The sequence below is a fragment of the Hordeum vulgare genome, chromosome 5H (assembly GCF_904849725.1).
Source record: "Hordeum vulgare subsp. vulgare chromosome 5H, MorexV3_pseudomolecules_assembly, whole genome shotgun sequence".
NCBI lineage: Eukaryota > Viridiplantae > Streptophyta > Magnoliopsida > Poales > Poaceae > Hordeum > Hordeum vulgare.
Genome location: NC_058522.1, coordinates 500,768,964 through 500,841,052, shown reverse-complemented (window position 1 = coordinate 500,841,052; position 72,089 = coordinate 500,768,964). Strand labels below are relative to the sequence as shown.

Genomic DNA, 72,089 nt, shown 5'->3' with positions numbered 1-72,089 from the left:
AGTTAGGGGGAATAGGTCATCTTGCAGCTACGTAAGCTTTATTATGTCATTTAGGAGAGAACTTAGCTAACAGTAGGTCATTTTTTATTAAATAGGTCATTTTGGAGCTAACTAAGCTAATTATGTCATTTCGTAGGATAATTAGCCAATTTAACCTTTCTTGGATGAGTCTAAGCTACGTACAAGAAGAGAAAGAGGAGAAGAAGTAAAAGAAGGAGGAGGAGGAGGAGGAGGGGGAGAAGGAGAGGGAAGAGTAGAAGAGAAAGAAAAGAAGAAGGAGAAGGAGAAGGAGGAAGAATGAGGAAGAAGAAGGAGAAGGAGGAGCTCCTTCTCCTTCTTCTCCTCCTTCTTCTCCTTCTTCTTATCCTCATCCTTCTCCTTCTTCTTCTTCTCTTCTTCTTCTTCTTCCTACCTTTCCTTTTTCCTCTTTCTTCTCCTCTTGTTCCCTTCTTCGGGCTAAATTGGCTACGATGCCTTTTTGGAGCTAATTATGTCATTTCGAGGATAATTAGCTAAGTATAGGTCATGTTTTATTAAATAGACCATTTGGGAGCTAACTAAGCTAATTATGTCATTTAGGTGGAACCCTAGCTAACTATAGGTCATTTCGGAGCTAACTTGGGTAAAATAGGTCATTCGGGAGCAAACTATGCTTATTAAGCCATTTTGGATCTAGCTAGGCTAATTATAGGCCATTTAATATCTAAGTTAGGGGGAATAGGTCATCTTGCAGCTACGTAAGCTTTATTATGTCATTTAGGAGAGAACTTAGCTAACAGTAGGTCATTTTTTTATTAAATAGGTCATTTTGGAGCTAACTAAGATAATTATGTCATTTCGTAGGATAATTAGCCAATTTCGCCTTTCTTGGATGAGTCTAAGCTACGTAGAAGAAGAGAAAGAGAAGAAGAAGTAAAAGAAGGAGGAGGAGGAGGAGGAGGAGAAGGAGAGGGAAGAGGAGAAGAAGAAGAAAAGAAGAAGGAGAAGGAGAAGGAGGAATAAGGAGGAAGGAGAAGGAGAAGGAGGAGCTCCTTCTCCTTCTTCTTCTCCTTCTTCTCCTTCTTATTATCCTCCTCCTTCTCCTTCTTCTTCTTCTCTTCTTCTTCTTCTTCCTTCCTTTCATTTTTCCTCTTTCTTCTCCTCTTGTTCACTTCTTCGGCCTAAATTGGCTAAGAATGCCTTTTTGGAGCTAATTATGTCATTTCGAGGATAATTAGCTAAGTATAGGTCATGTTTTATTAAATAGACATTTAGGAGCTAACTAAGCTAATTATGTCATTTAGGTGGAACCCTAGCTAACTATAGGTCGTTTCGGAGCTAACTTGGGTAAAATAGGTCATTCCGGAGCAAACTATGCTTATTAAGCCATTTTGGATCTAGCTAGGCTAATTATAGGCCATTTAATACCTAAGTTAGGGGGAATAGGTCATCTTGTAGCTACGTAAGCCTTATTATGTCATTTAGGAGAGAACTTAGCTAACTATAGGTCATTTTTTATTAAATAGGTCATTTTGGAGCTAACTAAGCTACTTATGTCATTTCGTAGGATAATTAGCCAATTTAGCCTTTCTTGGATGAGTCTAAGCTACGTAGAAGAAGAGAAAGAGAAGAAGTAAAATAATGAGGAGGAGGAGGAGAAGGAGAAGAAGAAGAGAAGAAGGAGAAGGAGAAGGAGGAAAAAGGAGGAAGAAGAAGGAGAAGGAGGAGCTCCTTCTCCTTCTTCTCCTCCTTCTTCTCCTTCTTCTTATCCTCCTCCTTCTCCTTCTTCTTCTCTTCTTCTTCTTCCTTCCTTCCTTTCGTTTTTCCTATTTCTTCTCCTCTTGTCCCCTTCTTCGGGCTAAATTGGCTAAGAATGCCTTTTTGGAGCTAATTATGTCATTTCGAGGATAATTAGCTAAGTATGGGTCATGTTTTATTGAATAGACCATTTAGGAGCTAACTAAGCTAATTAAGTCATTTAGGTGGAACCCTAGCTAACTATAGGTTGTTTCGGGGCTAACTTGGGTAAAATAGGTCATTCCGGAGCAAACTATGCTTATTAAGCCATTTTGGATCTAGCTAGGCTAATTATAGGCCATTTAATACCTAAGTTAGGGGGAATAGGTCATCTTGTAGCTACGTAAGCCTTATTATGTCATTTAGGAGAGAACTTAGCTAACTATAGGTCATTTTTTATTAAATAGGTCATTTTGGAGCTAACTAAGCTACTTATGTCATTTCGTAGGATAATTAGCCAATTTAGCCTTTCTTGGATGAGTCTAAGCTACGTAGAAGAAGAGAAAGAGAAGAAGTAAAATAATGAGGAGGAGGAGGAGAAGGAGAAGAAGAAGAGAAGAAGGAGAAGGAGAAGGAGGAAAAAGGAGGAAGAAGAAGGAGAAGGAGGAGCTCCTTCTCCTTCTTCTCCTCCTCCTTCTCCTTCTTCTTATCCTCCTCCTTCTCCTTCTTCTTCTCTTCTTCTTCTTCCTTCCTTCCTTTCGTTTTTCCTATTTCTTCTCCTCTTGTCCCCTTCTTCGGGCTAAATTGGCTAAGAATGCCTTTTTGGAGCTAATTATGTCATTTCGAGGATAATTAGCTAAGTATGGGTCATGTTTTATTGAATAGACCATTTAGGAGCTAACTAAGCTAATTAAGTCATTTAGGTGGAACCCTAGCTAACTATAGGTTGTTTCGGGGCTAACTTGGGTAAAATAGGTCATTCCGGAGCAAACTATGCTTATTAAGCCATTTTGGATCTAGCTAGGCTAATTATAGGCCATTTAATACCTAAGTTAGGGGAATAGGTCATCTTGCAGCTACGTAAGCCTTATTATGTCATTTAGGAGAGAACTTCGCTAACTATAGGTCATTTTTTATTAAATAGGTCATTTTGGAGCTAACTAAGCTAATTATGTCTTTTCGTAGGATAATTATCCAATTTAGCCTTTCTTAGATGAGTCTAAGCTACATAGAAGAAGAGAAAGAGAAGAAGAAGTAAAAGAAGGAGGAGGAGGAGGAGAAGGAGAAGGAAGAGGAGAAGAAGAAGAAAAGAAGAAGGAGAAGGAGGAAGAAGGAGGAAGAAGAAGGAGAAGGAGGAGCTCCTTCTTCTTCTCCACCTTCCTCTCCTTCTTCTTATCCTCCTCCTTCTCCTTCTTCTTCTTCTCTGCTTCTTCTTCCGTCCTTTCATTTTTCCTCTTCCTTCTCCTCTTGTTCCCTTCTTCGGGGCTAAATTGGCTAAGAATGCCTTTTTGGAGCTAATTATGTCATTTCGAGGACAATTAGCTAAGTATAGGTCATGTTTTATTAAATAGACCATTTAGGAGGTAAGTAAGCTAATTATGTCATTTAGGTGGAACCCTAGCTAACTATAGGTCGTTTCGGAGCTAACTTGGGTAAAATAGGTCATTCCGGAGCAAACTATGCTTATTAAGCCATTTTGGATCTAGCTAGGCTAATTATAGGCCATTTAATACCTAAGTTAGGGGGAATAGGTCATCTTAAGCTACGTAAGCCTTATTATGTCATTTAGGAGAGAACTTAGCTAACTATAGGTCATTTTTTATTAAATAAGTCATTTTGAATCTAACTAAGCAAATTATGTCATTTTGTAGGATAATTAGCCAATTTAGCCTTTCTTGCATGAGTCTAAGCTACGTAGAAGAAGAGAAAGAGAAGAAGAAGTAAAAGAAGGAGGAGGAGGAGAAGGAGAAGGAACAGGAGGAGAAGAAGAAAAGAAGAAGGAGAAGGAGAAGGTGGAAGAAGGAGGAATAAGAAGAAGAAGGAGGAGCTCCTTCTCCTTCTTCTCCTCCTTCTTCTCCTTCTTGTTATCCTCCTCCTTCTCCTTCTTCCTCTTCTCTTCTTCTTCTTCTTCCTACCTTTCATTTTTCCTCTTTCTTCTCCTCTTGTCCCCTTCTTCAGGCTAAATTGGCTAAGAATGCCTTTTTGGACCTAATTATGTCATTTCGAGGATAATTAGCTAAGTATAGGTCATGTTTTATTAAATAGACCATTTAGGAGCTAACTAAGCTAATTATGTCATTTCGTAGGATAATTAGACAATTTAGCCTTTCTAGGATGAGTCTAAGCTATGTAGAAGAAGAGAAAGAGAAGAAGAAGTAAAAGAAGGAGGAGGAGGAGGAGAAGGAGAAGGAAGAGGAGAAGAAGAAGAAATGAAGAAGGAGAAGGAGGAAGAAGGAGGAAGAAGAAGGAGAAGGAGGAGCTCCTTCTTCTTCTCCACCTTCTTCTCCTTCTTCTTATCCTCCTCCTTCTCCTTCTTCTTCTTCTATGCTTCTTCTTCCGTCCTTTCATTTTTCCTCTTCCTTCTCCTCTTGTTCCCTTCTTCGGGGCTAAATTGGCTAAGAATGCCTTTTTGGAGCTAATTATGTCATTTCGAGGACAATTAGCTAAGTATAGGTCATGTTTTATTAAATAGACCATTTAGGAGGTAAGTAAGCTAATTATGTCATTTAGGTGGAACCCTAGCTAACTATAGGTCGTTTCGGAGCTAACTTGGGTAAAATAGGTCATTCCGGAGCAAACTATGCTTATTAAGCCATTTTGGATCTAGCTAGGCTAATTATAGGCCATTTAATACCTAAGTTAGGGGGAATAGGTCATCTTAAGCTACGTAAGCCTTATTATGTCATTTAGGAGAGAACTTAGCTAACTATAGGTCATTTTTTATTAAATAAGTCATTTTGAATCTAACTAAGCTAATTATGTCATTTTGTAGGATAATTAGCCAATTTAGCCTTTCTTGGATGAGTCTAAGCTACGTAGAAGAAGAGAAAGAGAAGAAGAAGTAAAAGAAGGAGGAGGAGGAGAAGGAGAAGGAACAGGAGGAGAAGAAGAAAAGAAGAAGGAGAAGGAGAAGGTGGAAGAAGGAGGAATAAGAAGAAGAAGGAGGAGCTCCTTCTCCTTCTTCTCCTCCTTCTTCTCCTTCTTTTTATCCTCCTCCTTCTCCTTCTTCCTCTTCTCTTCTTCTTCTTCTTCCTACCTTTCATTTTTCCTCTTTCTTCTCCTCTTGTCCCCTTCTTCAGGCTAAATTGGCTAAGAATGCCTTTTTGGACCTAATTATGTCATTTCGAGGATAATTAGCTAAGTATAGGTCATGTTTTATTAAATAGACCATTTAGGAGCTAACTAAGCTAATTATGTCATTTCGTAGGATAATTAGACAATTTAGCCTTTCTAGGATGAGTCTAAGCTATGTAGAAGAAGAGAAAGAGAAGAAGAAGTAAAAGAAGGAGGAGGAGGAGGAGAAGGAGAAGGAAGAGGAGAAGAAGAAGAAATGAAGAAGGAGAAGGAGGAAGAAGGAGGAAGAAGAAGGAGAAGGAGGAGCTCCTTCTTCTTCTCCACCTTCTTCTCCTTCTTCTTATCCTCCTCCTTCTCCTTCTTCTTCTTCTCTGCTTCTTCTTCCGTCCTTTCATTTTTCCTCTTCCTTCTCCTCTTGTTCCCTTCTTCGGGGCTAAATTGGCTAAGAATGCCTTTTTGGAGCTAATTATGTCATTTCGAGGACAATTAGCTAAGTATAGGTCATGTTTTATTAAATAGACCATTTAGGAGGTAAGTAAGCTAATTATGTCATTTAGGTGGAACCCTAGCTAACTATAGGTCGTTTCGGAGCTAACTTGGGTAAAATAGGTCATTCCGGAGCAAACTATGCTTATTAAGCCATTTTGGATCTAGCTAGGCTAATTATAGGCCATTTAATACCTAAGTTAGGGGGAATAGGTCATCTTAAGCTACGTAAGCCTTATTATGTCATTTAGGAGAGAACTTAGCTAACTATAGGACATTTTTTATTAAATAAGTCATTTTGAATCTAACTAAGCTAATTATGTCATTTTGTAGGATAATTAGCCAATTTAGCCTTTCTTGGATGAGTCTAAGCTACGTAGAAGAAGAGAAAGAGAAGAAGAAGTAAAAGAAGGAGGAGGAGGAGAAGGAGAAGGAACAGGAGGAGAAGAAGAAAAGAAGAAGGAGAAGGAGAAGGTGGAAGAAGGAGGAATAAGAAGAAGAAGGAGGAGCTCCTTCTCCTTCTTCTCCTCCTTCTTCTCCTTCTTTTTATCCTCCTCCTTCTCCTTCTTCCTCTTCTCTTCTTCTTCTTCTTCCTACCTTTCATTTTTCCTCTTTCTTCTCCTCTTGTCCCCTTCTTCAAGCTAAATTGGCTAAGAATGCCTTTTTGGACCTAATTATGTCATTTCGAGGATAATTAGCTAAGTATAGGTCATGTTTTATTAAATAGACCATTTAGGAGCTAACTAAGCTAATTATGTCATTTCGTAGGATAATTAGACAATTTAGCCTTTCTAGGATGAGTCTAAGCTATGTAGAAGAAGAGAAAGAGAAGAAGAAGTAAAAGAAGGAGGAGGAGGAGGAGAAGGAGAAGGAAGAGGAGAAGAAGAATAAAAGAAGAAGGAGAAGGAGAAGGAGGAAGAAGGAGGAAGAAGATGGAGAAGGAGGAGCTCCTTCTTCTTCTCCTACTTCTTCTCCTTCTTCTTATCCTGCTCCTTCTCCTTCTTCTTCTTCTCTTCTTCTTCTTCTTTCTTCCTTTCATTTTTCGTCTTTCTTCTCCTCTTGTTCCCTTCTTCGGGCTAAATTGGCTAAGAATGCCTTTTTGGAGCTAATTATGTCATTTCGAGGATAACTAGCTAAGTATAGGTCATGTTTTATTAAATAGACCATTTAGGAGCTAACTAAGCTAATTATGTCATTTAGGTGGAACCCTAGCTAACTATAGGTCGTTTCGGAGCTAACATGGGTAAAATAGGTCATTCCGGAGCAAACTATGCTTATTAAGCCATTTTGGATCTAGCTAGGCTAATTATAGGCCAATTAATACCTAAGTTAGGGGGAATAGGTCATCTTGCAGCTACGTAAGCCTTATTATGTCATTTAGGAGAGAACTTAGCTAACTATAGGTCATTTTTTATTAAATAGGTCATTTTGGAGCTAACTAATCTAATTATGTCATTTCGTAGGATAATTAGCCAATTTAGCCTTTCTTGGATGAGTCTAAGCTACGTAGAAGAAGAGAAAGAGAAGAAGAAGGAAAAGAAGGAGAAGGAGGAGGAGGAGGAGGAGGAGAAGGAGAAGGAAGAGGAGAAGAAGAAGAAAATAAGAAGGAGAAGGAGAAGGAGGAAGAAGGAGGAAGAAGAAGGAGAAGGAGCTCCTCATTCTCCTTCTCCTCCTTCTTCTCCTTCTTCTTATCCTCCTCCTCCTTCTTCTTCTTCTCTTCTTCTTCTTCTTCCTTCCTTTCATTTTTCCTCTTTCTTCTCCGCTTGTTCCCTTCTTCGGGCTAAATTGGTTATGAATGCCTTTTTGGAGCTAATTATGTCATTTCGAGGGTAATTCGCTAAGTATAGGTCATGTTTTATTAAATAGTCCATTTAGGAGCTAACTAAGCTAATTATGTCATTTAGGTGGAACCCTAGCTAACTATAGGTCGTTTCGGAGCTAACTTGGGTAAAATAGGTCATTCCGGAGCTAAGCGGCTGCATGTACACATTCATATTCTTCCCCGGATAGTTGGGCCCTGGAATTATCAACGTCAGGAAAATGTTCTTTCTTTTCATAATCTCTCCGTGTGGCAAATTTAGTGGAATGACAAATACAGGCCAACAACTGTACTGTGTTGCCGTCATACCATACACATTGAACCCATCCGTGCTAATGGCAACTGTAGTGTCACGCCCAAGATGCGACCCTATCCTCAATTTGGCACGAGGGCCTCGTCAGGGATAGAAGCGCATCTCGTCGTGTCGCAAGAATGGATATCGTTACAAGTACATGTACTGAAAAGAAGAGATATATAGAATTGGCTTACACTCGCCACAAGCTACATCAGAGTCACATCAGTACGTTACATAATCATCAAGAGTAAGAGCAGGGTCCGACTATGGACGAAAATAAACGACAAAAGAAGAACGACGTCCATCCTTGCTATCCCAGGCTGCCGGCCTGGAACCCATCCTAGATCGATGAAGAAGAAGAAGAAGAGGCAACTCCAAATGAACAATCAATGCGCTCGCGTCATTTAACCTTTACCTGAACCTGCAACTGGTGTTGTAGTAATCTGTGAGCCACAAGGGACTCAGCAATCTCATTTCCAAAGGTATCAAGACTAGCAAAGCTTAATGGGTGAGGCATGGTTAAATGGTGAGGTTGCAGCAGCGACTAAGCATATATTTGGTGGCTAACTTACGAGTACAAGAAATAAGAGGGGGAAGATCTACGCATAACGGACGTCACTACAGATGATCAAAAGAATGATATTGAACACCTACCTACGTCAGACATAACCCCACCGTGTCCTCGATCAGAGAAGGAACTCACGAAGGAGACAGTCACGGTTACGCACACAGTTGGCATGTTTTAATTAAGTTAACTTCAAGTTATCTAGAACCAATGTTAAACAAAGCTTCCACGTTGCCACATAACCGCGGGCACGGCTTTCCCAAAGATTTAACCCTGCAGGGGTGCTCCAACTAGTCCATCACAAATTACCACAAGCCGCATAGAAATCCTCAATCACGAAGCTCGCGATCTCGTCGGATTCCCTAGTAGAAAACCTCAACTCTGAGATTACCCAAAGCATCACCGGAATCCCGATGCACAAGATATCTCGTCAAAGGTAAAACTAATCCAGCAAGGCCGCCCGACGTGTCGACGATCCCGATAGGAGTCGCGTACCTCGTTCTCAGGACACGGCGGATGAGCTAGACGTCGGGATCGCTAAACCTCCGGGTGACCAGAGGGGCGCCGGACATCGCTCAGGTGGGGCCAACACTCATGAGGAGCACTGGCCCGGGGGTTGATTAAATTATCCTCGGGGTCCGGAAAGTCCCTATGCAATTTTATTAGGTGTTTAGGCAAATGTAGTACCAAAGTTGGGCCTTGCCAGACCAGCCTTAATCTAAAACGAATTATCAAGGGGGTCCCCATAACAACCCCGATCGTGCTAGAAAAGGCCGAGCCTTCCACCTTTTACCAAGTATATAGGTGCATTAAATTAAATAGTCATTTAATATGGTGATATAACAAGGAACCCATGTTTTCACATGGAAGCATCTGCATCTGCAACTAGCAACGCTATCAACAGGGTTAAGCAAGCAGTAACATAGCCAATCAGTGGTTTGCTAGGTTGAACAGGTTGAAGGTAATCATGGCATTGTTGAGAGGCTGATATTTAACAGGTGGTAGGCAACGAGACATAAACGATAGAAGCGATAAAACTAGCATGGCAATGATAGTAGTGGTATCTAGGGAAATGATCATCTTGCCTGAGATCCCGCTTGGAAGAAGAATGCCTCCGTGAAGCAGACGAACCGACGTAGTCGAACGGGTCCTCACAATCCGACACGCTTGCGGAACTCTATCGAGACGGGGAAACCGGAAACAAGCATCAACACACGATATTCACCACACGATGCACAACACATATGATGCATGAGCTACTGAATACACGCAAGTTACGGCATGACAAATCACACAATCAAACACTACACCTTAAGTGAAGTTCAATATGCACGAGTTGCATATTGACGAAACTCCACGTTAATTATTTAGTTCACTCCCGGTTATCTACACGGCAATATTAATGTTGTCAAACATGCAAGAGGTGAAGCGGAAATTAAACTACCTATCTAGGCATTTTAAATGAGATCGGAAATGACATATAGCATCTCCGAGACGACCTCACAAGTTAATTTACAATTCTGTCCAGATCTGAACTAATGCATATAATTAGTTGTTATACAGCAAAACAAATAGGTTCACGTGATTCTACGCGCCAAGGCAAGCAATCTACACATAAAGAACATCTCCAACGGAGCTACGGATCAAAAGATACGGACACCGCAAGATATGATGGCATGAATGCATTATGTGAGCAACGACGGCTACGAGCACTTCAACACATACAAACAGCATGAGAAAATGAAACTACACAAGATTCTAAGAAAGTTTCATGTAGGACACGATCAAATCGGAGCTACGGTTCGAAAACTACGAGCAAAACAAGAAAACACTACAATCTGCCAAAATCAGCCTCATAACATTTTCTACGCCTCACAACTTCGGCTACACAACTCCGATATGCATAAGCAAGGCATGGCACGGAAGAGGGCAAGGAGCACTACTACAAACATCTAACCACAACTAGCATGGCAGCAAGGAGAACTAGGAAAAGAAGACACAAAAAGGCATCCCACACACTATTTCAGACTTAGTGAAAATAACACCTCCTGAAAGTGAAGCTTTCAGCCTGAAGCAATATTGACAGCAGAAAAACCTATAGCTACAGGCCTCCAAATGGCATGAAACTTAACAGCATGCTAGAGAAACCTAAGGGGAACAACTAACTCCATTGGGCCAACCTCAAAAGAGCTACAGATCACAAGATACAAGCAAGACAAGACAGCAACAAAATAAAACAGATTCCAGACTTAGAAATATTTCAGCTCCTCTAAAAACAGCACTATTCAAGCAACTTGAGGGCAGTCAAACAACACCTAAACATGCGTTTCTATTGCAACCAAAAATACCAGGGACTAAACAAAACATCCAAGATCAACTCTCTAGTTGACAACTAATTCGAACGGGGCTCGAAATAAATCCTACGAATTAAACAAAAGGGCTTCACGGTAATATATCTCGCGAACTAACTTACTCGAAAGCCAAAACTAATTGCACAGAAAAATCCCTGGGATTTTTCTACCCCGGAAACATATATAATATGTGGGGTTTGCAACACAAAACAAAGCCACACATTAATGCGAGATAATACCTCTAAACGGGAAAATAAACTACCGGCAAAACCCTACACGGAAAAAAACGAGTGAACGCTCTAAAATACGCAGAAATATGGTCCCTCAAACATGGACATTAAATCTAAGGCATACAGGCAATCCGGATACGCACGAAAATTAACTACGGAATGGATCCTAGTTAAACAGCACGTAAAACGAGGCATTAGGCACTCTAACCAGCGTCAAATAAATATGCATGTTGGATAATCGTGTTCTACTCGCGAAGCTACCCCAAAACGATATATAACACGCGTCGTTCCAACTTACGGTTTAAAAGTTATGGGGGTTTAAGTAAATAGCTAAAACCTGAAAATAACTAAACCGAAAAAGAAAAAGAAAACCTAAATCTCTAACGGGCCGAGCTGCCTACCGGGCCGAAACTGGACATGCGGCATAAAACTAACATACGCTAGGGCGAGGGAAAGAGGCAGGGCGCTCACCACGGCCTAGGAGGCAGGCCTGTAGATGGGCCTGGGGGTTGGAGGAGAGCAGGCCCACGCGGCGCTGCGGTGGAGAGGTGGGTCGGCACTGTAGGCGACCGGGCTCGCAGCTGGGCCGGCCCACAGCGGCGGAGAGATCCCTGGCGAGCGGTGCCCGACTGGGCGTCGTCCTCCCCGACCACAGGAGGGGGCAGCGCTGGCTCTCCCGACGGTGGCTGGCAACGAGGCCACCGCGGCACCCGAGGCGGACACCGGCGGGATCTGGCGGCAGGGCCGGGGCGGCCGGACCTTCTCGGCGCGGAGGCAGCAGGGGGCGGACGCAGCTGCTCCCGACGACGGCTGGGCGAGGACGGGGCTCTGGTCGGCGGCGCAGGGGAAGGCCGGGCGCTCAGGAGGCGGCGGCGCAGTGGGGCTTCGCTTGGTGGCCGGAGGAAGGCGCGGGGCCCCGGCGAGGAACCGGCGGCAGCTGGCGGCACGCGCAGGCGCAGGGGAGGCGCAACGCGGATCTGACGCGGGGGCAGCCGGCGAGCTCGGGCAGCGGCGGCCGGATGGGCCTGCCCGGGCCCGATCTGGGCTCGGTAGGCCCACGGCGGCTGGGGGTGGAGAGAGACTGTGGGGCGGCTAGGGTTTCGGGACGGCGCGGATGGCAGGTTTAGGGGGAGACTGTCCAAAAATTAGAAGGGGTCTATATATAGGCAAACCGGGGGGCTCGGTTGACCGGAATTTCGTTCCGGATCCAACCGCGGGGTCGGATTCGGACGATTCCGAACGCGGGAACGGGTACGTGACCATGTAGAGGGGTATCCGGAGACGAGAGGGAGAACGGGCGATGCGGCACGAATTTAAAAACACCGACAGACGTCCGACGAGTAACCGAAGACGGTGCCGCTACGGGCGACCGTTCGGGTACCAGACGGTCTCCGAGCACGACGAAATTCGACGGGCGGCCTCGCTATAACTAATTGCGACCGCGTGCCAAGTTTCACCTCGATCAGAGAGAGTTTTACGCACACTTTTAAAAACAGGGTTCCGATGGTGCCGCGGGCGCGTGTGTGTGCGGTCGGACTCAGAACGGACGAAGACGAGAACCGGCAACTACTAACGAATGCAAGTTGAAAATTGGCGGCAACGAAGATGCCGATGCAGTGCAGATGATGCGCATGATGCGATGATGATGCAACAAATAAAATAAGCCACATGACAAAAACGGAAATAGAGGGGAAGCTTCTAGAACATCGGCATCGGGCTGTCACAACACTCCTACACTACAAGAGGATCTCGCCCCGAGATCCAAGAATGAAAGGGGGAGAGGATGAGAAAGCAAGAGGTAAAAATTAGTCGCTTCTTCGACAAACGAGTGAAACCAATGATCCTTGAAGGTTGCAAAGAGACAAGGACTGATATGAGAAAGAAGCAAGAATTCACGGAAAATTTCGGCAGCACTTCGGTAGGAAAAAGGGACAAAAAATTCGATAATATGAACGAAATAGACCATATTCAACACAAACAAGCAAATAGAGCAAGAGAACACCATGATCTTGATAGAACAACATAATAGACCCAAAAGAGCAACACCACAATGCCTCCGGAACAAGAGAATATGAACTAGTTCAAGCGGAAGAAGAGAATGAAGAAAAGAATGACAACTACCAACTCCAATGAACTTGACAAGCATTCTTGCAAGAAGAATTGGATGGAGTTGTTGGGAAAAACAACAATGAAAAGAACAAGATAGTAGTGGGCTTATGAAAATCATCTCAACAAATATGAGGTGACAACCAACCACTACAAGAACCAGGGATAGATTGGGAACAACAAGATATGAACAAATACTTACGCGAAGAGGACACATTGAGAACTTGGATTAATGACAAGCACCATGATAGCATAAACCATAGGAAAAGCTTTAGGTGAAATCCAAACCAAGATCGCTCAAATGAAGAATCATGGGTTGAAAATATCTCATGATCGTAGAATTGATGGATTTAATTATCTCATTCTTGAAATAAAATATCTTCGAGACTCCTACACTAACAAGAAGGCTATAATACCACCTCAAAGGATAAAGGAAGAACAAATACACTTGGAAAAGCAAGAGAAAGGATACTTGAGGTTCTCCAACAAGAATCTTGAAGAACACTTGAGAAAGAATTGAAACCTTGTTGAACCACCATGAAGGACCTCCGTATACGAAAGAATGATGCTAAAATAACAAGGTGGAAAAGAATAAGATTATGACCTTGCCAAGATTTAGATGAAGTCTCACAAAGATACTTGATAAACTTAGAACTCCGGAAAAGAAAGATAAGTACTTGAGAAAGAATTGATATCATGAGTCCTCCGGAAGAAGAATTGAAACCTCTTGGAAGAAGGAAGGACAATAATAAGAATTATGTTATGCTCATCCTTCATCAAGTTTAATTTATGACAAGCAACGGATTAAGCATACAACTTATTCCTCTGAAAAGATTGAGGAGAGATATGAGCACAAACTAGAAGAAATCTTGAAAGAAGCACCGGTGAGAATTGAAATAAATGAGGCAACCAAGAATTAATGGAGATGCAAGAGAATGAAGAGATCATGATCCACCTGAAATAAAACTAGAACAAGGCACCGGATAAACGAGAGACGAACGAAGAGACAACAATTGAGAAGATTTGAGGATGAAAGCTGAAAGCTGAGAACGAAGAATCTTCTAAAATGATGGCCTTCGGAGGAACGAGAAATAAAAACAACTCAGAACTGCACCGGATAGCACGAAAGGGATACTCACGATAGAAACAATTGAGAGGAAAACATGAAGCTGAGATGATAATCTTCACAAGAATGGAGCAAGATTGAGAATGATGACGAGAAACAACCCACGAATAACTGAGACACTCTGGAATAAAGAATAATGAAAGGTTGAGCCAAGTAAGAGAATTAATTCAAATAGAACTTGAAGAAGGGATATGACTGATGAAATTCATACTTACGTCATAGTTGAAAAGAATTAATGATCTCTGGGAAACGATTAAAAAAGAGCCAGGAAAGATCCTGGGAAAGAACCTGTGGGTTATGGGCCCACTCAAAGAAATCACCATTGAAACAATTGCTAGAACGAGAGATATTGCACCGGTATAAGAAAACTAGATGAGGTTAGCACCTCGAAATAAAAGAAGGAATTGAAAGCAAGAATTTCTGAGATAACTTCAGCACTCCGGATAGACTAGAGAGAAATGAACAACAAGATAGGCTGCCCAGAAACTCCAACATGGGAAAGAATTACAAGGATGAAAAGGATATGATGACACGGACAACTGAATTAAATTCACCGGTAAGGAAGACAAGAATGAACAAATATGACACGAAACTGTTGAGAATCTACACAATAAATCCCCAGCTACGACAGGAAGAAGGGATAGCGGAAGCACAATGAAATGAATGCGCTTGGATGAAGTCCAATCACCGAAGAAAGAGGGCGGAGGGCGGGGAAAAACAAAGACGACTTGGGACAGAAGAGACGAACTCCGGATGAAAAGAGAACGATCTTGCAAAAACTGGAAAGGATTGAATCCACTTGGAGAGAAACACACCGGTTCAATGGAATTGATACGACGATCTGACTGAGCAAAGAATTTGCATTCCCATAAAAATATGAGAACACAGATTAGGAAAGATCTGAAATCACTACTTGACATCGAAGCAACTTGAATTACCATATTCAAGAAAACAAAGGGTGCGGCTTGCAATTAGCCAGAACAAACTCATGAGAAAGATTTCGTCCGATATTTTCGTGGACAGGATCGCACGGGCACGATTTACAGAAGCCATCAAGTGCAAGGCAGTGCACCTGACATACGAAGCGTCCCCGAGTCGTAGCAAGCTACAAGGACTCTTTAAGACACAACGTGTACCGCTGTAAGTCGACCGTGAACAAACGAATCCACTAGATGTCGAACCCCAACCTAACATCATGCATTTGTTGGAAGATTGTCCTATAAGCAACTACTTGAATTCCCACCTATGAATTCCCGAAATATCTGGTCATGCAATCTGGTACACGGATACAAGGAGTAATAATCACACAACTCCTATACTAACCCGTCACTTGTATCACATCCGTCAACACAGGACCAGAATCTCGGACCTTCATCTACAACAGACCCTCGTGATCACAACGATACAAAGTATGGCAGTACTCCCGAACAATCTGCACCAGTACTGGGGACATCGGGGTTATCTCGCCACTACTAGTATTGAAGCAATTACGAACATCCTTCGTTCTGAGATACTAAGAAATCTGAATGATAACGATGTGCTCGAGAATCCCCTGGAGCTCAACTCCCCGGAAGAAGATCAAGTCAGACAGGAGGCACCAAGACAGAACTCCGTCACATCGGCATCATATAGATTCCAAGAATATCCGCGTGATCCTAAGAATATTTTGAGTGGGAAGAGGAGTAGGATAAATTATTACGTCAAGACTCCTCACCAGAGCATAGAAGAGGAGAAAAAAGAATCCTACTCTCCGATATATAACTAAGACTCAAATAGTTTTTCACTAGACTCGACTCGGCCAAGTTCGATAAATCAAGGGGGCTCCTAGGTCGGTCCTTGCTCTGATACCAACTTGTCACGCCCAAGATGCGACCCTATCCTCAATTTGGCACGAGGGCCTCGTCAGGGATAGAAGCGCATCTCGTCGTGTCGCAAGAATGGATATCGTTACAAGTACATGTACTGAAAAGAAGAGATATATAGAATTGGCTTACACTCGCCACAAGGTACATCAGAGTCACATCAGTACGTTACATAATCATCAAGAGTAAGAGCAGGGTCCGACTACGTTCGAAAGTAAACGACAAAAGAAGAACGACGTCCATCCTTGCTATCCCAGGCTGCCGGCCTGGAACCCATCCTAGATCGATGAAGAAGAAGAAGAAGAGGCAACTCCAAATGAACAATCAATGCGCTCGCGTCATGTAACCTTTACCTGAACCTGCAACAGGTGTTGTAGTAATCTGTGAGCCACAGGGGACTCAGCAATCTCATTTCCAAAGGTATCAAGACTAGCAAAGCTTAATGGGTGAGGCATGGTTAAATGGTGAGGTTGCTGCAGCGACTAAGCATATATTTGGTGGCTAACTTACGAGTACAAGAAATAAGAGGGGGAAGATATACGCATAACGGACGTCACTACAGATGATCAAAAGAATGATCCTGAACACCTACCTACGTCAGACATAACCCCACCGTGTCCTCGATCAGAGAAGGAACTCACGAAGGAGACAGTCACGGTTACGCACACAGTTGGCATGTTTTAATTAAGTTAACTTCAAGTTATCTAGAACCAGTGTTAAACAAAGCTTCCACGTTGCCACATAACCGCGGGCACGGCTTTCCGAAAGATTTAACCCTGCAGGGGTGCTCCAACTAGTCCATCACAAATTACCACAAGCCGCATAGAAATCCTCAATCACGAAGCTCGCGATCTCGTCGGATTTCCTAGTAGAAAACCTCAACTCCGAGATTACCCAAAGCATCACCGGAATCCCGATGCACAAGATATCTCGTCAAAGGTAAAACTAATCCAGCAAGGCCACCCGACGTGTCGACGATCCCGATAGGAGTCGCGTACCTCGTTCTCAGGACACGGCGGATGAGCTAGACGTCGGGATCGCTAAACCTCCAGGTGACCAGAGGGGCGCCGGACATCGCTCAGGTGGGGCCAACACTCATGAGGAGCACTGGCCCAGGGGTTGATTAAATTATCCTCGGGGTCCGGAAAGTCCCTATGCAATTTTATTAGGTGTTTAGGCAAATGTAGTACCAAAGTTGGGCCTTGCCAGACCAGCCTTAATCTAAAACGAATTATCAAGGGGGTCCCCATAACAACCCCGATCGTGTTAGGAGCGCTCATTTATGGAACATAACACCGGTAGCCCAAACTAAGGGGGCAAAGGTGGAACAAAACACCAGGCTAGAAAAGGTCGAGCCTTCCACCTTTTACCAAGTATATAGGTGCATTAAATTAAATAGTCATTTAATATGGTGATATAACAAGGAACCCATGTTTTCACATGGAAGCATCTGCATCTGCAACTAGCAACGCTATCAACAGGGTTAAGCAAGCAGTAACATAGCCAATCAGTGGTTTGCTAGGTTGAACAGGTTGAAGGTAATCATGGCATTGTTGAGAGGCTGATATTTAACAGGTGGTAGGCAACGAGACATAAACGATAGAAGCGATAAAACTAGCATGGCAATGATAGTAGTGGTATCTAGGGAAATGATCATCTTGCCTGAGATCCCGCTTGGAAGAAGAATGCCTCCGTGAAGCAGACGAACCGACGTAGTCGAACGGGTCCTCACAATCCGACACGCTTGCGGAATTCTATCGAGACGGGGAAACCGGAAACAAGCATCAACACACGATATTCACCACACGATGCACAACACATATGATGCATGACCTACTGAATCCACGCAAGTCACGGCATGACAAATCACACAATCAAACACTACACCTTAAGTGAAGTTCAATATGCACGAGTTGCATATTGACGAAACTCCACGTTAATTATTTAGTTCACTCCCGGTTATCTACACGGCAATATTAATGTTGTCAAACATGCAAGAGGTGAAGCGGAAATTAAACTACCTATCTAGGCATTTTAAATGAGATCGGAAATGACATATAGCATCTCCGGGACGACCTCACAAGTTAATTTACAATTCTGTCCAGATCTGAACTAATGCATATAATTAGTTCTAATACAGCAAAACAAATAGGTTCACGTGATTCTACGCGCCAAGGCAAGCAATCTACACATAAAGAACATCTCCAACGGAGCTACGGATCAAAAGATACGGACACCGCAAGATATGATGGCATGAATGCATTATGTGAGCAACGACGGCTACGAGCACTTCAACACATACAAACAGCACGAGAAAATGAAACTACACAAGATTCTAAGCAAGTTTCATGTAGGACACGATCAAATCGGAGCTACGGTTCGAAAACTACGAGCAAAACAAGAAAACACTACAATCTGCCAAAATCAGCCTCATAGCATTTTCTACGCCTCACAACTTCGGCTACACAACTCCGATATGCATAAGCAGGGCATGGCACGGAAGAGGGCAAGGAGCACTACTACAAACATCTAACCACAACTAGCATGGCAGCAAGGAGCACTAGGAAAAGAAGACACAAAAAGGCATCCCACACACTATTTCAGACTTAGTGAAAATAACACCTCCTGAAAGTGCAGCTTTCAGCCTGAAGCAATATTAACAGCAGCAAAACCTATAGCTACAGGCCTCCAAATGGCATGAAACTTAACAGCATGCTAGAGAAACCTAAGGGGAACAACTAACTCCATTGGGCCAACCTCAAAAGAGCTACAGATCACAAGATACAAGCAAGACAAGACAGCAACAAAATAAAACAGATTCCAGACTTAGAAATATTTCAGCTCCTCTAAAAACAGCACTATTCAAGCAACTTGAGGGCAGTCAAACAACACCTAAACATGCGTTTCTATTGCAACCAAAAATACCAGGGACTAAACAAAACATCCAAGATCAACTCTCTAGTTGACAACTAATTCGAACGGGGCTCGGAATAAATCCTACGAATTAAACAAAAGGGCTTCACGGTAATATATCTCGCGAACTAACTTACTCGAAAGCCAAAACTAATTGCACAGAAAAATCCCTGGGATTTTTCTACCCCGGAAACATATGTAATATGTGGGGTTTGCAACACAAAACAAAGCCACACATTAATGCGAGATAATACCTCTAAACGGGAAAATAAACTACCGGCAAAACCCTACACGGAAAAAAACGAGTGAACGCTCTAAAATACGCAGAAATATGGTCCCTAAAACATGGACATTAAATCTAAGGCATACGGGCAATCCGGATACGCACGAAAATTAACTACGGAATGGATCCTAGTTAAACAGCACGTAAAACGAGGCATTAGGCACTCTAACCAGCGTCAAATAAATATGCATGTTGGATAATCGTGTTCTACTCGCGAAGCTACCCCAAAACGATATATAACACGCGTCGTTCCGACTTATGGTTTAAAAGTTATGGGGGTTTAAGTAAATAGCTAAAACCTGAAAATAACTAAACCGAAAAAGAAAAAGAAAACCTAAATCTCTAACGGGCCGAGCTGCCTACCGGGCCGAAACTGGACATGCGGCATAAAACTAACATACGCTAGGGCGAGGGAAAGAGGCAGGGCGCTCACCACGGCCTAGGAGGCCGGCCTTCAGATGGGCCTGGGGGTTGGAGGAGAGCAGGCCCACGCGGCGCTGCGGTGGAGAGGTGGGCCGGCACTGTAGGCGACCGGGCGCGCAGCTAGGCCGGCCCACAGCGGCGGAGAGATCCCTGGCGAGCGGTGCCCGACGGGGCGTCGTCCTCCTCGACCACAGGAGGGGGCGGCGCTAGCTCTCCCGACGGTGGCTGGCAACGAGGCCACCGAGGCACCCGAGGCGGACACCGGCGGGATCTGGCGGCAGGGCCGGGGCGGCCGGACCTTCTCGCCGCGGAGGCAGCAGGGGGCGGACGCAGCTGCTCCCGACGACGGCTGGGCGAGGACGGGGCTCCGGTCGGCGGCGCAGGGGAAGGCCGGGCGCTCAGGAGGCGGCGGCGCAGTGGGGCTTCGCTTGGCGGCCGGAGGAAGGCGCGGGGCCCCGGCGAGGAACCGGCGGCGGCTGGCGGCACGCGCAGGCGCAGGGGAGGCGCAACGCGGATCTGACGCGGGGGCAGCCGGCGAGCTTGGGCGGCGGCGGCCGGATGGGCCTGCCCGGGCCCGATCTGGGCTCGGCGGGCCCGCGGCGGCTGGGTGAGGAGAGAGACTGTGGGGCGGCTAGGGTTTCGGGACGGCGCGGATCCCGAGGCAGGTTTAGGGGGAGGCTGTCCGAAAATTAGAAGGGGTCTATATATAGGCAAACCGGGGGGCTCGGTTGCCCGGAATTTCGTTCCGGATTCAACCGCGGGGTCGGATTCGGACGATTCCGAATGCGGGAACGGGTACGTGACCGTGTAGAGGGGTATCCGGAGACGAGAGGGAGAACGGGCGACGCGGCACGAATTTCAAAGACACCGACAGACGTCCGACGAGTAACCGAAGACGGTGCCGCTACGGGCGACCGTTCGGGTACCAGACGGTCTCCGATCACGACGAAATTCGACGGGCGGCCTCGCTATAACTAATTGCGACCGCGTGGCAAGTTTCACCTCGATCAGAGAGAGTTTTATGCACACTTTTAAAAACAGGGTTCCGATGGTGCCGCGGGCGCGTGTGTGTGCGGTCGGACTCAGAACGGACGAAGACGAGAACCGGCAACTACTAACGAATGCAAGTTGAAAATTGGCGGCAACGAAGATGCCGATGCAGTGCAGATGATGCGCATGATGCGATGATGATGCAACAAATAAAATAAGCCACATGACAAAAATGGAAATAGAGGGGAAGCTTCTAGAACGTCGGCATCGGGCTGTCAGATGTAGGTTGGCTTGGATCTTCCGATTTATCCTTATGTAATGCATCGAAGTGCCTCCACGCAAAACCATCTGAAGTGTGTACCAGCATCTTGTTCTTTTGCCCAATTTGTGCCTTGTCATCGGTCTGGCCGTCTCTCCGACCATGAAAAGACGTTGAAGTCTTGGTACGATTGGCAGATACCAAAGAACACTAATGGGGATTTTGGTCTGATTTTCTCACCCATGCCGTTGTTTACCACAATATACCTGGAAGAATTGCAAATGGGGCCATAGTTCAAGGATGCATACTCAAGCCTAAAAAAGGCACATCCATTCTCACAGGCATGTATCTTCTCATGGGGCATCTTAAGTACACGGAGGATTTTCTCTGACTCGTACAGGTTTTCAGGCAGTACCTGGCCTTTGGGTAGAAAGCGGCCAAATATCGTCATCATCGCGTCATAGCATTCTCTGCCTAGGTTGAATTGAGCCTTCAGAGCCATTACTTGCGCGATGGCATCCAGCTGACAAAGCTCAGTTTGCTCGTGGAGAGGACGTCTTGAAGACTCCAACATTTCATAAAAGGCCTTTGCAGATTCCTCCATCTCATCATCCGAATCCCGAGCATCATCAATGTCTTGCATCATGTCTTCAATCCCGGTACCATGCTCGTCGGTGCGACGATGAATCACCTCAGCTCTGGCACGTTGGTCAGACTCACCATGAATAGTCCACACCGTATAATTAGGCGTAAAACCCCACTTCTGCAGGTGTTTACCCATTTCAAACTCTGTCTGCTTTTTCTAGTTGTCGCAGTTGGGACAGGGGCACCATGTTTTTTGCTGGCCATTTGCAAATGCGGCTCTCCCAAACCCCCTGGTTTTTGTTAACCATTCATGGGTCATGTCTTTCTGACTAGGGTGACCAGTGTACATCCAAGCACGATCACTCATGTTGCCTAGCTACCTATGGGGGCACAAGAAATAAATATATAATTCATCATCTATATTCATAATCTAATCAAGTTTGTCAGTTTAATTACGTCCATGCAACCTACATGCTAATAGGTAAAGATAGGTCCTAATCCCACCCGAGTATGTGTAGATTGGGTTCGTTTTCCCATGCTCTCCTCCAGATGCGACGCAGAATTTCAGCAGCACCTCCCCGCTGTTCTCCTGATACACGTCGCGCCAATAAGCAAAGAGGATGTGTACCCGGGGAACAACAGGGGAGGCACTGACGAAATTCTGCATTGGATCCGGAGCACAACATACGGGAAAACAAACCCAATCTACACATACTCGGGTTGTCCATGGATAACGTTGGACAATTCTAAAGGATGGCGGTTATAAATATGGAAAGAAATGCATATTTGTAGATGTCGCCCTTTCGAACGGGACACACATACTGGTCACGCAGACTCATGATTGAAGAAACCTATAGCTAGAAAGTTTCATCAGCACGAAGACTGGGACAGAGCAAATTAAGGGATAGGAGGAGAAGTCATTTGTGCTCACCAACAAACGCAAGGGCGGAGCTCGTCCAACACACGTGGAGCTCGTCGAACAACTGCACATTGAAATTCACATCATCAACACAAATATGATGTTTTTATAATTAACATAATCAGAAAATATGTGACCTAACTCATAATTTACAAAACTATGACCTCATGGGCCTTTGGAAGGCCGAAAAGCACCTTCTCGTTCAACAGAAGGCAGAAGAGGTGTCGGGGGTCGGGGCTTAGTGGCGTCGGGAGTCAGTGCCGTCGAGGGTCGGTGGTGTCGGGTGTCGGTGGCATCGGGGGTCGGGGGGTTAGTGGCGTCGGTTGTGGGGGGTCAGTGGCGTCGGGGGTCGAGGGTCAGTGACGTCGGGGGTCGAGGGTCAGTGATGTCGGGTGTCAGTGGCGTCGGGGGTCGGGGGTTGGTGACGTCGAGCGTCGGGGGTCGAGATTCGTGGGTCGAGGGTCTGGGTCGAGGGTCAATGGCGTCGGGGGTCGAGGGTTAGTGGTGTCGGGGTTCAGTGGCGTCGGGGATCGGGGGTCGGGGGTCAGTGGCGGTGGGGGTCAATGGTCGGGGGTCAGTGGCGTTGGGCGTCAGGGGTCGGGGGTCGAGGGTCAGTTTCGGGGTGTCGGGGTTCCCTTTTCCTCTTCTTTCTTCTTCTCCTCTCTCCTCTTTTTCTTCTTCTTCTTCTTTTCTTCTTCATCATCTTCTTCTTCTTCTTCTTTCTCCTCCTTCTCCCCCTCCTCTTTGTCTACTCCTAGTCCTTTTCTTCTTCTTCTTCTTCTTCTTCTTCTTCTTCTTCTTCTTCTTGTTCTTCTTCTTTCTCTTCCTCCTCCTCCTCCTCTTCTTCTTCTTCTTCTTCTTCTTCTTCTTCTTCTTCTCCTTCTTCTTCTTGTTTTTCTCCTCCTCCTCCTCCTCTTCTTCTTCTTCTTCTCCTTCTTCTTCTCCTTCTTCTTTTCGTTCTTCTTCTAATTATTTTCTTCTTTTCTTCTTTTCCTTTTTTCTTTTTCATTTTTTTCCTTCTGCTTTTCCTCTTTTTCCTTCTAACCTAACTAACTAACCTAATTAGCCTAATAAACTAACCAAATAAACTAACTAAATTACCCTATATATAATTAAAAAAACTAACCTAATAAACTAATAAAAGTAATTAACTTTTTTAAAAAGAAAAAGAAGAAGAACTCACCGGCGGGGTGGTGTGGGCGGTAGTGGACAACGGCAGGGGGCGGCGGTGGCGGCGGACGACGGCAGGGCGGCAGGGGGCTCGCCCGCGGGGGTGTGGGGGGCTCACCGCGGGGAGGGGCTCTCGCGGGGAGGGGGCGCCGTGGGGTGAGGGGAGAGAGACAGTGGCCGTGGGGAGAGAGACAGTGAGCGAGGAGGGGGTTAACGGCCGTTATAGGGCGGCCCCTTTGTCGTCCGGCCCCCGACGGCAAAGGGCCCCATGGCAGACGGCAAAGGCCCTCGGATGTCCGACACGGTAGGCATGGGACCCACCCGTCCTCTTTGCCGTCTGCCCTGGGTCTCTTTGCCATGTGTCAGCCCTTTGCCGTTTGCCTTGTGTCAACTGATGGCAAAGAGGTTCTTTGCCATCAGCCAGCAGACGGCAAAGAACTGGATTCCAGTAGCGTTATTTGAACTCCATACATTTTGTGTGTTCAAAATACACCATTCAAAGGCACATCACAAATTTTCAACAATTTCTGACTTTATTTGATATTTTTCGTGCATTTACTTATTGGTTTTTGAGCAAATTGACCCTGAAATTTAAAAGCACAACAAATGATCTCTGAAAATGTTGAAAGTTGGCATGATATCATCATTTCACCCACATAGCATGTGCTAAAAAGTTGAGAGGGTTACGACAAAAATTGCATGCACTTTATGTACAAAATAGACAATCTCTTTCGAAGTATGAGGGTTTCGAACGAGAACTAATCTGTTACAAAGGAATTATACATTTTTGAACTTATTTGAACTCCATACTTTTTGTGTGTTCGAAATGCACCATTCAAAGGCATATCACAAATTTTCAACAATTTCTGATTTCATTTGATATTTTTCGTGCATTTACTTATTATTTTTTAGCTAATTGACCCTCAAATTGAAAAGCACTACAAATGAACTCTGGAAATGTTAAAATTTGGCATGGTATCATCATTTCACCCACATAGCATGTGCTAAAAAGTTGACAGGGTTACGACAAAAACTGGATGCATTTCGTGTACAAAACGGACAATCTCTTTCGAAGTATCATGGTTTCGAACGAGAACTGATGTGTTACAAAGGGATTTCACTTTTTTGAACTTATTTGGACTCCATACTTTTGTCTGTTAAAAATGCACCATTCAAAGGCACATCACAAATTTTCAACAATTTCTGACTTTATTTGATATTTTTCGTGCATTTACTTATTTATTTTTCAGCTAATTGACCCTCAAATTGAAAAGCACTACAAATGAACTCTGAAAATGTTGAAATTTGGCATGGTATCATCATTTCACCCACATAGCATGTGTTAAAAAGTTGAGAGGATCACAACAAAAACTTGATGCACTTCATGTACAAAACGGATTATCTCTTTCGAAGTATCAGGGTTTCGACCGAGAACTCATCTGTTACAAAGGGATTTCTTTTTTAAAATTTTTTGGACTCCATACTTTTTGTGTGTTCAAAATGCACCATTCAAAGGCACATCACGAATTTTCAACAATTTTTGTCTTCATTTGATATTTTTTGTGCATTTCCTTATTTGTTTTTGAGCTAATTGACCCTGAAATTGAAAAGCACTACAAATGAACACTAAAAATGTTGAAATTTGGCATGGTATCATCATTTCACCCACATAGCATGTGCTAAAAAGTTGAGAGGGTTATGACAAAAACTAGATGCACTTCGTGTACAAAACGGACAATCTATTTCGAATTATTAAGGCTTCGAACAAGAACTCATGTGTTACAAAGAGATTTCATTTTTTGAACTTATTTGAACTCCATACTTTTTGTGTGTTCAAAATGCACCATTCAAAGGCAAATCACAAATTTTCAACAATTTCCAACTTCATTTGATATTTTTCGTGCATTTACTTATTTGTTTTTGAGTTAATTGACCCTGAAATTGAAAAGCAGTACAAATGAACTCTCAGAATGTTGAAATTTGGCATGGTATCATCATTTCACCCACATAGCATGTGCTAAAAAGTTGAGAGGGTTACGACAAAAACTGGATGCACTTCGTGTACAAAACGGACAATCTGTTTTGAAGTATCAGGGTTTCGAACGAGAACTCATCTGTTACAAAGGGATTTCATTTTTCTAACTTATTTGAAATCCATACTTTTTGTGTATTCAAAATGCACCATTCAAAGGCACGTCACAAATTTTCAACAATTTCTGACTTCATTTGATATTTTTCGTGCATTTACTTATTTGTTTTTGAGCTAATTGACCCTGAAATTGAAAAGCACTACAAATGAACTCTGAAAATGTTGAAAGTTTGCATGGTATCATCATTTCACCCAGATAGCATGTGCTAAAAAGTCAAGTTCCCATATCTCCTATATGTAACCATAGTATGTGTATTTTTCCCATTCTCGTCTGTAGCATCATAGCAGACACCACTGTTTTGGTTGGTCCTCTTTTTATCTTGGGCGGTCGTGTAAAATGTATTCCCGTTTATCTCGTACCCTCGCAAATGTAATACAGTCAAAGAAGGTGACGCGGCTAACAAGTAGAGTTGATCTCCAACAGTGTTGTCATTCATGAGACGTGCTCGCAACCAACTGCCAAAAGTATCCATGTGTTTTTCTTCAATCCAGGAGATAGCCTTCCTCGGGAACTCGGAGCGTACAAAATTCTTGTGCTCCTCGATATACGAAGCCACGAAGGTGGAACTTTTTAAAACTGTGTAGTGTATTTCAGTGAAAGAATGTCCGTCCCTACATATCACTGTTTTCTTTCCTAGTGTGCCTTTTCCACTCGGTCTCCCCTCATGCCGCGATTCAGGAACACCAATCGACTTAAGGTCACGAAGAAAGTCTACCCAGAACCCAATGGCCTCCTCTGTTCCATAGCCCTTGGAACTACTTCCTTCTAGCCTAGCACAATTATGAACATATTTCTTCAAGACTCACATGAACCTCTCGAAGGGGAACATATTGTGTAGAAATATAGGACCGAGAATGGAAATCTCGTCGACTAGGTGAATGAGGAGATGCGTCATAATATTGAAGAAGGACGGGGGGACAACAGCTCAAAACTGACAAGACATTGGACCACATCCTTATGTATCCTTTCCACACGTTCTCGATCGATTACCTTCTGAGATATTGCATTGAGGAATGCACATAGCTTTATAATGGGTAATCGAACATTTTCGGAAGAAGCCCCCTCAATGCAACCGGAAGCAACTACGTCATAATCACGTGGCAATCATGAGACTTCATGTTCTGGAATTTTTTCTCTGCCATATTTATTATTCCCTTTATATTAGACGAGAAGCCAGTGGGGACCTTCATACTGCTCAGTCATTCAAAAAAGATTTCCTTCTCTGCTTTGGTAAGAGCGTAGCTGCTTAAGTATTGATGCACTTTATCAGTCTTCTTGTCGTATGGGAATTTATACATTGCTGCTCCTCCCGTGCTTCTGTTGTATCTTTTGTCTTCCCATACACTCCCAGGAAGCCTAGCAGGTTCACGCAAACATTCTTCGTCACGTGCATCACGTCGATTGAAGACCGGACCTCTAGGTGTTTCCAATAGGGTAGCTCCCAAAATAAAGATTTCTTTTTCCCCATGGGCACGTGTCCGGTAACGTCGTCTTTCGGAACAGATTGACCGCCAGGACCCTTTACAAAGATTACAATTTGATCCAAATCCTTGACCATAGCCAATAACTCATCACCATTAGGGAGGTTAGGCTTCTTCCGGTGATCTGCCTCACCGTTGAAATGCTTGCCTTTCTTTCTTACGGGGTGATTGGTCGGAAGAAATTGACGACACCCCAGGTAGACGACCTTCTTACATTTTTCCAAATATGTACCTTTATTCTTATCTAAACAGTGTGTGCGTGCATTGTATCCCTTGTTTGATTGTCCTGAAATGTTATTAAGAGCAGGCCAATCATTGATGGTTACGAACAACAATGCTCATAGGTCAAATTCCTGATGTTTGTGCTCATGCCACACACGTACACCTCGTTTGGGCCACAACTTCGAAAGTTCATCAACTAATGGCCTTAGGTACACATCAATGTCGTTGCCGGGTTGCTTCGGTCCTTGGATGAGGACTCGCATTATAATGTACTTCCGCTTCATGCACAACCAAGGAGGAAGGTTGTAGATACATAGAGTCATGGACCAGGTGTTGTGACTGCAACTCTGCTCCCCAAAAGGATTCATGCCGTCTGTACTTAGACCAAGCAATAAGTTCCTTGGGTCATGTGCAAAGTCCGGCCACTCCCTCTCGATTTTCCTCCACTTCGACCCATCTGCGAGGTGTCTCAACTTTTTCCCGTCTTTCTTACGTTCGTCTTTGTGCCATCACATAAACTTGGCATGCTCATTGTTTCTGAACAGACGTTTCAACCGTGGTATTATAGGAGCATACCACATAACCTTAGCAGGAACCTTCTTCCCGAGGGGCTCGTCATCGCCCTCAACATCATCAGGGTCATCCTGTCTGATCTTGTACTGACATGCAGTGCATACCGGGCATTTATCCATATTCTCGTACTTCTCACCGCGGTACAAGATGCAGTCATTAATGCATGCATCTATCTTCTGCACATCTAGTCCAAGAGGGAAGATAGCCTTCTTTGCTTCGTACATAATCTCGGGCAATTTGTTATAATTTGGAAGCTTCGGCTTCAATATTTTCAGTAACTTCTCAAATCCCTTGTCAGATAAACCAGTTTCTGCCTTCCATTTCAAAAGTTCCAGTGTGGTACCGAGCTTTGTGCTGCCATTTTCGCAATTTGGGTAAAACAACTTTTATGATCCTTTAGCATCGCCTCCAATTCCAGCTTCTCCTTTTCTGTATCGCATTCTCTCTTTGCATCAGGAATGACCTGACCAAGACCATCAACGGGCTCATCTGATGCCGGTTGTTCTTCACCTCCTTCTTATTCATTGTCTTCCATTGTAGTATCACTGTATTCTTCAGTGAACATAGGATAGTTGTCATCATCATCTTCTTCTTCATTGTCTTCCATCCTAACCCCTCTTTCTCCGTGCATGGTCCAACAATAATATGTGGGCATGAAACCTCTCTGAAGCAAGTGGAGATGAATGTTTTTTGAGCTAGAGTACTCCTTCACGTTTCGACAGCCAACACATGGACAAGGCATAAAATTATCCACTTTGTTTCCCCCAGCCACATCGATAAATTTATGCAGGCCTGCAATAAATCTAAAACCACGTCATTCATCGTACATCCATCGCTTCCGTGCATCGATCTAGCATCATACATGAATAGTGAAATAACCACCCTACATTAACACATGCAATATTTTTGTATCAATTACAAATGAAAAGGATAAGGTTGCTAACCTCGGTCGAGGATACCATTTTGTGTGAACTTAAGTGTGACTCGGGCATTAATCACCATATATCCATTGGCGGTTTATCTGTATAATGAAATTAAGTATATAAAAAAACCATTGCAGAACATCATGAATAGAAAAATGACCAAGTTAATATAAGTTCATCATCACATTAAAACCAAAGCACATTAGTGATCAAATGTTATTATTGAAAAAATAAATACATAAAGTTCTCTCATAAAAAACATACAACTATGTAAAACATTTGAATGCAACAACAAATGCGATCAAAATCGCAACTAAGGTAACAATTGACCTAACAGCATAATGATACCAAGCCTCTTTATTAATGGCATATTTTCTAATATTCATAATCTTCAAGCGTATTTCATCCATCTTCAAGCGCATTGCATCCATCTTCAACCGCATCGCATCCATCTTCATCTTGCGATCATCGACGACATGGGCAACATGCAACTCCAGTTCCATATTCTTCTCCTCAATTATTTTTAATTTTTTCTTCAAGTAATTGTTTTCTTTTTCAACCAAATTTAACTTCTCGACTAGAATTTCTATGTGGGTTGGAACTTCCGGTGCACATACCTCCTAGATTAAAAAATATATGTCACGTTGGTCGTCATAATTGTCATAAACACTAAGTAAAACAAATATTTATAAAAGATAATATATACCACATCCGAATCATAGATAGGACAAGGGCCGACGGAGGCGAATACCAAAACCATCGCACTATATAATAACAGAAAATAACGAAAGTAAGTAATTTATACAAGTATCTATCTAAATCATACAAGTAAGAAATTTTTTTTCTTTTAAAAAGAAGACAAGAACAAGAGGCTCACCATGGTGTTGCTCGCGACGAGATCGGCGCGGGCGATCGACAACGGTGAGGACGGGCACGGGACACTTGTGTAGTTGGTGCATGGCCAAACCTAGACAAATATTGAGGAAAATGGAGCTTGGAGGTCGAGCTTGGAGAGGAGAAAGCTTAAGTAGTTTGGCTCGGGCATTTCATCGAACACCTCATGTGCATAAACTGGAAGGGTGGCAAGAGCATGGCATGCACACCTCAACAGCCAAAAAACAATGGAGAGGGTGGCAGGGCGAGGGTATATATAGGCAACACTTTAGTCCCGGTTTTAGACAAAAACCGGGACTAATAGCCTACCAATTAGTCCCGGTTCTGGCCAAAAACCGGGACTAATGCTCCACGGCACGCCACGTGGCAGTCGCTGGATCTTTAGTCCCGGTTTTTGCCTCGAACCGGGACTAATGAGATGAATCGAACCGGGACCAATGCCCTCGCATACTGAACCGGGACCAATGCCTGGCTTTGGTCCCGGTTTATTTTGAACCGGGGCTAATGTGGTTTTCGGCTTCGGCCGAAAGACCCATTTTCTACTAGTGATCATGGTAGCTGATGTTACATAGCACGTGAACAACCTTTGTGTTTTCCTCCTCTAATCTTTGTTTTCTAGCTCTTATTAGCTAAAAAATATAAGTTCTGTTATATATTCATTGGTGCAGAACCTAGAACTAGAAGCTCATTGACATTATTCTTATCACACATATGAAGGATTGTGCATACAACTTGCAGCGTTGGAGTCAACATCTTGTTGGTTATGAGTTTTGTCCATAAATTTGAGGACATTGCATGGACATTTATATATGTTTAAACATTCTTCAGGGTCTTGACTTAATTTCTTTTTATGCTGTAAAATAATAATATGTTGGACTGTAAAATAATAATATGTTGGACAATAGTACGTAGTATCGATTATGTAGTCAAGTTTATAAAAGTCAAAGGATTACCAGGAAAGGAGGGCAAAAGTTTAGGGCATGTTCAACTCCATCCATTAACGGAAATATATACAAGAATATTCAGCAGCGATGACATGATCAAACATGCCAGTTGCACCACCCGTACTAAACTTGATTTGTTCTCCCAATATGAAGTTTTAATATTCTCTGTACAGTACAACATTCCTTTGGCATGACGACTATGGTTGATTAGAGGAGGAAAACAGAAAAGAAAAAACCAAAATCATAGAACAATTGTTTTATGGTATTTTTTATATTAATATAATCAAAATTTAAGTACAAATAAGCAGAAATAAAATGTAAATAAGAATAAATTTACAGTAGAAAAGGGAGATAATGCTGCTTGATGGGAAGTATTCTAAAGATATATGTTTGATACTTTCCCTCCATGAAAGAGATTAGTCGAGGTTTTCAGAGTCCTGATAAGAAAAGAACTATTTGGTGTTTCTCTATTGTATTTTTACCCCTAAAATAATTATGCTCCCTATTCAAATTTTTTAACATGTGTTTCTTGGTTGAACCAATAAATAAATGTTAAAATGTCTGGCATTGGTAGGAAAGGGATGTCCAAGTAGACACAAGAGAAATTTCTCCTTGTATTGTTGAGATTAGTGAAGCTGAGTCTCCTCCAAAGAATACAAATGTCCTCAATAAATATTTCTCCTTTGACCTCTGCACCTGCAAATAGACACCTCGATGACGTGCTAAATCTTGTGGTCTCATATTTAAAGCCATGGCCCATGTGCGCACAAGGGAACAAATTCCTTTTACTTCTTTATGGCTCCGGCCGAGGTATTTCTACTATCTATCCCTCAAAAGAAAATAATGAAAAAAGATAATGTGTATTCTTTTTTATAAATTAACAAATTTTTAGCAATATCACCAGGCCAAAGGTTTGTCAGTCACAATATTTAAAATTCAAGTTGACCCAGCAAATTAAGATTCTTGAAGTTTGACTTCAAAAGTTGTGGTTGACTGGAGCGAAGGGTAATTGAGAATTTCTATTATTTCTTAGTGGGAGTGAAGATGTTCATTCTATTCATATCTGAAATCACAAAGCACATGAAGATCCTTTCAATGTATGGTATTTTGGTTGTTCATTAGTTGGACTTTCTTTTTTGTCTTCAAAATATACATGCCTTCATCGTACTTTTTGCTATACACGTTCGGTGTCCATGGTCAAGTAGGCTTTCATTTGTTTGTATTCACGTGCTAAGAAAATCACTCTTGCACACAACTCTTAATTAACTATTGTAGCATGTGTCTTATCTTCTATTTTAGAAGTCAATATTTTACTTTGGTTCTTCAACATTTAGCATATTTAAGCCGAAAAACTTGAAGCCAGGCATGTAAAATCATGCAAGTTTTAGATGGTTGGTTTCCTTTCCATGATTTCAATTTGTTGTCAAATATTGGTTTTGGATATTTCTTTGCATGGTATAACTTTTAACTATTCTCCGTCACAATGACAAAATCGGAATCAGAGTTATTTTTCTTCTTAGGTAGCAGTTTGTCTATTCTTATAACCAAGCACATTTACCATGTTCTATATTTTGCTGCCTGCTGCCATTAGATTAGAGGATACTAAGATCCAAATATATAATGTGTTTTATGTTTTTTGAAGGATAATATAGTTTTTTGTTGGTGATGATCCCTGCATATGTGATTTATTATTTCATGTGGGCAACCATTAAGTGGGGACTCAAATAAATATACATATATTCCATCCTTAAAAGTATGTGTAGCTCGCTAACTTGAATTGTTAGGATTCCATTGTGGCTAATGAGATGAGAGGTGTAATAGTGATACAAAGATGGGCATTAGGGGAGCACAGGTGGTCCCATATGGTGATTTTCTCTATGGTGATGGGAGTTGTGGAGAAAGATGTGATTTGGTCAATATGAAAGAGGAGTAACAATATCAAGCATGCTGAGAAATGCGGGTCAACATCATCATCCCTCCATCACCGGAGCAGCAAAACTTGTGTAGTAGACAGTCAGAAAGTCATCGTGCTTAGGCCCCATAATACCAGTGCACCAGAACAGCAACCACCGCCGATGAAGAATAGCATAGATCAAAAAATTCCAAACTGAAGACACGGGTATGTAGATGAACGAACACATGCATACTATTGGGGAAGCGTTAACAAACGGGTATGTAGATCACACGGCAGGAAGCGTTAAGAAACGCGGTTGATGTAGTGGAATGTCTTCACGTCCCTCGAACCGTCCCACGAACCGTCCCACGATCTGTTCCGATCTAGTGCCGAACGGACGTCACCTCTGCGTTCAGCACACGTACAGCTCGACGATGATCTCGGCCTTCTTGATCCAGTAAGCAAGACAGAGAAGTAGATGAGTTCTCCGGCAGCGTAACGGTGCTCCGGTGGTGGTGATGATCTACTCCTGCAGGGCTCCGCCCGAGCTCCGCAAAAATCTGATCTAGAGGTGAAACTGTGTGGTTTAGGCTAGAGTTGCACGTGGCAAAGTTGTGTCTCAAAAAGCCCTAAAACTCCACTATATATAGGACGGAGGGGGAGGGGTTAGCCTTGAGGGACAAGGCCCTCAAGGGTGCGCCGGCGCTAGGAGAAGGAGGACTCCACCTCCAATTCGGTTTGGGAAGGAGTCCTCCTCTTCCTTCCCACCCCCCTCTTTCCCTTATTCTTTTTCTTTTCTTTTGGTATTTTCTTATGTGGCGCCATGGGCTCCTTGGGCTGACTCCACCAGCACACTAAGGACTTGTGGTGCCACCATAGGGCCTTGGGCTCACTCCCGGGTGGGTGGGGCCCTTCCGGTGAACTCCCGGAACCCATTCGTCACTCCCGATACACTGCCGGAATTGCCCGAAACTTTCCAGTGACCAAATGAAACCATCTTATATATCAATCTTCGTTTCTGGACCATTCCAGAACCCTCGTGACATCCGTGATATCATCCGGGACTCCGAAAAACATTCGGTAACCACACATATAACTCAACTATACTAAAACATCATCAAACCTTAAATTTGCAGACCCTGCGGGTTCGAGAACTATGTAGACATGACCCGAGGCACTCCTCAGTCAATATCCAATAGAGGGACCTGAATGCCCATATTGGATCCTACATATTCTCCGATGATCTTATCGGTTGAAACTCAGTGTCAAGGATTCATATAATCCCGTATGTCATTCCCTTTGTCCTTCGGTATGTTACATGCCCGAGATTCGATCGTCGGTATCTGCATACCTATTTCAATCTCGTTACCGGCAAGTCTTTTTACTTGTTCCGTAATACAAGATCACGTGACTTACACTTAGTCACATTGCTTGCAAGGATTGTGTGTGATGTTGTATTCCTGAGTGGGCCCCGGGATACCTCTCCGTCACACGGAGTGACAAATCCCAGTCTTGATCCATACTAACTCAACGGACACCTTCGGAGATACCTATAGAGCACCTTTATAGTCACCCAGTTACGTTGCGACGTTTGATGCACACAAGGTATTCCTCCGGTGCTAGTGAGTTATATGATCTCATGGTCATAGGAATAAATACTTGACATGTAGAAAACAATAGCAAGAAAATGACACGATCAATATGCTACGTTCATAGTTTGGGTCTGGTCCATCACATGATTCTCCTAATGATGTGATCGAATTATCAAGCAACAACACTTGCACATAGTCAGAAAACCTTGACTTTCCTTGATCAACTGGCTAACCAACTAGCGGCTTGCTAGGGACATTGTTTTGTCTATGTATCCACACATGTATCTATGTATTCATTTAATACAATTATAGCATGGATAATAAACGATTATCTTTAAACAGGAAATATAATAATAACTATTTATCATTGCCTCTAGGGCATATTTCCAACAGTCTCCCACTTGCACTAGAGTCAATAATCAAGTCCTCACATCGCCATGCGATTTACATTGTAATATATCTAACACCCATACAGTTCTGGTGTTGATCATGTTTTGCCCATGGAAGAGGTTTAGTCAGCGGGTCTGCTACATTCAGATCTGTGTGCACTTTGCAAATATTCACGTCCTCTCCTTCGACGTAATCGGAGATGAGGTTGAAGCGTCGTTTGATGTGTCTGGTCTTCTTGTGAAACCTTGGTTCCTTTGCTAGAGCAATGGCACCAGTGTTGTCACAGAACAGAGTTATTGGATTTAGTGCGCTCGGCACAACTCCAAGATCCCTCATGAACAGCTTCATCCAGACACCCTCATTTGCTGCCTCCGAGGCAGCCATGTACTCCACTTCACATGTAGAATCTGCTACGACGCTTTGCTTGGAACTGCACCAGCTTACCGCACCCCCATTAAGAATAAATACGTAACCGGTTTGTGACTTAGGGTCATCCAGATCGGTGTCAAAGCTTGCGTCGATTTAACCCCTTACGGCGAGCTCTTTGTCACCTCCATAAACGAGAAACATTTCCTTATTCCTTTTCAGGTACTTCAGAATATTCTTGACCGTCGTCCAGTGATCCACTCCCAGATTACTCTGAAACCTGCCTGCCATACTTATGGCCAGGCTACCGTCTGGTCTAGTGCACAACACTGCATACATGATAGATCCTATGGCTGAAGCATAGGGGACGGAACTCATCTATTCTCTATCTTCTGCAGTTGCTGGGCACTGAGTCTTACTCAACTTTATACCTTGTAATACTGGCAAGAACCCTTTCTTGGACTGATCCATTTTGAACTTCTTCAAAACTTTATCAAGGTATGTGCTTTGTGAAAGTCCTATCACGCGTCTCGTTCTATCCTTATAGATCTTAATGCCTAGAATGTAAGCATCTTCTCCTAGGTCCTTCATAGAGAAACTTTTATTCAAGTGATCCTTTATGCTCTCCAAAAATTCCACGTTGTTTCCAATCAGCAATATGTCATCCACATATAATATTAGAAACGCCACAGAGCTCCCACTCACTTTCTTGTAAATACAAGATTCTCCAACCACTTGTATAAACCCAAATGCTTTAATCACCTCATCAAAGCACTTATTCCAACTCTGAGATGCATGCACCAGTCCATAAATGGATCGCTGGTGCTTGCACACTTTGTTAGCATTCTTTGGATCGACAAAACCTTCGGGTTGCATCATATACAACTCTTCCTTAAGAAAACTGTTAAGGAACACCGTTTTGACATCCATCTGCCAGATTTCATAATCAAAAAATGCAGCTATTGCTAACATGATTCGGACGTACTTAAGCATCGCTACCGATGAGAACGTCGCATCATAGTCAACTCCTTGAACTTGTGAAAAACCCTTTGCCACAAGTCGAGCTTTATAAACAGTCACATTACCGTCTACGTCCGTCTTCTTCTTAAAGATCCATTTGTTCTGAATAGCCTGGCAGCCTTCAGGCAGTACTTCCAAAGTCCACACTTTGTTCTCGTACTTGGATCCTATCTCGGACTTCATGGCCTTGAGCCATTTGTTGGAATCCGGACCCACCATTGCTTCTTCATAATTCACAGCTTCATTGTTGTCTAACAACATAATTGATAAGACAGGATTACCATACCATTCAAGGGCAGTACGTGATCTTGTCGACCTGCGAGGTCCGATAGGAACTTGATCCGAAGTTTCATGATCATCATCATCAACTTCCTCCTCAACCGGCGTTGCAACGACAGGGGTTTCCCCTTGCCCCGCGCCACCATCCTGAGGGATTAGAGGTTCGACAACCTCATAAAGTTCTATCTTCCTCCCACTCAATACTTTTGAGAGAAACTCCTTCTCAAGGAAAGCTCCGTTTTTAACAACAAACACTTTGCCCTCGGATTTGAGATAGAAGGTATACCCAACTGTCTCTTTTGGGTAACCTATGAAGACGCACTTTTCTGCTTTGGGTTCCACCTTTTTAGGCTGAAGCTTTTTGACATAAGCATCACATCCCCAAACTTTAAGAAACGACAACTTCGGTCTTTTGCCATACCACAAGTCGTATGGTGTCGTCTCAACGGATTTTGATGGTGCCCTATTTAAAGTGAATGCAAATGTCTCTAAAGCATAACCCCAAAATGATAACGGCAAATCGGTAAGAGACATCATAGATCGCACCATCTCTACCAAAGTACGATTACGACGTTCGGATACACCATTACATTGTGGTGTTCCAGGCGGTGTCAACTGTGTAACAATTCGACATTGTCTTAAGTGAGCACCAAAACCGAAACTCAGATATTCACCCCCACGATCAGACCGTAGGAACTTGATCTTCTTCTTAAGATGATTTTCAACTTCACTCTGAAATTGCTTGAACTTCTCAAACATTTCAGACTTGTGCTTCATCAAGTAGACATAGCCATATCTACTCAAATCATTAGTGAAGGTGAGAAAATAACGATATCCGCCTCGCGCCTCCACACTCATCGGACCGCACACATCGGTATGTATGATTTCCAATAAGTCACTTGCACGCTCCATTATTCCAGAGAATGGAGTCTTGGTCATCTTGCCCATGAGGCATGGTTCGCAGATGTCAAGTGAATCAAATTCAAGTGACTCCAAAAGTCCATCGGAATGGAGTTTCTTCATGCGCTTTACACCAATATGACCTAAGCGGCAGTGCCACAAAAACATGGCGCTATCATTGTTAACTCTAACTCTTTGAGTCCCAATGTTATGTATATGTGTATCATCGCTGTCAAGATTCAATGTGAACAATCCCCTCACATTGGGTGCATGACCATAAAAGATATTACTCATAGAAATAGAACAACCATTATGCTCTGACTTAAACGAGTAACCGTCTCACAATAAACAAGATCCATATATAAAGTTCATGCTTAACGGATGCACTAAATAACAATTATTTAAGTTCATAACTAATCCTGATGGTAACTGAAGTGAAACTGTGCCGACGGCGATTGCATCAACCTTGGAACCATTTCCCACGCACATCGTCACTTCATCTTTCGCCAGCCTTCGTTTATTCTGCAGTTCTTGTTTCAAGTTGCAAATATGAGCAAAAGAACCGGTATCGAATACCCACACACTACTACGAGAGCTGGTTAAGTACACATCAATAACATGTATACCGAATATACCTGATTTTTCCTTGACCGCCTTCTTAGCAACCAGATACTTTGGGCACTTGCGCTTCTAGTGACCCAGTGATGACCCACAAGTATAGGGGATCTATTGTAGTCCTTTCGATAAGTAAGAGTGTCGAACCCAACAAGGAGCAGAAGGATATGACAGGTGGTTTTTATCAAGGTAATATCTGCAGACACTGAAATTATCAGTAAGAAGTGGTTGTGTGGTGAGATGATTTGTAGCAAGCAACAAGTAACAAAAGTAGCAACGGTGCAGCAAAGTGGCCCAATCCCTTTTGTCGCAAGGGACAAGCCTGGACAAACTCTTATAAGAGGAAAAATGCTTCCGGGGACACACGGGGATTTCTGTCAAGCTAGTTTTCATCATGTTCATATGATTTGCGTTCGTTACTTTGATAGTTTGATATGTGGGTGGACCGGCACTTGGGTACTGCCCTTACTTGGACAAGCATCCCACTTATGATTAACCCCTCTCGCAAGCAGCCGCAACTACGAAAGAATAATTAAGACAAAGTCTAACCATAGCATTAAACTAATGGATCCAAATCAGCCCCTTACGAAGCAACACATAAAATAGGGTTTAAGCTTCTGTCACTCTAGCAACCCATCATCTACTTACTACTTCCCAATGCCTTCCTCTTGGCCGAAATTATGGTGAAGTGTTATGTAGTTGACGTTCACATAACACCACTAGAGGAAAAACAACATAGAACACATCAAAATATCAAACGAATACCAAATTCACATGACTACTATTAGCATGACTTATCCCATGTCCTCAGGAACAAAAGTAACTACTCACAAAGCATAAACATATTAATGACTAGAGAGGTAATGAGTAGCATCAAGGATCTGAACATAAACTCTTCCACCAAGTAATCCAACTAGCATCAACTACAAAGAGTAATCAACACTACTAGCAACCTTACAAGTACCAATCGAAGTCGCGAGACGGAGATTTGTTACAAGAGATGAACTAGGGTTTGGAGATGAGATGGTGCTGATGAATATGTTGATGGTGACGAGTCCCCTACGATGAGAGGAGTGTTGGTGATGACGATGGCGATGATTTCCCCCTCCGGGAGGGAAGTTTCCCTGGCAGGATTGTCCTCCCGGAGCTCTAGATTGGTTCTGCTCAAGTTCCACCTCGTGGCGGCGGCGAATCCACGAAAAAGCTCCTCCCTAATTTTTTTCTGGACGAAACCCTTCATATAGTAGAAGAGGGGGGGCAGTGGGCCAGCAGGCTGCCCACAAGCCCCCTTGGCGCGGCCAGGGGGTAGCTGCGCCAAGCAGGCTTGTGGCCACTTGCTCGCGCCACTCTGGCGCTTCTTCGGCCCAGTATTCTTTATAAATCTGGAAAAATCCTCGTTGATTTTTACGGCGTTTGGAGATGCGCAGAATAGGTATCTCAACTTTGCTCCTTTTTCAGGCCAGAATTCCAGCTGTCGGCATTCTCCCTCTTCATGTAAACCTTGCAAAATAACAGAGAAAATGCATAAGTATTGTACCGTGAAGTGAAATAATAGCCCAAGAAGCGATAAATAACAACATGAAAACATGATGCAAAATGGACGTATCAACTCCCCCAAGCTTAGACCCCGCTTGTCCTCAAGCGAAAGCCTAGCTCAATAAATATGTCCACATGTTTAGGGAGAGAGCTGTCGACAAAACAAGATACGAACATGCATGCATCATGATCATGATCAGAACAACAATACCAACATATAATCTCTCATGCTAAAGTGATAATTCCTTCACAAAGTAAAGCATGGATCAAGAACCTTACCGAGAAGTAACAACCAATAGCCTTTAGTCATTGAAGCAATTGCAATTTATCACAACATCAGAAAGATTCAAATAAGAGCTTGTAAAGAAAATCCACAAACTGAATCATTCTTTCGTTCTCTACAATTGCTACAACTCAAGTGGTACTCATGAGATCAAAGTTTCACCTGGACACAGAGAAAGATAGGGGCTTACAGTTTTGCCTCCCAGCTGCTTACCTCAAGGGTAATGTCAACAATAATAATTCATGAATACTTACTTCCAAGTTGACATATGAGTATAGATCTTTCCCAAGCATATGACGTTAGCCAAGATATAGGCGAGATAAAGAATTGGTGAAGATCACCATGACTCTTTCAAGGGCAAAAAGTAAAGGTACAAGATAGGCCATTCGTAGAGGGAAGCAGAGGTTGTCATGCGCTTTTGAGGTTTGGATGCGTGTCCTCTTAGTGCGGAGGAACGTCACTTTATATTGCCTCTTGTGATGAAGAACTTTATTATGCAGTCTGTCGCCTTTATGTCTTCCTCATCACAGGTTCGTACAAAGCTTATTTTCCACACACTAATAGATCATACATATTAGAGAGCAATTTTTATTGCTTGCACCGACGACAACTTACTTGAGGGATCTTATTCAATCCATAGGTAGGTATGGTGGACTCACGTGGCAAAACTGGGTTGATGGTTTATGGATGCACAAGTAGTATCTCTACTTAGTGCGGGAGGTTTGGATAATGTGAGGTGGAAGCAATCGTCACATGCTAAGGGATCTCTAATCATATAACATTGTTCGGAACCAAGCAAACAAAATTCATTATGTTGTCTTCCTTGTCCAACATCTACTTCTAAGCATGTAATAGTTTAATGAGTGTTCACAATCATAGATGGTGTCAAAGATGATGTATTTACATGTGAACCTCTCATTCTTTATCACTTCCTATTAATTGCAACAATGACCAAGGTCTACGTTTGTCTACCCTCAACAAGTTTCAGTCAACATTCTTTTTATATGTGAAACCATCACTTCCCATAAGATCATTACATGATCTTTCATGCTTTTGTTCTATTCTCACTCTTTTGATCATGGCAAGAGGCAAAGCCCTTCAACTAAGACACTCTTTATTATATGGCTCACGAGCTCGAATACATCGGGGGTTGACTCTGTGACAACATACCTTCCCCTACAATGGCACCAGAAGAATGCTGCTAGCACTCCCCGGCAACGAAACTAGAAGAATGTTGTTGACGGCCCACCAGCGCGTGGGATCGTAGCAGTTTTCGAGGGTAGAGTATTTGACCCATATTTGTTGATTCGGCAACAGGAGGTGAGAGGATACTCTCGAGTATTAGCAGCTGAATTTATCAGATTCAACCACACCAGAAAGATTAGTATCTACAAGCAAAGAGTCAGCAGCAAAGTAATAGGATAACAACGGTGTCAGAAACGATCTGTTGACGGCAGACTATTCCTAACTGTCGTATGAATGGCGCCAGAAGTTGCCCGTTGACGGAAATTGTCTGTTCTCGGCAATGACCAGCGAATCAAAATTGTAGCAGGTAGCAGCAGTGTAACGAGTAATAGCAGTGGCAAGGAACAGCAGTAGTGACAGCAGTAGCAAGTAGCAACAGTAGGAGGCGACAGTAGTAATAACAGTAGCTGCACAGCAAGACAAGTAACAGTAGCAGTAGGACAAACTCAAAGTAAATGGGTCGGTGATTTGTTTGGATGATATTCATCATGCAAAAGTTATAACACGGAGAGATATGTGGCTAGCTCCCGTTCGTCAATGTGATGTAGGCATGCATTCCGTGTGTCGTCATACGTGCTTAGGGAAAAGAACTTGCATGACATCTATTGTCCATCCCTCCCGTGGCAGCGGGGTCCAAAAGGAAACTACGGGATATTAAGGTTCTCCTTTTAATAAAGAACCGGACCAACGCATTAGCACTTGGTGAACACATGAACTCCTCAAACTATGGTCATCACCGGGAGTGGTTCCGATTATTGTCACTCCGGGGTTGCCGGATCATAACACATAGTAGGTAACTACAACTTGCAAGATCGGATCTAAAACACACATATATTGGTGACAACATAATAATTTCAGATCTGAAATCATGGCACTCGGTCCCTAGTGACAAGCATTAAGCATGTCAAAGTAGTAGCAACATCAATCTCAGAACATAGTGGATACTAGGGATCAATCCCCGTCAAAACTAACTCGATTACATGATAGATCTCATCCTACTCATCACCGCCCAGCGAGCCTACGAATAGATTACTCACGAATGACGAACAACTTCATGGAATTGGAGAGGGAAGAAGGTTGATGATGACGATGGAGACGATTTCCCCTCTCCGGAGCCCAAAACGGACTCCAGATCTGCCCTCCAGATGAAGAACAGGATGTGGCGGCGCCTCCGTATCGCAAACGCGACGAAATTTTCTCTCCTAAATTTTTCTGGGACGAAAGTGAACTTATAGAGCTGAGATTGGGGGCGGCAGAGCCACGTGGGCCCCACAAGTTTGCTAGCCGCCACCAGGCACTACTGGAATCTGCTGGTTTGCCCACAGCCAGAGCTGACGGCAAAGGACAGTTTAGCTGATGGCAAAGGCTTTGCCATCAGTGAGCTGTCGGCAAAGGTACCGGCCAAGATTTTATCGGCAATCACCTTCTTTGCCGACAGCTGGAGCTCCACCGACGGCAAAGACTTTGCCATCAGCTTTGTAGCACGGGCTGACGGCAAAGAGCAGTGGCGGCAACGGCGCAGGCCGAGCTCCGTTAGAAGGTTAACGGCAGGCTTTGCCCACAGCCGTAGAAAAGCTGACGGCAAAGCCTCTCCTCTTTGCCCACAGCCGTAGAAAAGCTGACGGCAAAGCCTCTCCTCTTTGCCCACAGCCGTAGCAAAGCTGATGGCAAAGCCGAAACCCCTAGGCGCCCTAGGTCCCCTCTTTGCCCACAGCCGTATTAGAGCTGACGGCAAAGCCCCCTTGGCCGCCTCTTTGCCGACAGCTGAAGCCCAGCTGATGGCAAAGCCAAGAATTTGGTATTGCCAGGATACACAGGCTGCCGCCACGTGTCTTCTTTGCCTACAGCTCACTGACGGCAAAGCCTTTGCCGTCAGTGAGCTGTAGGCAAAGACCCTCTCTGCTTTTTTTTATATTTGTTTTCTGTTAATTCCCTGCATTTGAAAAACATAGATACAAACAGCAACATATATATATTGAATCTGCCCCTAAACAGCACCACAAGTGCATCACAAAGTGCAAACAGCACAACACAAGTGCAAACAGCACGAATATATGTCATTAAAGTGCAAACAAGATCACAAAGTATTACAAAGCATCACAAGTGCATCCACAAATACAATTGCATTACAAAGTTCATCTAGGACTACACAAGTGCATTACAAAGTCTCGAGCATCCATCCATATGCCATGCTGCTTTATCAAAATCTGCATAATGAGAAAGAATTTAGAAGAAGAATACAATAAGAAAGAAGTTATCTAAATTAAGCTAAGCAATTAGAAGAAGAAGTGGAAGAAGAAGAATAAGAAGAAGAAGAAGTGGAAGAAGAAGAAGAAGAAGATAGAGAAAAAGAAAGAAGAGAAGTTATCTTTTTCTCCTCTTTCTTCTTCTCTTATTTCTTTTTCTGTAATGTGGTTACATTTCTAGACTTTAGTTTCACTTGTGTGCGCTTATGATTCTTTTGTTCCTAGGTACCATTTAGACTTGTGCAAAAATGTTTTGGTCATACGTTTTCTCCTGAACGAATTTGTGAATTGGCTTTTTAGTGATCTGAATCTGCTGCTGATCTGTATCCATTTGTGTGCGTCTATGGCTGCTGCTTCCAACAACATTTCCTCAGGCAATGGATGCAATGATGCCGAAGAATCATATCAGTGTGAACAACATGTGCCAAGAGGATGAGTTTGAATCTGGTGACGTGGTGGTCTTGGGGTATTGGCTGAGAGGAGATCTGGATGGACACAGAGGTGAGCATGCTAATAACCTGTTTACTGTAATTCGACGCCCCTTGGATTGATGGAGTTTGAATCGTACTCAACAGTCCATACTTGTGTCATTTCTAATTGTAGTTCCTAATTACAAGGGTGAGCAGCAGTAGCGAAGCATAGTGGAGGATGTTTCAACAAAATAAACTTAGATAAAGTCGTATTGAATTAGTAAAGTACTATGCCAACTTAGCTTCCTTTTGAGCAAAAGGTTTTGTGAGTATCCACACAGGTCTGCACATAGTTTTCATGGAAGATGGTCCGTGCTTCTTGTCTTTATATGATGAACATGTAGTTTAATGCTATTATCTAGGTGAACAGAAAGTATAATTAATTTGATATTCCTTTTAGTACATTTTTTGTCTTATATATATATTCCCTGAATTAAGCTCATGGGCCAATATCTGTTCTGCACATTACACTAAAAAAATACTTTTTAGCAGCAGCAATATGACATATGTAATCTCAGCTAGGTTGCTTACTTAGTGGCCAAACCATGCATTACTTTCTAAGTTTCACATTAACCGTGTTTCCATGCACATCACCCTTTATTTGTTGGTTATGATCTCATGGATGATTTTATCCATCACCAAATTTGCACAGATATGCAAAAAATATATTTTTTTCTTCATTTTGAGATTAAGATTCAGTCTCAATACTAGAGTCCAATGGAAAGTTGAGCTTAGATGATTGCATATGAAGTAACCTTTGACCTTTACATCTAGCTTTTCTATATTACTTTTTTGTGTTTAGGAAAACTGGAATCAAACTTCAGCGGGTTAGAAGTGGTGCCATTGTAATTCATATTTGTTTGATCTAGGAAAACTACCGAGGCCGACTACTATCAGCTATGACATTTTGACAATTACATGTAATGTTCAAGTTCGGTTTACTTTCCTGGTTAGTGATACCAAACAAGATCCATCCTCTTGAATTGATGGTTGAGAATAATATCATGACAAATTGCTGCCTAGAATTCTACAGCCAGGTGCCCAGGTGTGTTTTTGTTTCCCTGGCTTGCTTTTCTTCCTTTGCACAGCAACGCGCGGGGCATCATCTAGTAATCTAAGTTGATCTAAACAATAAGAAGAATAAGAAGGAGAGGAATAACTTACCAAATGCCAGGAAACGAAGGAGAAGCTGCATCTCCGTTGGTCGCTGGGTTGCTAGGGCTCTCACCAGGAGAAGTAAAGGGATCGTGGGATTCAACTCTTGAATGATGCTGCAACAAGGCAAGAGTTAAAATATGTGGTTAGCACGGCAACACACAATGGTATAAGACCGTGCAAGGTTGGTCATTGAAAGGGAACTCACCGTTCCCACCGGAGAAGGCATCGGCGGAGGGGGCGGCAAACCTTGCTTCTCACACATAGCCTGCAAATTAGTTTTCGAGGAGTCAAAGAAATAGCCTTGTTGCGTCTCACATAGCCTTGCTTCTCACACAACTGACTTACCGTAACGAAGTCGTGCATGGCCTTCGCATGGGCATTATTGCGTGCCCTCTCCTCGTCAAGCAACCTCTGCGTATTCCGGTCCCTCTCCTCCAACAAGAGCCTGGTGGCCTCCCTCTCCTTCATAAGTGCGGCCTGCAACCCCTCCTCAAAAGGAATTTTCATCATCCATCCAGGGACAAAAGAACGAAAGAAATAATGAAGAAAACTAACCTCGATGGCAAGATCAACTGGCCTCGCGCGTTGCCGTATTGCAGGAGCGGAGCTCGTTTGCCTCGACTTGATCTGAGATAGAGTCTCAGTGATAGGGACGAAGCCATCACACATGGCCAGCGTGCCATGACTCTTACCGCCACCAGAGATCATTAACGACTCTGGATCGATAGGATTCTGGCTCGGGTCAAAGTCAGGCCCGCGCAGCTGTTTGACCACCTCAGAATAATACGTCATCTTGCTGTAGGCGGACAGGCTTGTGTACGCCGACGGCCCGTCCCCCTCAGAATATGCCTTCGCCGTCTTGTACGAGCCCTTATGGGCCATGCTAAACGCGGCGTATCCCTCAGGCTCGGGCTGGTTATTGTGTTTGGCCTACACGAAAAGACAAAGAATTAGTACAACAAAAATCATGAACGAACGAATTATTGATGAAACAAAACAAGGCACACATACCCATTTTTTGGCGTATTGCTTGATGTTGGCATTGCCTTGGTGGTGTGGCACACCAACCAATTGGGCACGACGGTCCTTGGCCATAGTGTGGGTGCTCAACCAAGCCTCTGTGCACCACCTGTCCACTATCATCTCCCAACAATCCATCTTATCGGCCAACCATCTCGGGGGCACCTATGAATGTAAGTTAATGAAGAATGAAACTAAGTATTATAACTAAATAGACCTAACTAGCCCTAAGAATTGATCTTTGGAATGTACATACCTCCATGTACTCGGTCTTATCAAGGAAAATCTTTCGACATTCAGTCTTTGTCTTCGGCTCCCCTTGCTTGGCGTATCCACATATAAAACAATATAAAATATCAATTCATCAAGTATGTTAAATTAATTATGGCCATTTTTTAATCATGGTTAATACATTGGGATGCACGGCATGCACACCTACCAGCTACTAGGTAAAGATGGGTCCTAATCCCACCCGAGTATGTGTAGATTGGGTCATTAGCCACTGCTCTGCTCCCGACCCAACGCAAAATTTCGGCAGCACCTCCCCGCTGTTCTCCTGATACACGTCTCGGCAACTAACCGAGAGGATGTGTATCCGGAGAACAACAAGGAGGAGCTGTCGAAACTCTGCATGGGATCCGGAGCAAAGCGTGGGAAACGACCCAATCTACACATACCCGGGCTGTCCATGGATAACGTTGGACAATTCGAAAGAATCACCATTATAAATATGCAAATGCATGCATATTTATGACAGGAACCCTTTCGAACGGGAGACGCATATTGGTTACGCAACACCTTTGCATTTTAATACTAAAAATACCTAGCTAGATAGTGTCATCAGCACGAAGGCCGGAACAGAGCAAAATAAAGGGGGTGGAGGAGGAGTTAACAAATGTGCTCACTTTCGAATGCAGGGGAGGTCGTCGAAAACCAATCCCTCGCGGAGAAGCTACTGCACATTTAAATGCACTCAATCAACACAAGAAATTCCTACATTAATTAGAAATTAGGAGCCGTTAATCTGGTGGGACCAAGTTATTACGGTGTAGATTACTCTATATAATATGAAGTTTGCAATATATATTATGTTATTTTTATACTATGGAAATACCAGATATTTCCAATTCAATCTCTCACATATCCGTTTTTGTCAGTTACGCATCCCTCACGTATCTCTATCTCAAAAAATAATATCTCTAACGTATCTCTCTCTCTCTAGGCATCAGACTACCAATGCATTTATATTGGCATAATTTACATCGCGTGTCTATCCTCTCATTATATAAGGGGAACCGCTAGGCATCAGACTACCAATGCATAGCTTCCCATCAAACCAGGCCATTGGATCAAAACATCTGGAGCGTTGGATGCATTCCTGTAACAGCGCCGGCACCTGCCTTGGTAATTGTTGAAACGAATCCTTTATTGTCAATTCCTTCCATATATCTTATGTCCCTAAAATCACGTATGCACACAGCATGGTCGAGTCCTAGGATTGTTAGCTACGTGCAAGGGGCTCCACTAATTGAGATTTTGTTTGTTGTAAAAACTTCCATGAAGCGCGTACAATATTTTTTTAAACATATACAATCTGCTATAGACTTTGTGCTTCGAAACTGGATAGGATTTGTTTTTTGAAATATAACAGTTTGTTTCCGAGACAACGAACTGTTTTTCCAAGGATATGAAATTTGCTTCCATTGCGATTTAAATTTGCTTCAATCTGAAAATTATTTCAGTGCAATGGTTTATTTTCAACGCAGCAAAACAATGTTTCGTGGAAACGAAAAATTATCTCAATTGCTACTGAGATTTGCTTCATAGGTTCATGCTTCCCAGATTATTGATTTACTGAAATTGCATGCTTCATGATTTCTAGGTTCCTCTCGACTAAACACTTAAAAGTTGGATTCAGTAGGGTTCTTCCAATGTTATAGTTGTAAGCTTCGTAGCCATTTTTTCCTCAACATATGTATAATTTTGTTTTTTGAATATTCATGACTGACTCAATTCATCCTAGGATGTTCAGATGTCCAGGTGAAAACAATAATAGGGCTGTAGCTGGCATGACAAAAGCAACAGCAACACAAAAGTTTCATTGTCAATGTTGGCCAGAATGGAATGTAGTCAGTAGTGTTTACTAGTATGCAATTGCTTACCAGAGTTCATTCTAATTTAGACCACCTGTTTTGTACCACACGGGAGGAGACAAGGAGCCAAGGGATGTTAGGCCAGTCAGCATGTCGAAATTGACGATCCAGAAAGAAAAAAAAGGTTATGAAGGACCAGTTCAACAGTCAAGTCTTTTTTCCTGGACCCATTTCAGCAGTCAGGTTACTTTCACAAACCAGTCCAATGACCAGGTCCAAAAGTGACATTTGTACATACATACATACCGTAAAGTACCGGGTACTATTTCTTTTCCAAGGAACACAAGTCTCTGAAAATTCAGGGACAACTTAATTTGGCCCAAAGTGTAGTTGATTGCACAGTAAAGAATGGTCGTGGTTTTCAGTTTCTCCCAACCACACCGCACAAAAGATCAAACACAGATGACAGCACTCAGCTACCAAAGAGAAATAAATACTTTTATGTTTATCACAGCATCCAACACCCAAGCTGACGATTTCAGATATCCCAAATATCTGATAGCAGTAGCTCTGTGGAGAGCTGGAGGAAGAAGCAGTTGGGAGGCCGAACCTGGCGCGGACAAGAGGAGGAGGAGGGGCCGGGGCCGCGGAGGAGAGGAGGAGGAGGGGCCGGGGCCGGCGGCGTCGGGCGGGAGGGCGGCGGGGGCCGGGCCCGGCGGCGCCTGGCGGGGGGCGGCGGGGGCCGGGGCCGGCGTCGGGCGGAGGGGGCGGCGCAGCGCTGGGCGGCGCGAGGGGCGGCGCGAGGGCGGGGCGGCGCAGCGCTGGGCGGCGCGAGGGCGGGGCGGCGCGAGGGCGGGGCGAGGAGAAGAAGAGAGCTGCAGCGCGGGGCGAGGAGAAGAAGAGAGTTGCAGCGCGTGCACGGCAAAGACAGGTCACGGGGGGATAAGGCAAAAAAAAACGGTGGCCTCTTTGCCCTCAGCCAGCTGTCGGCAAAGACAGCCGTTAGTCTTTGCCCTCAGCTAGCTGTCGGCAAAGACAGCCGTTAGTCTTTGCCCTCAGCCAGCTGTCGGCAAAGAAGGCCCCCGTTTTTTTTTCCTGGCCGAGGCGGCGACTGGGTTAGCCCCTATGCCGTCAGCCTTGCTATGCCGACAGCTTTTTTGTCCTTTGCCGTCAGCTGGCTACTGGCTTAGATAAAGCGGACGGCATAGATTTTATTTGCCGTCAGCCCTTCCTATGCCGTCAGCATTTATTTTGGCTGAGGGCAAAGGCTCTTTGCCCTCAGCCCCGTAAAATTGCTGACGGCAAAGCTTAAAGCTGTCGGCAAACTAGCAGATTCCAGTAGTGAGGGGGTGGCGGCTATAGGGCTTGTGGCCCACTGGCCCACCCCCTTCGGTGGATCTTTGCGCAGGTATTTTTCATATTTTCTAGAAATAATATCCGTAAATTTTCAGTACGTTTGGAGAACTTTCATTTCTGCACAAAAACAACACCAAGGCAATTCTGTTGAAAACAGCGTCAGTCCAGGTTAGTTCCATTCAAATCATGCAAATTAGAGTCCAAAACAAGGGCAAAAGAGTTTGGAAAAGTAGATACGATGGAGACGTATCAACTCCCCCAAGCTTAAAACCTTGCTTGTCCTCAAGCAACTTAGTTGACAAACTGAGAGAGAAAGAAAAACTTTGACAAACTCTATTTGATCTTGTTGTTGCAACTTTGACAAACTGAGAGAGAGAAAGAATTTAATTAAGATCACAAGTTAACCACATAAGCAAGTGACACAAAGGTCTCACGGTAAACTAATATCAATGGCATAATCAGCTAACGAGCAAATAATAATGAGTTTCAAATACCAATACTTCAATCAAAACAAGCATGAAGCAATATGAATAGGTGGTATCTCGCTAGCTCTTTCTGAGACCACAAAACATAAATGCAGAGCACTTCCAAAGATCAAGGGCTGACTAAACATTGTAATTTATAGCAACGAAGATCTAGTCATAGTCATACTTAATATCAATCAAAAGCAAAGCATAAAAATGACAAAGGTGCTCTCTAATTGGTGCTTATAAAAGAGGAGGATGACTCAACAAGAAAATAAATAGACAGGCCCTTCGCAGAGGGAAGCATTGATTTGCAGAGGTGCCAGAGCTCAAGCTTTGAAAACAGAGATACTTCCTCCGTTTCGGTTTATAAGTCATCTTACGAAAACCAAATAATCCCAAAACACTAAGGCACGATGCATTAACTTTCACCTCATTTCTTGTTTTTTGACTTGAATAAAGGAATCAACCAATAAGAGACATGGGGCGTTTATGTTTTTAATGACTTAAAACTAACTAGCACAACATGCATTGGTCAATTCATTGCATGCAATGGTATTAATTAACAAGTTAACATTAATTTCTCTTGTTTTCCTCTCCGTCTTGGTTCCGGTGCACAACCTAAGATGACTTATAAACCGAGACGGAGGGAGTAATAATTTTGGATGGCATGCTTTCATTGTCAACGCAATGACCAAGAGTTCTCAATATCTTCCATGCTACTCATGCTATAGGCGGTTCCCAAACAGAAAAGTAAAGTTTTAACTCCCCCACCACCAATCAATCACACTCCACGGCTAGCCGAATCCTCGGGTACCGTCCATACTAACATCAATCCGGGGGGAGTCTTGTTTTACAGTTATGTTTTCGATTTAAGCGTGGAACTGGGCATTCCAATTACCGGCCCCTTTCTCGTGAATGACAGTGAATAAACACATGTCGAGGATAACTCTCCTAGCATGGAAGATACCAATAGCCCCATGTCACCACATGAGCGGTTCGGGCATGCAAAACAGATTATTTCTTGAAGGTTTAGAGAGTGGCACATGCAAATTTACTTGGAACGGCAGGTAGATACCACAAATAGGTAGGTATGGTGGACTCTGATCGAAAAACTTTTGGGTTTATGGAAGTGGATGCACAAGCAGTATTCCACTTAGTACAAGTGAAGGCTAGCAAAAGACTGGGAAGCGACCAACTAGAGAGCGACAACAGTCATCAAGATGCAATGAGTTTGACTAACATTGAATGCAAGCATGAACAGGATATAAATCACCATGAACACGAACATCATAGAGGCTATGTTGATTTTGTTTCAACTACATGCATGAACATGCGCCAAGTCAAGCCACTTGAATCATTCAAAGGAGAATACCATCCTATCATACTACATCATAGTCATCTCAAAATCTATGTTGGCATTCAAGACAAACCATTATAAGCTCCTAGCTAAATAAGCATGGCATCATAAACTATGATCTCTAAGTTGTCATTGCAAACATGGTTCTCTCACAACAAAGTTGAATCTGGGATGACAAGCTAGTCATATTTACAAAAACAAAATAGATAGAGTTCAGACCAGCTTTTCCAGACTGAGTCACTTCATCATATATCATCATTATTGCCTTTCATTTGCACGATCGAACGATGTGAACAATAATAAGAGTGCTCGTGCAATGGACTAAGCTAAATCTGCAGGCAAACACAAAGGAGAAGACAAAGTAATATGGCTCTTTGAAAGCTAAATAGGTATGCATGCAAGAACCACTAAACGTTGTAACCAATATCTTCTACCTGGACCCAAAGAAAAAGAAAACTATTTACACGGGAAAGCTCCCAACAAGAAAAATAAGAAAGAAAAATATTTTTGGGTTTTTTTAAAAGGACACAAAATAAGAAAACAAAAATAAACTAGCATGGATAATACAGTGGCAAAGTGTAAACACCGGCTAACAAAGTGAAAGCATAAGCATGAATGTAATGTCGGTGAGAACACGTACTCCCCCAAGCTTAGGCTTTTGGCCTAGCTTGGTCTACTCCCATGGATGGTCCTCGCGAAACCCAAAATCATAATGGGTGTTATACGGGAGTGCTGCAGCCACCGCCTGAATAGCTGCTTCACGAAGTCTAGCAGCCGTCGCCTCCCTCTCATACTCCTCTGCCTCTCCTATGGTGATGTAGTATCTTCATTTTACCTGAAAGTCAAAGAAAGCAGGAGCAGGAAGGGTAATATGGAAAACACGCTGCTAGTTAAATATCAAGCAGTATAGGAGGGATCCATAGTCCCTCTCAAGGAACTGGTAGCGTGTTAGAGCGACACGATCAAGATAGGCTGTACGGAGAGGAGGGTCTTCTGAACGGATGGATACTCCAAGAAAATTTGCTAAGCGTGTAGCATAAATTCCACCAAAGAAATCCCCCTCAATGGCATTATTATTCAGCCTCCTTGCTATTATAGCTCCCATATTGAAGCTCTTGTCACCTGTTACTACGCTCTTAAGGATACTGAGGTCGGAAGCGCATAGGTGACAGTGTGCAACCTTGCCGTTAATGCACCTACCTATGAAGAGGGCAAAGTAGTGCAAGGCAGGGAAATGAATGCTTCCTATGGTAGCTTGCGTGATATATCTAGTTTCGCCAACAGTTATACTGGAGACAAAGTCTCTGACCGAACACTTAGAAGGATCATTAATACTACCCCCATCGGGTATCTTGCAAATCCTATTGAAATCCTCCAAATCCATGGTGTAGGATTTATCGTACACATCAAACAGTATGGATGAGTCACGGCCAACTGAAAATTTAAATCTACGCACGAAATAGGCAGTGAGCATAGCATACTTTTCACATTTATCTGAGAGGAATTCTTCTAACCCGGCATTGCGGACAAGTGTATCAAACTCATCCTTGAAACCTACTTCGATCATGAACTCATCGGAAGGCCATTCACATGGTTGTACCGGTGCGTCCCTTAGTTGATAAGGTTCGGGCTCCCGAAAAGAAAGATGGGGACCCTTCTTACTTGAGGAACCACCATGAAACTTCCTCCGGAACATAATTTCATTTTGCTGAAATTTTTGAAGTTCAAGAGAAAAGTGAATGAAGACCATCCACACCTTGTACCAACTACTCCTACTAGTGCCTAGAGACTGTATCACGCGCTAAAACTATGTGGGACCACCTAAAATCAACACTTCTAGCTCAAGAACAGGGTCACCAAGGTAGCAAGAATACGCGAAGGATAAAGCACTAGAGCAAAAACTAATTGGACAATGGAGGAGTCACTTACCAAGGAGTAATTTCCCCAAAACGGTTCGGAGAATGGTGCTTTGAGCAAGGAGATCGAAAATAACAGCCAAATGAGCAAGAACACGGGTTTGAGCTGCGAAACAATTTTTTCTGGAGGTGGAAGAAAGTGATGGGAGCTGGAATGAGTGGGGGGTCCCTGTGGGCCCCACAAGCTTGCTAGCCGCCACCAGGGGGCGGCGGCTGCAGGGCTTGTGGCCCACTGGTCAGCCTACCAGGTCAGCTCTCAGGCCCAGTATTTTTCAACTATTCCAGAAAAAATCATACTAAATTTTCAGGACCATCGGAGAACTTTTATTTTCGGTGTATTTTTCTCCGGGACGCTAAAACAGAAAACAGGAAAAACTAAACTAATTCTATCATTTTTCTTCAGAGCAACAGAAAATGAAAGCTGAAAACAGAGGTATGTGACTCTTTGATTCATCCATTTCACGGTCGTCGAAAGAAATCCGTCAATGGGGTTGATCAAGTCCTCATGACAAAACCTTCTCGAATCGCAAGAGAGAACGGAGAATTTTCGAATAGCCACTGATTGTTCTGCTGTGTATCCCTTGCAATGGCGCCAAAAATAGTTGTGTTGACGACACCAGGAATCCTTCAGCTACAGCTATGCCTTAAGGGACTTTCTAGGCAAGTATGCAAAGGATTTCCCCCGTGGCCTTGGAGCCTTGCGTCAGTGTTCCCTCGAAGCGGAAAGGGTGATGTAGCATAGAGACCGTAAGTATTTCCCTCAGTTTGAGAACCAAGGTATCAATCCGGCAGAAGAGTATCTCAAGATCCTGCACAAACACAAAAGCTTGCACCCAACGCTATGAAGTGGTTGTCAATCCCTTATAGATTGTTTGCCAAGTGAGAACTGAAAGCAACAAAGTAACAAAGCAAAGTAAAAGCAGAGATGTAAACGATGGATGTGGATAGACCCGGGGGCCGTAGTGGTTACTAGTGGCTTATCTCATGAAAGCAAGTAGACAGTGGGTGAACAAATTACTGTCGAGCAATTTATAGAACTGTGCAGAGTCGTGACGATATCTATGCAATGATTATTTCTATAGGCATCATGTCCAAAACAAGTAGACCGATACTTTCTGCATCTACTACTATTACTCCACACGTCAACCACTATCCAGCATGCATCTAGTGTATTAAGTCCATAAGAACAGAGTGACGCCTTAAGCAAGATGACATGATGTAGAGGGATAATCTCAAACCAATGATAAAAACCCCATCTGTTTACCCTTGATGGCAACTGCTTGATGTATGCCTTGTTGCCCCTACTATCACTGGGAAAGTTCACCACATGGCAGAACCCAAAACCAAGCACTTCTCCCATTGCAAGAATCATAGATCTATTGGGCAAACAAAACCCAAGACTCGGAGAGACTTACAAGGATATCAAATCATGCATATAAGAAATCAGCAAAGTCTCAAATATATATCATAGATAATCTGATCACAAGTCCACAATTCATCGTATCTCGACAAACACACCGCCAAAGAAGATTACATCGAATAGATCTCCATGAAGATCATGGAGAACTTTGTATTGAAGATCCAAGAGAGAGAAGAAGCCATCTAGCTACTAACTACGGACCCGTAGGTCTGAAGTGAACTACTCACGAGTCATTGGCGAGGCGATGATGATGATGAAGAAACCCTCCACCTCCAAAGTCCCCTCCGGCAGGGCGCCGGGAAGGGTCTCCAGATGAGATCTTGCGGAAACGGAAGCTTGCGGCGGCGAAAAGTATTTTCGAGGCTCCCCTGATTTTTTGCGGAATATTTGGGAATATATAGGCGCAAGATCTAGGTCAGGGGCGGCCAGGGTGGCCACAAGCTTTCCCACTGCCGCCTCCCCCCTGGTGGCGTGGTGGGAGCTTGTGGGCTCCCTGGAGCCCACCTGACTTGGCCCAAAGGCTCCCTAGTCTTCTTTCGTTCGGGAAAAAATAATTTCGGGGTTTTTCTTCCGTTTGGACTCCGTTCCAAAATCATATCTGAAAAGAGTGAAAAACACGGAAAAACAGGAACTAGCACTTGGCACTGAATCAATAAGTTAGTCCCAAAAAAATATAAAAAGATACATAAAACATACAAAGAAGACAACATAACAGCGTGAAACCATCAAAAATTATAGATACGTTTGAGACGTATCAGCCACTAAGTCACCTCAATGGGGATATGTATCTCCCCAACAAGCAAATCATACTTCATCTTGACACGAGGAATAGGGCATTCAAAGCTCCCAATAAGAATCAATGAAGTCTTTTCGGTAGCATTGATCCAATGTACTTGATATCGTTTCTTCGGAAAGTGCACTGTGTGCTCATTACCGTTGACATGGAAAGTTACATTGCCTTTGTTGCAATCTATAACAACCCCTGCATTGTTTAAAAAGGGTCTTCCGAGGATGACAGCCATGGCATCGTCCTCGGGAATATCCAAGATAACAAAGTCTGTTAAGATAGTGGTGTTAGCAACCACAACACGCACATCCTCGCAAATGCCGATAGGGAAAGCAGTTGATTTGTCGGCCATTTGCAGAGAAATTTCAGTGGGTGTCAACTTATCTAGTTCAAGTCTACGATAAAGAGAGAGCGGCATAACACTAACACCGGCTCCAAGGTCACATAAGGAAGTTCTTACGTAGATTCCTTTAATGGAGCAAGGTATAGTGGGCACTCCGGGATCACCAAGTTTCTTAGGAGTTGCACCTTTGAAAGTGTAATTGGAAAGCATGGTGGAGATCTCAAGATCTGGTATCTTCCGTTTATTGGTCACGATATCTTTCATGTACTTGGAATACACACACATTTTGAGCATATCAGTTAACCGCATCTGCAGAAAGACAGGTCTTCTCAGCTCAACGAAGCGCTCAATATCCTCATCATCCTTTTCCTTAGATGGCTTAGGAGGAAAGGGCATAGATCTCTGAACCCATGGCTCCCTTTCTTAACCATGCTTCCTAGCAGTGAAGTCATTCTTATCCCTTAGGTTGTGGGTTATCAGGATTAACCGCAGGTTCAATCTCCACATCCTCATCATTGCTAGGTTGAGCACTATTATGAACATCACTGTCCATATTGTCACCAGGTTCATGTTCATCACCAGATTGTGTTTCTGCATCAGATGCATAAATATAATTAGGTTCTTCGGGTGTGACAGTATTTGGTGAACTAGCATGTAGGTTTCTATCATCCTTCTTCTCTTCCTTAGGATGACTAGGTGTATCAGCATTCATTCCTTGAGAATCTTGATCAATTCTCTTAGGATGACCTTCAGGATACAAAGGTTCCTGAGTCATTTTGCCTCGTCTAGTAATGACTCTGACAGAGTTGTCATTTAATTCATTGAGCAAGTCATTCTGAGATTTAAGTACTTGTTCTACCTGAGTAGTAATCATAGAGGCATGTTTACTCAGAAGCTTCAGATCATTGACATTTCTGTCTACACAAGCACTTAAATGGCTAAGCCTACGAGTACTTTGTTCCAAATGTCTGCTAACATAAGCATTGCAACTCTTTTTTTTGGCAACAAAGTTGTCAAATTCATCAAAGCATAGGCTAGAAGGTTTGTCAAAAGGAATATCACTCTCATCAAACCTACGCAGAGAATTTACTTCTACTACTTATATCGGGTTATCGAGACCATGGATCTCTTCGATAGGTGGTAGATTTTTGACATCTTCAGATCTAATGCCTTTCTCTTGCATAGATTTCTTGGCTTCTTGCATATCTTCGGGACTGAGGAATAGAATACCTCTTTTCTTCGGAGTTGTCTTAGGAGGTGATTCGGGAATACTCCAAGCATTATTGTTGATCAAGGTGTTATTCAGTATGGTCTCAGCTTGTTTTATAGTTCGTTCCCTAAAAACACAACCGGCACAACTATCTAGGTGGTCTCTAGAGGCATCGGTAAGTCTGTTATAGAAGATATCAAGTATCTCGTTCTTCTTAAGAAGGTGATCAGGCAAAGCATTTTGTAGCTGGACGAGCCTCCCCCAAGCTTGTGGGAGTCTCTCTTCTCGGAGTTGAGCAAAGTTGTATATTTCCTGCAAGGCAGCTTGCTTCTTATGGGCAGGGAAATATTTCTTACAGAAGTAGTAGACCATATCCTGGGGACTACTCACACATCCAGGAACAAGAGAGGTGAACCAGGCTTTAGCGTCATCCTTTAAAGAGAAAGGAAACAACTTAAGGATATAGTAGTGGCGGATCTTCTCCTCACTAGTGAAAAGGGTGGCTATATCGTGTAGTTTGGTAAGATGGGCTACGACCGTCTCAGACTCATAACCGTGAAAAGGATCAGATTCGACTAGAGAGATTATCTCAGGGTCGACAGAGAATTCATAATCCTTATCGGTGATAAAGATAGGTGAAGTGGCAAACTTCAGGTCGTATTTCATCCTAGCTTTCAGAGATTTTTCCTTCCACTTGAGAAGTAATTTCTCAGCGTCATAGGCATCCTTACACGCAAGAAAATCCTCAGCTATCTCTCCCTCCATAACGTAACCCTTAGGTATATCAAGCAATTCATATCTAGGAGAGCTAGATCTAGCAGGAGCAAAAGCAGGTTCTATCTCAATAGTATCGGCAGTATCAGAAGCATCACGAGCATTGGCAGTAACTCTAGCAATATGAGCATCAAGGAACACCCCTAGTGGAACATCACGCAAAGTAGTATCTCTAGCAGTATCAGGCATATCATCATCAGGCATAGCATCTCTAGCAGTATCAGGCATAACATCTCTAGCAATATCTGGCAAAGCAGTATCAGGCATAGTATCAAGCATAGCATCTCTAGCAGTAGCATCATAAGCATCATCAAGCAAAGGCGACATATCAAGATTTCTAGCAGGAGGTGATGTTGCAAACTTACTCATAACTAAAGGTGAATCAAGTGCAGAGCTAGATGGCAATTCCTTACCTCCCCTCGTAGTTGAGGGCAAGACTTTGGTTTTTGGATCCTTCAGATTCTTCATAGTGATCAGCAGATATAAATCCCAAGTGACTTAGAGAATATAGCAATACCTCCCCGGCAACGGCGCCAGAAAAATGTTGACTCTGTGACAACATACCTTCCCCTGCAACGACACCATAAGAATCCTGCTAGCACTCCCCAGCAACGAAACTAGAAGAATGTTGTTGACGGCCCACCAGCGCGTTAGATCGCAACAGTTTTCGAGGGTAGAGTATTCGACCCAAATTTGTTGATTCGCCAACACGAGGTGAGAGGATACTCTTGAGTATAGCAGGTGAATTTATCAGATTCAACCACACGTGAAAGATTAGTATCGGCAAGCAAAGAGTCAGCAGCAAAGTAATATGATAACAACGATGTCAGAAACAATCTGTTGACGGCAGACTATTCCTAACTGTCATATCAATGGCGCCAGAAGTTTCCCGTTGACGGAAATTGTCTGTTGCTGTCAACGAACAGCAAATCAAAATTGTAGCAGGTAGCAGCAGTGTAACGAGTAATAGCAGTGGCAAGGAACAACAGTAGTAACAGCAGTAGCAAGTAGCAACAGTAGCAGGCGACAGTAGTAACAACAGTAGCAGCAGAGCAAGACAAGTAACAGCAGCAGTAGGACAAACTCGTAGGCAATGGGTTGGTGATTTGTTTGGATGATATTCATCATGCAACAGTTATAACATGGAGAGATATGTGGCTAGCTCCCGTTCGTCAATGTGATGTAGGCATGCATTCCGTGTGTCGTCATACGTGCTTAGGGAAAAGAACTTGCATGACACACTACAAGAAATATGCTCATATGTGATGTTTTTTAGAATGTCGTTGACGAATTCATCATAAATCTATGACGAATTCATCCGAGATCATCGTAAAACGTTTGAGGGGATCAAATCTACATATAAATTACGACGATGTGAGTCAAAATGTCGTAACCGCATAAGATGAGATCGTCATAACTTTTACGACGATTGTAAAAATGTCGTAACATGTTCTAACTGATCAGAACTCTTCCCACGGATCAATGACATGGCACCCATCCATCCATCCATTTATCTCACCATCTCACATCCATCCATCCATGTATTTACAGAAAAAAAGAAAAAAAGAAAACCACACCCACAGCCAAACCCTAGCTCAGATCCCTCCCTCCTCCCCATCTCCTCGCCGCCGCCACCTCCTCCCCGTCCCCGCCCCCTCCCGATCCAGTCCTCCCTCCTCCCCATCTCTGACGAAGCCGCCCAGGCCCCAACACCACCGCCGTTGCCCCCACCTGGTGCTCCGCCGGCAGCCGCTCCCTGAACCCGAGGAGCTACACGCCCTGTGTCGGTGGTGTCGATGTCACCCTCGGCGGCGGACGGAGGGGGCGATGGGGACGAGGAGCTGACGGCAAAGTCATCTCTAGCAGCTCTACCTCGAGGGCAACGCGCTCGCCGACGGCCTCGAGTTCCTGGAGGCCCTGGTGATCCGCGACATGGGGCCGATCGGGGTTGCCGTCCCGAGCGCCCTCTCGCAGCTCACGCGCCCCCAGCAGCTCTACCTCGAGGGCAACACGCTCGCCGGCGGGGTACCCGGGAAGGTGATGTCCAGGATGAGCTCCCTACGCTACCTCTCGCTCGCCGGCAACCCGCTGGAGGGCACGCTGCCACCGGAGCTCGGGGACGTTCGCGGTCTAGTCCGAGGAGCTCCTCGTCGCTTCCGTGGCTTCGGGGACATTCTCTCTTTTGCTTCATTGTTCATTTGCGATGTTGTGCACTGCAGTAGAAAGGAATCCAGGGGAGAAGTGTAGGAACTGGGCATCGAGGACGTGATGCCAGAGCGGCTGTCCGGGCTCATCAGCGGCTACGCCGGCCTCGTCAATAAGTTCCCTCCATGAAGGCATTCTACTGGTACGGCACCTGCCCTCACCGCCACCAACCCCCTCTATCGGTTCTTGCACCTCCTGCCTGTGTTGTCCCTCTCGTTTGCTACTGTTGTGGCTGTCGGGGTTGCGCCCGGTAGGTGCTCGACGAATTGCCTGCCTCGGATGTCATTCTTCCCTGTGCGGCTGCTAGTTTGGAAGGCATGCGTATTACTGCGGTGAAACGAAAAATGTTTTGAGATGTGTGTATACAAAGCAATATCAGCATGTGGTGCTAGGATGGCATCAAAGATGTTTGTTGGATTCATTATATTGCCATGTATTAGAGCTATTTTTCAACTACAATTTCTTCCTTCCTAAGACTATACATTCACTTCACACGACCATGTATATTTTATTAGTCAGTGTATATGCTGCAAGATTGTTACCATTGGATATCACTTCATACGCAATGAACATCTTTAGTATTATTTTCGGGGTTTGCGCTACAGCTACGCCATGGACGTGAACGTGGAGAGGGCGGCGGACGTGCTCACGCACAAGCGCATCCTCGAGCTGGCCGGGGATCCCGTGCAGCGCCCGTCCTTCGCCTTGCGGGCCGTGCAGATGAGCCGTTCGTCCCCCCGCCTCTCGTGTATGTTTCCTATTAGGATTAGGCGTTTCTTCGAAACATATACTGACAAATGTATAGAGTTCACTCATGATAGATTAAAAATTTAAGGATCATGTACTCTTGCTTCATTGATCATTACAAGTTGCAAGCTAGCTTCAGGATTAGGCGTTCATGCAGTGTTTATCAAGATTCAGGATTAGGAATTTTTTGTATCTCGCAACTTTGTGTCAGGCAAATTAACCTCACTCATGTTGCTATGAGAGAAAAACTTAGTTATGTCAATTTTGCAAGATTATGTGGCATCTTGACAAGATAAGTTAGATTTGTAGTATGTCTATTTAATTAGGTGGTGCTACATGTGGATTATGATATGACATCTTCTCCAAATAGGTGCAGGTGGGAAAAAAGCACATATGCTTATCTGAATGAGCCTGCAGTGACGGGGACGACGACGTCTACGTCATGGTAACGGATCGACTCCGCACCTCTTCTTCCCTGTCTCGCTTCTACCATAAAAGTGCCTGCTTTCCTTCGTGAAGTTCGCATGTGCACTTGAGTTCTGATGTTTGGTAGGTTCAATGGAGCAATGTTAAAAGCCCTGTTTTTTATTCTTCTTCTAGTAGATAATAGTAGTTGCCCCAATTGCATGTACTAGTTACTGTGTAAATCCACACAAAGGTTTGACACCCACATTAAAAAGGCTCCTGACATGATTTGAAATGGATGCAGTCTGGAATATTTGTATTTTCTTACAAAATGCCCTGTTCATTTCTGCCATTATGAAATTCCTGATTGTACATTGGATGCTCTAAATGTTGCCTAATTTGTATCTACCCTGCAAAGTTTGTAGTATTTGTTTACACATTGTTCTTAACTGTCAACTCAATTATTGGGCAGACAATGTAGGGCAACCAAATAGTTGAGCTCTCATATTGCCATCCTGCTTCAGTAACCACTTCCTATCTTATTTTTTGATTTCTTCATTACCATTTATAGGCTGGGGAAAATGAGGCAGATTACTTCCGAAGGTGAGACGTGCACCCCCCACACATGGTTATTTCTCGGAGGTCGTAGCAACTGGTCTGTGCTCCGCTCGCCGGCGGGCGTGGATCGATCCTATGGTGGGGGGTGCGTAGATGGATCCTATGGTGGGGGCGTGGATCGATCCGACGAGGACCGCGTCGTCGCGACCGAACCCGTCAGGAACTTAGGCCATTAACGAAGCACGCCGGTCTGTGGCCGAGCCACGGTGCTGGTAGTGAGTCAGCTGAAACAGAAAAGATTAGTTAATTTTACTTATTATCTGGACTTAGGCCATTAACATTTCTCCTCTTGATATTTTTTTCTTACTCAATGTAGTGGCGAATCAATTATGGTCAATATTACATCAGTGTTTTGATTCAGATTGCTGAAGTTTGGTTTAAGTTAGTTGATATGAGCCAAATCCCTGAAATTTGGGGGCTGTGACTAGTGCTTCAGTTCTGGGGTTCGCTGATAGTTAGTTAGTTACCCTGAAATTTTATATCTTGGTTCAATTAATTCAAACTTTTGACTTATAGAGCTCTAAAAAAATAGAGGTGTTTGTTAAAACTCGATCCCACAGTTTGTCAGTCTAATCGTCATTGTTTTGAACCAACATTTAACAGCATGGACTGGATTACTGAAAGATATTTTGGCTACTCTTCAGTTCTAGTTACCTAGGCTAGTTTCCTTATGCCGACGGAAGGAAATACCCTGTTGGATCAAAATACAAATTCCTTGTTTCTGTTGTATTAAGCATTCTCTTTTTACTAATCCCATTTTGGGTTCTCTTACTTTCCTATTCTCAGGAGCAACCTCCAGCTACTACCTCTGGCACTACAGCTCCAGTTTACCCTGAATGGCCCGGCTTTCAGGTTATTCTATGATTTTTCTACCAACGAAAATGGGCGTGCTTTTATTTTACTGAATCAATTATGTTATTTAGTGTTGTCATTGACTTTATTATCTTGGAAATCTTGGCAGGGCTACCCAGCGATGCCACCACATGGGTTTTTCCCCCTGTTGTTGCTGCAGGCCAAGCTCATCCATACATGTGGGGAGCTCAGGTGTCCTCTATAGGAAACTTTGTCTCTTTTCCTCATAAGTCCCTGTTCAGCTTAAAGAAGACCGGCAAAGTATGAATTTGTGCTGTTTGGAATCTTAGTCTCTATTATTAGGGACTGATCATCTGATCCTACCTCTGTTGATGTCTGCCTCGGCTTGAATACTGGAACCTATGTTGCGAGAACGTAGTTGAATAAATTATTATAAAACTGTCCAGTAACACTGGAACCACCCAGATAATAGGAAAACTAAGGCGTTAGTCTCTTGATCTATTAGCCATTTCTATTAGAAGCTTATTTTATATGGTGTTATGACTTATGAGTCCCCTTATATTCTTGAATTTTTCTTTGTTTAGTTTGGTGATGTAATGCTGAAATGTACCTTCTGTATCCTCTACACCGTCGTCGCGTTCCCTCTCACCTACTTTCTTGTTATGATTGACTTACATGATTAATATGTTAACTAGTTGCCAATTTAGAATTCGGGTGAAATGGTTGGACCATAGGTGCATGTGTGCAGTATGCACTAGTTCAGTTCAGTGGCATACTCTTTATTTCAGGACTTGCTTTGGGATGTATGCACATGTGTAGTACATCATAAACATATCCTATTTTTGCATCTCACATAGTTATGTTGTTGGATTTTTGGTACCTGTTGTCAAGTTGGTAGTAATGCACGTGCTTTAACTTTTGAGATCTGTTTAATTAATGTACTTTTGAAATCTGCCACAGCTATATTCATAATCAAATCTTCGCACCACTCATTCAGCTGCAAGCCTGCAACTGAGAGATCATTATCTGTTATGCTATTGTTGTACAATACGCACACACACACGCATTCTTTCTTCTCAACACAAAATATGTGTAGATACAATTGACTTGTGGTTATACTTTGTTGCAGTAGAACGGATAAATCATTTGTGATACGAAGGATATTTTTAACATCATCTTCAGGATGAACACAAATCTTTTTATTTCTAATATTTTTTATATTTATTTATTTTTGATTGATTCATGTGGAGTGTAATGTTCTTGTAGGATGACAAGTTGTTGCATCTCAAGCATGTCTCATAGGAGAGAAGAATGAAGTCCATTGTAGTGTTGGGATAGTAGCAGATGTGCCATTGTTCTGTTGTGTAATTTTGTTCGCTCTTGCTATATTCCTGTGTAAGGAAATGTATTGATGAGATGAGTTGTTGTGTTATGTAAACCTAGGAGATGTATTATGTGATGTTATATGATGGATGATTTTAATTTGACTTGGAGTTTTCTTAATTTGAATATGAAATAGTGCTGCATTTAATATTGGACAAATAATTGGTTGAAAAGGCCCAATAAATAGAAATGAAACCAAGTTCTTGAAAAAAAAGTTGCTGAATTCAAAAATGAAAAAAAGGCTAAAACTGAAACTGGACCAAATGTATTTAGGCACTAAAAGGCCAGGTCCCAAAAAAAATTCGAAAAAGAAAAACTAAAAGTGGATGTAAATAGGCTAAGGCCCAAAAAAAGCCCAATAAGAAAATCCCAAAAAAAATAAAACGAGCCCATGTGATCAATTGAAATGGGTTGGGCTGATTTCAGCCATGACGTTTTGATTTCGTCGTAATTTTGCCACGTAGGACTGCCACGTACGACTGGGTTTGATTGTCAGTGATGATTTAGGATCGTCGTAAAGGTTACGACAATCCAGGAATCGTCGTAAAGTTACGACGATTTTGATCAAAACGTCGTGGCTGTTCATTTCTGACGCTCCGTTTCCGACGCTTGGTTTTTCGTCGTGCGATCGTCGTAAATGAAAACCGTGACGATGTAGCGACGAAAAAATAGCGTCGTGTACTAGCATATTCCTTGTAGTGACATCTATTGTCCATCCCTCCCATGGCAGCGGGATCCAAAAGGAAACTACGGGATATTAAGGTTCTCCTTTTAATAAAGAACCGGACCAACGCATTAGCACTTGGTGAACACATGGACTCCTCAAACTGTGGTCAACACCGGGAGTGGTTCCGGTTATTGTCACTCCGGGGTTGCCGGATCATAACACATAGCAGGTAACTACAACTTGCAAGATCGGATCTAAAACGCACATATATTGGTGACAACATAATAATTTCAGATCTGAAATCATGGCAATCGGGCCCTAGTGACAAGCATTAAGCATGGCAAAGTAGTAGCAACATCAACCTCAGAACATAGTGGATACTAGGGGTCAATCCCCGTCAAAACTAACTCGATTACATGATAGATCTCTTCCTACTCATCACCGCCCAGCGAGCCTACGAATATATTACTCACGAACGACGAAGAGCTTCATGGAATTGGAGAGGGAAGAAGGTTGATGATGACGATGGCGACCATTTCCCCTCTCCGGAGCCCAAAACGGACTCCAGATCTGCCCTCCAGATGAAGAACAGGATGTGGCGGCGCCTCCGTATCGCAAACGCGACGAAATCTTCTCTCCTTATTTTTTCTAGGACGAAAGTGAACTTATAGAGCTGAGATTGGGGGCGATAGAGCCACATGGGCCCCACAAGCTTGCTAGCCGCCACCAGGGGGGTGGCGGCTACAGGGCTTGTGGCCCACCCCCTTCGGTGGATCTTTGCGTAGGTATTTTTCATATTTTCCAGAAATAATCTCCGTAAATTTTCAGGACGTTTGGAGAACTTTCATTTCTGCACAAAAACAACACCAAGGCAATTCTACTGAAAACAGCGTCAGTCCAGGTTAGTTCCATTCAAATCATGCAAATTAGATTCCAAAACAAGGGCAAAAGAGTTTGGAAAAGTAGATACAATGGAGACGTATCAGGGGTGACACAAAGCAACAATCAAGACTAAAACACTAAGACTTTTAATCTACTAGAGAAAGAGAAAACTGAAAAGGAACAAACTAAAACGAAGGTAAAGGCAAAAGATGTGATGGTGATACGATACCGGGGCAACTCCCCCAAGCTTGGCACAATCCAAGGGGATTTCCCATACCCATGTTTAGTTGTATTCCTTTGGTGGTGATGGTGGTGGAGTTGTTGCAGTCTTTGACTCCAAGAGGGCCATTAATCTTTGATTTATACCTTGGAGATCTGCGATATGTTTTTCCAGCAAAACAACTTCACGAGTGAGACAAGTATTGCGAGCACGAGTTGTTTCACAAAACCTCAAGAGTTCAATCAAGGATGGAGACAGTAGGTGGAGGTAGGGTTGGAGGAAATCCACTTCCTCAACTTCTTCCCTGTTGAGCACATATTGCACTTTGTCCCACGCCTGACTCCTCTCCTTGGTTTTGCCCTTGGTTTCTTTAGGTAGCCTTTCCTTAGCCTCCATGACCTCCACCCTTTTCAGATCAGCACTTACTTCTCCATAAACTTGAGGGAGATTGTTCTCCCCCACTGATTCCTAAGACGACATCTTGCTCTAAATCTACGGCAAAAAACAGGCTCGAAACAAAAAATAGAAGAAATCTGCGTGATGCAGGGATCAGACCAAACGGGAGTATATATATGTTGGGTAACGTAGCATAAATTCAAAATTTTCCTACGCTTATTCAGATCTTCCTATGGAGAGACCAGCAACGAGAGAGGGGTAAGAGCATCTTCATACCTTTGAAGATCACTAAGCGGAAGCGTTGCTAGAACGCGGTTGACGGAGTCGTACTCGCAGCGATTCCGATCTAGTGCCGAGCAACGGCACCTCCGCGTTCAACACACGTGCAGCCCGGTGACGTCTCCCGCACCTTGATCCAGCAAGGAGGAGGGAGAGGTTGGGGAAGAAGACCAGCAACACGACAGCGTGGTGTTGGTGGAGAGACGAGGTCTCCCGGCAGGGCTTCGCCAAGCGCCGGCAGAGAGGAGGAGGAGGAAGTGCAGGGCTGCGCCAAGGGAGAGGGAAAATTGTCTCCTCCAAAGGCCAAAAGTGCCCACTATATATAGGGGAAGGGGAGAGGGGGTGCCACCCCTAGGGTTCTCACCCTAGGGGGTGCGGCAGCCCTCCCAGATGGGGTTTGTGGCGGCCAGATGGGGAGGAGGGGGTGGCGCACCTCTCTGGTGGGCCTAAGGCCCACCTAAGTTAGGGTTCCCCCCTTCTTTTTCTTTCCCCTGCGCCATGGGCTGAGTGGGGAGGCGCACCAGCCCAACTAGGGGCTGGTTCCCACCCCCACTTAGCCCATCTTACCTCTTGGGGTCGTAGCCCCCCTTCGGTGGTCCCTTGGGACCACCTCCGGTGGTCCCGGTGGTCCCGGTACGTTACCGGTGATGCCCGAAACACTTCCGGTGTCCGAAACCATCCGTCCTATATATCAATCTTTACCTCCGGACCATTCGGGAGCTCCTCGCGACGTCCGGGATCTCATCCAGGACTCCGAACAACTTTCCGTAATCTCGTATAACAATTCCCTATAACCCTAGCGTCATCGAACCTTAAGAGTGTAGACCCTACGGGTTCGGGAGACAGGCAGACATGACCGAGACACCTCTCTGGCCAATAACCATCAGCGGGGTCTGGATACCCATGGTGGCTCCCACTAGCTCCACGATGATCTCATCGGATGAACCACGATGTCAAGGATTCAATCAATCCCGTATACGATTCCCTTTGTCTGTCGGTATAGAACTTGCCCGAGATTCGATCGTCGGTATACCTATACCTTGTTCAATCTCGTTACAGATAAGTCTCTTTACTCGTTCCGTAACACGTCATCGTGTGACTAACTTCTTAGTCACATTGAGCTCATGATGATGTTCTACCGAGTGGGCCCAGAGATACCTCTCCGTCACACGGAGTGACAAATCCCGATCTCGATTCGTGCCAACCCAACAGACACTTTCGGAGGTACCCGTAGTGCACCTTTATAGTCACCCAGTTACGTTGTGACGTTTGATACACCCAAAGTACTCCTACGGTATCCGGGAGTTGCACAATCTCACGGTCGAAGGAAAAGATACTTGACATTAGAAAAGCATTAGCATACGAACAATACGATCTAGTGCTAGGCTTAGGATTGGGTCTTGTCCACCACATCATTCTCCCAATGATGTGATCCCGTTATCAATGACATCCAATGTCCATGATCAGGAAACCATGATCATCTATTGACTAACGAGCTAGCTAACTAGAGGCTTGCTAGGGACACATTGTGATCTATTCATTCACACATATATTACGGTTTCCTGTTAATACAATTATAGCATGAACGATAGACGATTATCATGAACAAGGAAATATGATAATAACCATTTTATTATTGCCTCTAGGGCATATTTCCAACAGTCTCCCACTTGCACTAGAGTCAATAATCTAGTTACATTGTGATGTATCGAACACCCATAGCATTATGGTGCTGATCATGTTTTGCTCGTGGAAGAGGTTTAGTCAACGGGTCTGCAATATTCAGATCCGTGTGTACTTTACAAATATCTATCACTCCACTCTGGACATGGTCCTGGATGGAGTTGTAGCGGCGCTTGATGTGCTTCGTCTTCCGGTGAAACCTAGGCTCTTTGGCTATGGCAATGGCTCCAGTGTTATCACAGAAGAGTGTCATAGGACCCGACGCGCTTGGAACCACTCCAAGGTCGGTGATGAGCTCCTTCATCAAAATTCCTTCATGAGCCGCTTCTGAAGCAGCTATGTACTCCGCTTCACATGTAGATGCTGCCACGACTTCTTGCTTGCTGCTGCACCAGCTCACTGCCCCACCATTCAACACATATACGTATCCGGTTTGTGACTTAGAGTCATCCGGATCTGTGTCGAAGCTAGCATCGACGTAACCCTTTACGACGAGCTCTTCGTCACCTCCATAAACGAGAAACATTTCCTTAGTCCTTTTCAGGTACTTAAGGATATTCTTGACCGCTGTCCAGTGTTCCGCGCCGGGATTACTTTGGTACCTCCCTACCAAGCTTATCGCAAGGTTTATATCAGGTCTGGTACACAGCATGGCATACATTAGAGAGCCCACGGCTGAAGCGTAGGGGACAAAACTCATCTTCTCTCTATCTGCTGCCGTGGTCGGCGACTGAGTCTTACTCAATCTCATACCTTGCAAAACTGGCAAGAACCCTTTCTTTGAGTTTTCCATATTGAATTTCTTCAATATCTTGTCAAGGTATGTACTTTGCGAAAGACCTATGAGGCGTCTCGATCTATCTCTATAGATCTTGATGCCTAATATGTATGCAGCTTCTCCAAGGTCCTTCATTGAAAAACTCTTATTCAAATAGGCCTTTATGCTCTCCAACATCTCTATATCATTCCCCATCAATAATATGTCATCCACATATAGTACGAGGAAAGCTACAGAGCTCCCACTCACTTTCTTGTACAGACAGGCTTCTCCGTAAACCTGTATGAACCCAAACGCTTTAATCACCTCATTAAAGCGAATGTTCTACTCCGAGATGCTTGCACCAGCCCATAGATGGAGCGCTGGAGCTTGCACACTTTGTTAGCACCCTTAGGGTCGACAAAACCTTCTGGTTGCATCATATACAACTCTTCCTTAAGATTCCCGTTAAGGAATGCTGTTTTGACGTCCATTTTCCAAATTTCATAATCATAAAAGGCGGCAATTGCTAACATGATTCGGACTGATTTCAGCTTCGCTACGGGAGAGAAAGTCTCTTCGTAGTCAACTCCTTGAAATTGTCGAAAACCCTTTGCGACAAGTCGAGCTTTGTAAACGGTTACATTACCATTTGCATCAGTCTTCTTCTTGAAGATCCATTTATTTTCTATGGCTCGCCGGTCATCGGGCAAGTCCACCAAAGTCCATACTTTGTTCTCATACATGGATCCTATCTCGGATTTCATGGCCTCAAGCCATTTGTTGGAATCCGGGCCCGCCATCGCTTCTTCATAGTTTGAAGGTTCACCGTTGTCTAACAACATGATTTCCATCACAGGGTTGCCGTACCACTCTGGTGCGGACCGTACCCTTGTGGACCTTCGCGGTTCAGTAGTAACTTGATCCGAAGCTTCATGATCATCATCATTAACTTCCTCTTCAGTTGGTGTAGGCACCACAGGAACAACTTCTTGCGTTGCGCTACTTTCCTGTTCGAGAGGGCGTGTAATTACCTCATCAAGTTCTACCTTCCTCCCACTTACTTCTTTCGAGAGAAACTCTTTCTCTAGAAAGGATCCGTTCTTGGCAACAAAGGTTTTACCTTCGGATCTAAGATAGAAGGTATACCCAATAGTTTCCTTAGGGTATCCTATGAATACGCATTTCTCCGCTTTGGGTTCGAGCTTTTCTGGTTGAAGTTTCTTCACATAAGCATCGCAGCCCCAAACTTTAAGAAACGACAACTTAGGTTTCTTGCCAAACCACAGTTCATACGGTGTCGTCTCAACGGATTTAGACGGTGCCCTATTTAAAGTGAATGCTGCAGTTTCTAATGCGTATCACCAAAATGATAGCGGTAAGTCGATGAGAGACATCATAGATCGTACCATATCTAATAAAGTGCGATTACGACGTTCAGACACTCCGTTGCGCTGCGGTGTGCCAGGCGGCGTCAGTTGTGAAACGATTCCACACTTCCTTAGGTGTGTGCCAAACTCGTGACTCAAATATTCTCCTCCACGATCAGATCGTAGACATTTAATCTTTCTGTCATGTTGATTCTCAAACTCACTCTGAAATTCCTTGAACTTTTCAAACGTCTCAGATTTGTGCTTCGTCAAGTAGATATACCCATACCTACTCAAATCATCGGTGAGTGTGAGAACATAACGATAACCACCGCGAGCTTCAACGTTCATTGGACCACACACATCAGTATGTATTATTTCCAATAAGTCGGTGGCTCTCTCCATTATTCCTGAGAATGGAGTCTTAGTCATCTTGCCCATGAGGCACGGTTCGCATGTGTCAAATGATTCAAAGTCAAGAGACTCTAGCAATCCATCAGTATGGAGCTTCTTCATGCGCTTAACGCCGATATGACCAAGGCGGCAGTGCCACAAGTATGTGGGACTATCATTATCAACTTTGCATATTTTGGTACTCATACTATGAATATGTGTAACATCACGATCGAGATTCATCAAGAATAAACCATTCACCAGCGGAGCATGACCATAAAACATATCACTCATATAAATAGAACAACCATTATTCTCTGACTTAAATGAGTAGCCGTCTCGCATTAAGCAAGACCCTGATACAATGTTCATGCTTAAAGCTGGTACTAAATAACAATTATTAAGGTTTAAAACTAATCCCGACGGTAGATGTAGAGGTAGCGTGCCGATGGCGATCACATCGACCTTTGAACCATTCCCGACGCGCATCGTCACCTCGTCCTTGGCCAGTCTCCGCTTATTCCGCAGTTCCTGCTTTGAGTTGCAAATGTGAGCAACAGCACCGGTATCAAATACCCAGGAGCTACTACGAGCGCTGGTAAGGTACACATCAATAACATGTATATCACATATACCTTTAACGTTGCCGGCCTTCTTGTCCGCTAAGTATTTGGGGCAGTTCCGCTTCCAGTGACCTTTTCCCATGCAGTAGAAGCACTCAGTCTCAGGCTTGGGTCCGTCCTTTTTCTTCTTCCCGGCATCTGGCTTACCGGGCGCGGCAACAGCTTTGCCGTCTTTCTTGAAGTTCTTCTTACCCCTGCCTTTCTTGAAACTAGTGGTCTTGTTGACCATCAACACTTGATGCTCCTTCTTGATTTCTACTTCTGCAGACTTGAGCATGGAGTACAACTCGGGAATGGTTTTCTCCATCCCTTGCATGTTGTAGTTAAGCACAAAGCCTTTGTAGCTTGGTGGGAGAGATTGGAGGATTCTGTCAATGATAGCATCATCCGGAAGTTCGACTCCAAGTGAAGTCAGACGACCGTGTAACCCAGACATTTTGAGTATGTGCTCACTGACAGAACTGTTCTCCTCCATCTTACAGCTGAAGAACATGTCGGAGACTTCATATCTCTCGACACGGGCATGAGCTTGAAAAACTAGCTTCAGCTCTTGGAACATCTCATATGCCCCGTGTTGCTCAAAGCGTCTTTGGAGCCCCGTTTCTAAACTGTATAACATGCCACACCTGACCAGAGAGTAGTCATCACTCCGCGCTTGCCAGACGTTAAGAACGTCCTGCGCTGCTGCGGGAGTGGGAGGGTCACCTAGCGGCGCATTAAGGACATAAGCCTTTTTAGCTGCTTCAAGGATGAGCTTCAGGTTGCGAACCCAGTCCGCATAGTTGCTACCATCATCTTTCAGCTTGTTTTTCTCTAGGAATGCGTTGAAGTTGAGGTTGACGTTGGACATCTACAATATTTATAAAGACAACTTTTAGACTAAGTTCATGACAATCAGGTTCATTTAATCAAATTAAGTATGAACTCCCACTTAAATCGACATCCCTCTAGTCATCTAAGTGATACATGATCCATGTTGACTAACCCGTGTCCGATCATCACGTGAGACGGACTAGTCACCATGGTGAGCAACTTCATGCTGATCGTATTCAACCATACGACTCATGTTCGACCTTTCGGTCTCTTGTATTCGAGGTCATGTCTGTACATGCTAAGCTCGTCGAGTCAACCTAAGTGTTTTGCGTGTGTAAATCTGGCTTACACCCGTTGTATGCGAACGTTAGAATCTATCACACCCGATCATCACGTGGTGCTTCGAGACAACGAACCTTCGCAACGGTGCACACTTAGGGGAATACGTTCTCGAAATTTTTTAAGAAGGATCATCTTATTATGCCACCGTCATTTTAAGCAATAAGATGTAAAACATGA

General features: G+C 43.7%; 1 pseudogene; it reads left to right on the top strand.

The window, feature by feature from the left end:
• Positions 1-43,322: 43,322 nt before the first annotated feature.
• LOC123397038 lies at positions 43,323-59,619 on the top strand (annotated as a pseudogene).
• The last annotated feature ends 12,470 nt before the right edge of the window (positions 59,620-72,089 follow it).